The sequence below is a fragment of the Mobula birostris genome, chromosome 20 (assembly GCF_030028105.1).
Source record: "Mobula birostris isolate sMobBir1 chromosome 20, sMobBir1.hap1, whole genome shotgun sequence".
Classification (NCBI taxonomy): Eukaryota; Metazoa; Chordata; class Chondrichthyes; order Myliobatiformes; family Myliobatidae; genus Mobula; species Mobula birostris.
Genome location: NC_092389.1, coordinates 29,505,667 through 29,566,614, shown reverse-complemented (window position 1 = coordinate 29,566,614; position 60,948 = coordinate 29,505,667). Strand labels below are relative to the sequence as shown.

General features: G+C 43.2%; 1 protein-coding gene across 1 annotated transcript; it reads right to left on the bottom strand.

Moving 5' to 3' along the window:
• Positions 1–4,056: 4,056 nt before the first annotated feature.
• endou (endonuclease, polyU-specific) lies at positions 4,057–44,022 on the bottom strand. Its single transcript, XM_072238866.1, has 9 exons — positions 43,950–44,022; positions 30,627–30,746; positions 28,229–28,348; positions 25,062–25,227; positions 23,830–24,032; positions 22,445–22,558; positions 9,182–9,288; positions 5,699–5,841; positions 4,057–4,281 (listed from the first exon to the last, which is right to left on the bottom strand). The coding sequence occupies exons 1-9, from the start codon at positions 44,011–44,013 to the stop codon at positions 4,167–4,169; spliced, it is 1,152 nt and encodes a 383-aa protein (XP_072094967.1). The 5' UTR covers positions 44,014–44,022; the 3' UTR covers positions 4,057–4,166.
• Between the last annotated feature and the right edge of the window lie 16,926 nt (positions 44,023–60,948).

The following is a 60,948-nucleotide window of genomic DNA, read 5'->3' as shown; positions in this document are numbered from 1 at the left end:
ACACGAAGCTGGGTGGCAGTGTTAGCTGTGAGGAGGATGCTAAGAGGATGCAGAGTGACTTGGATAGGTTGGGTGAGTGGGCAAATTCATGGCAGATGCAATTTAATGTGGATAAATGTGAAGTTATCCACTTTGGTGGCAAAAATAGGAAAACAGATTATTATCTGAATGGTGGCCGATTAGGAAAAGGGGAGGTGCAACGAGACCTGGGTGTCATTATACACCAGTCATTGAAAGTGGGCATGCAGGTACAGCAGGCGGTGAAAAAGGCGAATGGTATGCTGGCATTTATAGCAAGAGGATTCGAGTACAGGAGCAGGGAGGTACTACTGCAGTTGTACAAGGCCTTGGTGAGACCACACCTGGAGTATTGTGTGCAGTTTTGGTCCCCTAATCTGAGGAAAGACATCCTTGCCATAGAGGGAGTACAAAGAAGGTTCACCAGATTGATTCTTGGGATGGCAGGACTTTCATATGAAGAAAGACTGGATGAACTGGGCTTGTACTCGTTGGAATTTAGAAGATTGGGGGGGGGAGGGGGGGATCTGATTGAAACGTATAAAATCCTAAAGGGATTGGACAGGCTAGATGCAGGAAGATTGTTCCCGATGTTGGGGAAGTCCAGAACGAGGGGTCACAGTTTGAGGATAAAGGGGAAGCCTTTTAGGACTGAGATTAGGAAAAACTTCTTCACACAGAGAGTGGTGAATCTGTGGAATTCTCTGCCACAGGAAACAGTTGAGGCCAGTTCATTGGCTATATTTAAGAGGGAGTTAGATATGGCCCTTGTGGCTACGGGGATCAGGGGGTATGGAGGGAAGGCTGGGGGCAGGGTTCTGAGTTGGATGATCAGCCATGATCATAATAAATGGCGGTGCAGGCTTGAAGGGCTGAATAGCCTACTCCTGCACCTATTTTCTATGTTTCTATGTTTCTAATTGTCAGAGAGACAGGTAGCAGGATCCCAGAGGCAGTGCAGGAGGAGCCTCAGCCCTTGAGCTTGTCCAAAGGTTCTGCGATTGTTGCTGCCTGTGACGATGAGAGTGGGGCCTGTAGGAAGGACGAGCAACTGAACCGTGGTACTGTGGTTCAGAGAGCCATTCCAGAGGGGGAGAGAAGAGAAATGTAGTTGTGATTGGAGTTAGTATAGTCAGGGGAATAGACACAATTCTCTGAGGTAAGGATCGAGAGTCCGGAAGGCTGAGTTGTCTGCCTGGTGCCCAGATTCAGGACATCTCACTTGACCTGCAGAGGAATTTGGAGTGGGAGGGGAAATGATCCAGTTGTTGTGGTCCAAGTGGGTACCAACAACATAGGAAGAACAAGGAAAGAGGTTCTTCTGAGGGAATTTGAGCAGATAGGGACTAACTCAAAATGCAGTAGCAAAAAGGTAATCATCTCTGGATTGTTACCTGAGCCATACGCAAATTGACAAAGGTTTAATAGGATCAGAGAGTTAATTGAGTCTTTCAAAGATTGGTGTGGGACAAGTGGATTTCAATTTGTGGAACATTGACACCAGTATTGGGGAAGGAGGGAGCTATTCCAATGGAATGGGCTCCACCTGAATCATGCTGGGACCTGAGTCCTAGTGAATTGTATAACTCGGGTTGTAGATAGGGCTTTAAACCAAAGAGTAAGGGGTGGGTCCAACAGTTTGGAAAAGTGGGGATAAAGTAAAAGGGAAGAAGAATGCAGGAAAGGCTACAAGAGTCTCCAGAATAAAGAAAAAGACAAAAAGCTTAGAAAGGGATAAGAATTTAATTTCTGGTGACATGGGGACAATATTGAAAAAGGTGATGAATACAGGACTGAAGGTGTCATATTTGGATGCACAAAATGTACGAAATAAGGTAGATGATCTTGTAACGCAATTAGAAATTGGTGGGCATAACATTGTTGGTGTCACTGAGTGTGGCTGAAAGAAGATCACAGTTGGGATCTTAACATCCAAGTATACACGTTGTATTGGAAGGAAAGGCAGGTGGGTAGCTCTGTTGGTAAAATATGAAATTAAATTCTTAGAAAGGGAAGATGTAGAATTCTTGTGGGTAGAGTTAAGAAACTGCAAGGATTAAAAAAAAAAACTGATGGGAATTGTGTACAGGCCTCCAAACAGTACAATTTACAACAGAAGATAGAAAAAGTATGTAAAAAATGCAATGTTATGATAGTCATGGGGGACTTCAGGTAGATTGAAAAAATAAAGTTGGTGCAGGATCCCAAGATAGGAATTTGTAAAATGCTTTGGAGATGTTTTTTTTAAAAGGACAACTTATGGTCGAGCCCACTACGGAAAAGGCAATTCTGGATTGGGTGTTATGTAATGAACCTGATTTGATTAGGGAGCTTAGGGTGAAGGAACCCTTAGGAGACAGTGATCGTAATATGATCAACTTGTTGTTTGAGAGGGAGGAGCTAAAATCAGATGAACCAGTATTGCAGTGGAGTAAAGGGAATTACAAAGGTAATATGAGAGGAGCTGGCCAAAGTTAATTGGAAGGGAACACTAGCAGGGATGATAGCAGAGCAGCAATAGCTGGTGTTTCCGGAAGCAATTCAGAAGGTGCAGGATAGATTCATCCCAAAAAAAGAAGAAATATCCTAAAAGGAGAATGAGGCCACCATATCAATAAATATTTTGTGTCAGTCTTCATTGTGGAAAACACCAGCAATATGCCATAAATTGGAGATTGTCGGGGGCATATGTGAGTGTAGTCACTATTAGTAAGGAGAAGGTGCCTGGGAAGCAGAAAATTCTGAAGGTAGATAAGTCACCTAGACCAGATGGACTACCCCCCACCAGCATTCTGAAAGATGTTGCTGAAGAAATTGTGGAGTAGTGATCTTTCAAGAATGCGAGATTCTGGAATAGTTGGGGAAGACTGGAACATTGCAAATGTCACTCCATTCTTGAAGAAGGGAGGGAGGCAAAAGGCAGGAAATTTTACAGAAGTTAGCCTGGCTTCAGTCATTGGGACAGTCATTGGGAGTCCATTATTAAGGATGGTTTTGGAGTACTTGGAGGCACATGATAAAATAGGCCAAAGTCAGTCAGCATGGTTTCCTTGAGGGAAATTCTTGTTTGACACATATATTGGAATTTTTGAGGAAATAATAGGCAGGATAGACAAAGGAGAGTCAATGGATATTGTTTGCATGGATTTTCAGAAAGCTTTTGACAGGATGCTGCACATAAGGCTGCTAAACGTGGTCAGAGCCTATGGTATTACAGGAAAGATATGAAGCATGGATAGAAGATTGGCTAACTGGCAAGAGGCAGAGTGGGAATAAAGAGGGTCTTTTCTGGTAGCTGCTGATGACTAATGGTGTTCTGTAGGGGTCAGTTTTGGGACTGCTTCTTTTCACATGTGTCAATGATCAGGATGACAGAATTGATGGCTTTGTGGCAAGTTTGCAGATGATACAAAGATAGGGTGCAGAGGCGGGTAGTGTTGCGGAAGCAAAGAGTCTGCAGAAGGACTCAGATTGGGAGAATGGGCAAAGAATTTGCGGATGGTATGCAGTGTAGGGAATTGTATGGTCATACACTTTGTTCGAAGGAATAAAGGTGTAAATTATTTTCTAAGTGGAGAGCAAATTCAGAAATCAGGTGCAAGGGGACTTGGAAGTTCTAGAGTAGGATTCCCTCGTGGTTATCTTGCAGGTTGAGTTGGTTGTAAGGAAGGCAATTGTAATGTTAGCATTCATTTTGAGAGGACTAGAATTTAAAAGCAAGGATTTAATACTGAGGCTTTATAAGGCATTGGACAGAATACACTTGGAATATGGTGAGCAGTTGTCGGCTATCTTGGCTAGATCCTCTGGTATCCTGTTGAAGTTAATCCTCCGATTCAGAAGTTCAACTCCACATTGCTCTTCACATTGTGCAAAATAGATATGAACAGCAGAATCTGGGCAGCAAAGAGATGGATAATAAATTATGCATTGCTAGAATAAAAGTGCCAGGGTTGGTTCTGTTGAGTTTAAGCAGTGGAATGCAAGCAGGAACAATGTCTCTTGAACTAATCAACTATAAGCAGATAATGCTAATTAATCTCCTTTATTTCATAACAGATCATCTTGGAAGCAGAATTCTGGATCCCTGAGTCTTCAAGAAGTCTTGTGGTCCTCACATGGAGTCATAGAGAAGACTGATGGTTTTCTCAAGGTGTCAGTGGGAAGGATGATGCTACATACTTCTTCCTATTTCCATATGTGGACTTAGTCCAGGTGTAGGTCTGAATATTCATGGTCTTCCCACCAAGACTCACCTTGCACCTGCAGAATCAACAGAATATATAACTGTTGCTGAATCATGCAACCCTGATGATCGCCCCTGGTCTTAGATTCTCTATACCACCGAGGACACTTCAACACATCCAAAGGTGGTTATAATTGGAGCACAGCGAACCAGAGATAATACATGTTTTGCTACAGTAATGAGGTATGTCTTGAAATTTTAATCTCTCTGATTATAACTTTCAACCCCAGCTTCGTGATTGCAAAGTTTTAAAGCCTGTTTTTGGCCAATGAGATAAAATTACATTGAAAGGAACCTAAATTGTTCTTTTACTCAGTGGTTCTTTCTACACTGGAGAAGCAAAATTCAGATTGTGTGATTCTGAAGCACCTGCGTTCAGCATGCAGCATGACCCTGAGCTTCCTGTTGCACATTTTATTCTCCATTCACCTGCCACATTACCTATCAGTCTCTGGCCTCCCACATCATCATAACAAGGCCCAATGCAAGCCTGAGCAACAGCACCTCATCTTCCATTTTGGCATGCTACAAATGAACTTAATATTGAATTCTACAACTTCAGGTAATTTGATTAATATCTATCAGTTGTCTATCTGACTCAGCACGTTTGTTGTTTCTTTCTCCCCTTTATCTTTCAGAGTGGAGAGTGCGCCCAGCCTAACCTGCTGGGCCTGTCTTTCTGCTCTGCATTTTGCAACTCCTACATCCTTTTGTCTATATTCTCACTTTGATTATTCCTATTCACTCATTGACTAGATGCCCATTTACAGTTTAACCTACTAGAAACATCACACCCTGCCCTCCATGCATCTTAATACATTTATTTTGTGTCTTTCCCGGTTCCGATGAAGGATTTTTGACCTGAAGCATTTATGCTGTTTCTCTTCCCACAGATATAGCCTGACCTGCTGAGTATTTACAACATTTTCTGTTTTATATAAATGAAACACTCTGCTTCAGGATATTTATATCCTTTTATGGCAAGCCTGATTATGACACAGGATACAAGTTTGTTTCTCTGGGGGTAAAATGAGCATCCTTCTCAGAACCATTGAAATGGACTCATGTGACAGCACTGGAGGCTATTCAGCCCATTGTTTCCATGTTGGTTCTTTGAAAAGCATATAAAATTAGTTTTAGCAGTATACTCATAATCATAGACATATTTTTCTTTCACATACTTTTCAATTTCCCTTTTTATCACTGAATACAAAAAGCATTCAGGGAAATCCCTTAGAATTTGTTGATTCAAAATGTTCTCTGCCTCTTACTTTAAACTTAATTCTGTCTCAGTTAACTACCTTACTTTCTGATAGTGAAATGAATTTTTCCTTGTTTATCCCATTCCCAATCTGCCTTTTCTGTTGTGGATTATTTGTAGAAACTAATATGCATTACTCAAAAATCTGCAGAGGAATTGACAATAGCACTTACGTTTTATTAGGCTTTGCAATGAAGCAAAGAGTATAAATGGCAAAGTCAAACTCGGGACTGGAACCAATGAACCCTGAGCCCACTTCTTTGTAATATCCATTCCATTCAAACTGCGTTGCCAGAACTTCGGGATAGTTGGTCCACTGTGGAGACAGGGTAAGCTGTCAACTATTGCACCCCAAGAAAATGAAAACAGAAAAAATTATGCACGAGATTCTTGTCCCAACACTTTGACTGGATCAACTCCTTTGGGTTAGTATTAATCTGATGCAAATACAACTGAACAACAATCTGCTGTGGTATTCTTCTGCCTGAAGCTGGCAGTGGTCAAGGCCCAGCTTGTAAAGAATCCACAGAGCCCCATAAACCAGCCCTTTTCTATGGGAATTACCAATAAGGATGCAGACATTAAAGTTCACTGACTACTTCTAGTGAAAAAAAGATTTGATAAGAACTGGAGATAAAGCATTCTCAATCCCAAATCTTACTGGTTTGATTCACACAAATGACCCAAGGGTGCAGGTATTTGCATTAAGGCTCAAAGAGGAGGATTTTAAAAACATATTTTCTTACAACCTTTTGAGCCCATCAGGCCCATGCCATATCTCTGTCAATCCCATTGTCTTGCTATAGTCCATCAATTTACTAATTAGCACATCTCTGGGATGTGGGAGGAAACCCACATAATAACAGTAGGTTTCTTCTGGGTCCTCCAGTCCCCACCCATGTTCCAAAGAACAGGCAGTTTGTTAGATTAATTGGCCACTGTAAATTGCCCCTAATGTGTAAATGAGCATAGAATCTGATAGGGAGTTGATGGGAATGTGAGGAGAATAAAATGGGATTAGGGAAGAGTAAGTGTAAATGGGTGTTTGATGACTGGCATAGACATGGTGTGTTGAAGGGTTTATTTCAATTTTAAGATTCCAAAGAGATTATCAACATCACTGTGAGAAAGACTAATATTTTAGGAAAGAGGGAATATTTTCACCAATGAAACAGAGAACATCAGGAGATAGGGGAGGAGGAATATTAGCACAAAGAGTCAATACAGTTATTCTGGAAAGGGGGTATATTTGTACTCATAGGAGAGAGGGGCATTAGCACTTGGGAAATGAATGGAGGAAAGGCAGAATCAGGAAAAGGGGAAAATGACCACCGGGAAAGAGGGAATACCAGCAGTTGAGATAAAGTAGTGAAATCAACTTTCAGAGAATAAAGCCAGCATCCAGGAAAACTGGAAAATCCAAATCCAAACAGGAAAACTGCAATATCAGTGCCTAGGAAGTGGGAAAAAATATCTGAGAATAGCTGGGAATGAGTGAATGGGGAAAGGGGACTGGCAGCACTTAGGGACAACATTAATACTTGGAGGGAAAAAGCTATATCATCATCCAAGCAAGTGGGAATGATCATCATAGGGGAAGAAGACATATAAGCTTGTGGGAAAGGAGTAGATAACACCAGAGATAATGGTGGGAGAGAAGCTCTCAAGAGAAGTAGGATGCACTACTAAATCACCATTTACTACCTTGAGATCCATTTTCTTGCAGTCATTACAGAAAAATAAATACCATAGAATTTATGAAAAAATATAAGTACAAAGATTGATAAACAATGTGTAAACAAAGGCAATCATGTAAATAATTTTTTTAAAAAGTAAATTAATATTGAGTTGCAGAGTTTTTGAAAGTGAATTGGTTCAGTCTTGAGGTGAGTGAAGTTATCCACACTGCTTCCAGAGCCTGATGATTGAAGGGTAATAACTATTCTGGAACCTGGTTTGTGGAACCTGAGGCTCCTGTACCCCGTGCCTGATGGTAGTATTGAGAAGAGAGCATGGCCTGGATGATGGGGGTCATTGAGACGGATGCTGTTTTCTTGTGGTAGCGCTCCTTGTAAATGTGCTCAATGATGTGGAGGGCTTTGCCTCTGATGGACTGGGCTGTATCCACCCACCACTTTCTGTAGACTTTTAAGTTCCTGTGCATTGATGTTTCCATACCAGGCCGCGATGCAACCAGTCAGTATACTCTCCACTGTTCATCAGTAGAAGTTTATCAAAGTTTTACATGGCACGCTGAATGTACGCAAACTTCTAAGAAAGTAGAGTTGCAGTTGTGCCTTCTTTCTGAAGGCCTCAGGACAGATCCTCTGAAATGGTAATGGCAAGGAATTTAAAGCTACTGGCCCTCCCCCCCTCCAATCGCCTAATTGGGACTGGCTGTTAGACCTCCAGCTACTTCCTCCTGTAGTCAATAATCAGCTCTTTGGTTTTGCTGATGTTGAGTGACAGGTTATTGTTGTGGCACCATTCAACCAGATTTTCAGTCTCCCTCCTGTATGCCAATTCATCACCACCTTTTATTTAGCTAACAACAGTTGTGTCATCAACAAACTTAAATACGACATTGGAACTGTACATAGCCACACATCACAGGAATGAAGCAAGTCAAGCAAGGGGCTAAGCACATAGCCTTATAGTGCACCTGTGCTGCTGATGAGGCAATTTGACAGGAGGAGATGGTGGAGCATGGAATAGAAGGAGGGAATTGGTGAGAGGAACCAGTATCAATAGGCAATACATTTGCCATATCAACATGTCTCTTCATTCTTGTGAGAGTACTGAACTGCAACACATACATTCTTCAGATATCATTGCTGACCTTTTTACCCAATGGAGTAACATGTAAACTGCTGGATGAATTTAGCAGGTCAAAAGACATACGTGGAACAAAGGGATAGTAAATGTTTCAGATGCAGGGTCTCAGTCCAAAACATCGACTATTCCTTTGACTCTACAGATGCTGCCTGATCCACAGTATTCCTCCATCAGGTTGTTATTTGCATCTGCAATCTCGTGTCATCTTTTTCTCTCCAATGGCTTGGGCTTTAAACCTTTCCTTTTCATGGGAGACCTTTACTTTCAGAACCATAGAGTTAATTCACCTAAATGTATTAAGGTACTTGCAAACCTGGGGGTTTAGTTTATTGAAGGGAGAATCACCAATGTCGAGGTGATGGTAGCAACAGAATGTATAGATACAATAACTGAAGGAGCTCAGATATCATAGAGGGCGTCAGGCTAAAGGAATTTGCACTGTGGGCAGAGTCATGGCTGTGGGGGAACTGGAACATAAAATGATAATTTTAAAACTCGGGCATTTAGTGACAAGGAGACATAGTTCCATAGAAATGTGGCTTTTTATCAGTCAGTTTACTGGAAATTGAGGAGGAGATGATGAGAGGCCAGGGAATCATTAGAATGTTCAGGACTGGAGATAATAAAGGAATGGGCCAAGATTTTACAAGTAAATGAGGTGGAGGCAGAGGAGGAAATGTTACTGAAGTGAAATTGTGCTGATGCATTTTATACACAGGTCAGGAACTCATTTCAGGCTTTCTCAAGAATACTCCAACATTCCACACCTTCGTTGTTGATCCTGCACCTTGGTACATCCCAGATTCCTATCAGGTACTCACCGGGCCGTCGTAGTTGTAACTATAATAATTCAGCTCCTTGTTTTTTTCTGCCAAGTAAAACCGCACCCAGCTGTGGAATCCGGACACTATACCTCGCTTCACTTCACCTGTTCCCAGAACAAATTTGGAGCAAGTGAGCTCATGCACAACCATTATTTAAAGCAACAGAACCAAAACCAAAACCAAGTGGTCATTTTTGGATTCAGACAAGGGCTAGTGTAAAACCTTGTTATTTCTTCCTCATCATTCTACATGTGACATCTAGCAATTATAATGGCCCTCTGAAATCAATGCCTCCCTCTGCAACTGGATTCTTGACTTCCTAACTACAGGCCACAATGAGTAAGGACAGGCAGCAACACCTCAGCAATGATTATTCTGAAAACTAGCACTTCATAAGGTTGCATCCTCAGCCCCTACTCTACTCCTTGTACACTCAGTACCGAGTGGCCCGATTCTGCTCAAACTCAATCTACAAATCTGCAGATGACACTACCATTGCAGGTTGTATCTCTAATAACAGTGAGTCAGAGTACAGTAAGGAGATAGATAGCTTAGTGACATGGTTTCATGACAATAACCTTTCCCTCCATGTCAACAAAACAAAATAGCTGTTCATTGACTTTGGGATGGGGGCAGTGCACCTGCTCCTGTCTACGTCAATGGTATTGATGTTGGGAGGATTGAGTGTCAAGTTCCTTGGAGTGAACATCACCAAACACCTGTCCTGGTTTAATCACATAGACACCATGGCCAAGAAAGCTTACCAACACATGTACTTCCTCAAGATGCTAGAGAAATCTGGCATGGCCCTGTTGACCCTGACCAATTTTTGTCAATGCACCATAGAAAGCAATCTATTTGGATGCATAACTATTTGGTATGACAACTACTTTGTATTTTACTGCAAGAAACTCATCACATAATGGAAACCAGCCTCCACTCTACGGACTCTGTCTACACTCTTGCTATCTCAGTAAAGTAGTCAGAGTAATCAAAGGCCCCACCCACCCCAGACATTCTCTCTTCTTCTCTCTTCCATTGGGCAGAAGATGCATAAGCCTGAAAGCACATACCACCAGGCTCAAGCAAAGCTTCTACATCAATGTTGTAAGTCTATTAAATAGTTCCTAGTACAAATAAGATGGACACTTGACGTCACAATATATCTCGCTATTATCTTGCACTTTAATGTTTACCTGCACATCACTTTAGCTTCAGTTGTTACACTTTATTCTAGACTTGCCTTGTCATTTTACCTTGTTCTCTCTCAATGCACTGTGTAATTAATTAATCTTTAGGAACAGTATGCGAGACAAGCTTTTCACTACATCTTGGTACATGTGACAATAATAAACCAATTCCAGTTCATTCAGAATAAAACAAATCTGAGCATCAACCCATCTCCCAGATTCAGATGAGGTAAAGTTCCTCGTAGCTTGATCGACCTTGCAATATGCTGCATTCCTCACCCCATCTTGCTTGGTGCTGACATAAACGGAGCTCTTTTGAATCATCTATCTCTTGCACATCTGCTCTCAGCCCCTCTCCTCCTGGGTGGACCTCGAACAGAATTCCACTGGTTCTCACCTTCTAACTCGCCCCCACATTCATTGGAACCATCCTTGACGATTTCTGCCAGCTTCTAGCTTCACCCACATGCACATTTGTTTTACTCCATGACTCTGTTCTGTTCTTCTGTCCCTGCCTAGCACTCCTTGATAAGGAAAAGGGAAAGTGACTGAGTACGATTGTGAAATATACTTAACATGCCAATGAGGTAGAGGCACACCTTAGTGGGGATATTCAACTCCACCCCCTGAACACTTTTCTGTGCAAGTCTAAGAAGATGTTCTGACATGGTTTGTCCAGAGACAAGTTATATCCACACCTCACCAGTAACAGGCAAAAACCCTTCTCAACAAAAAAATGTTTGAACATCCTTGTTATTCGGTGGCTTCATCACCCCCTCCGTATTGGTATCCTGAGGGTAACTATCCAACAGAAAATCATCTGGATCAGCTACATAACCCAGCTGCTACAAGAGGTCAGAAGCTGGGTATCCTGTCACTTCCTGACAATCTAAAACATTTTCACAACCTGCAAGCCACAGATCAAAAGGACGATGGGAAAAGCAAGCAATTTTCTGCAGGGGAGTTCACATCCTCTTCTCTCCAAGCAATGAATACCTGTTGATATCAATCTGCAGTGTGCTGCCATTCTTCTAACATGCCATGTTCTTCTTATGACGGTGAAGTTATAGCAGGCATTGTTTGCCCAGCATGTCACTATCCACCCTCACTGCACACAGGGAAGTAGTGCTTCACATTGCACCTGAAACTGCTGTGGGGGTGAAGTGGCTGAATTAGAGTTGAGTGGTCCATGTGGACTGGAACTGACAAAAGCAGGCTGTGCCAGTCACCTGGCTACTGCACCATCCATCAATGACCGATACTTCAAGCTACTGGAGCCGATGGGGCAGAGTTCACTTTGGGTGCGGTGAGAAGCCAGCCAGAATTGCAGTGTTGCAGTGTGGACTGCAGGCGGTAGCATGCTGACGTTCAAGTACCGAGAAATACAGCTCAGGTACAGATTGACGGCAGCAGAAATTAGCCGGGCTCTCTTCAGCAGCCGAGCGACAACAACCAGGAGTGTACTGCCCCTGTAGGTTTTCGCAAAATGACTGACGTGAGGCGTTTCATGTTTAAGAAAAAAAAGTAACAACATTATTGAACTCCAAACACTGAACACAAAGTGCGATAAAAGCACTTTACGTAATTACGTTATCACATCGATGGTTGTGAATTCTGCACGTTTCCACCAATTACATTACCCCATCAGGACACAGACCGCTGCTACATTATTAGCTTTTCAAAACGACAATCGGATGAACGGTATTACAGTTGAGTAAAGGTAACTACGGAGGGGTCAGTTGAGTAAAAGTAACTGCTGAGGCGTGAGAGAGAAGTTGGCCACATTTGATTGGAAAGGAATACAAGCAGGGATGATCGTAGAGCAACAAGGGCTGGAGTTTTGGGGAGTAATTCGGAAGACGCAGGATCTGTTCATCCCGAAGAAGAAGTGATCCAGAGAGGATGAGGCAACCACGGCTGACAAGGGAAGTCAAAGACAGCATAATAGCAAAAGAGAGGGCAAAAAAGAGAGCAAAAAATAGTGGTAAATTAGAGGATTGGGAAGTTTTAAAAAGTAAACAGAAGCCAAATTTTAAAAAAACTAATAAGGAGAGAAAAAGTGAAATATAAAGGTAAGCGGGCTAATAATATAAAAGAGGATACCAAAAGATTTTTTTTCAAAAATATATGAAAAGTGAAAAAGAGCTAAGAGTAGACTTCTGGTCACTGGAAAATAATAATGCCGACTTAGTAATGGGGGACAACGAAGTGGTGGATGAACTAATTAAGTATTTTACATCAGTCATCGTTGTGGGAGACACGAGTAGGATGCTAGAACTTCAAGAGCATCAGGAGGCAGAATTGAGTGTCGTCACTATTGCTATAGAGAATGCACTTGGGAAGCTGAAAGGTCTGAAGGTAGATAGGTCTAGACCAGATGGACTACGCTCCCAGGGTTCTGAAAGAGGTGGTCGGAGAGATTGTGGAGGCATTAGTAGTGATCTTTCAAGAATCACTAGATTCTGGAATGGTTCTGGAGGACTGGAAAATGGCAAATGTCACTTCACTTTTTAAGAAAAGATGGAGGTAAAAGAGAAGTAATTATAGGCCAGCTACCCTGACTTCAGTGGTTGGAAAGATGTTAGAATCCATTATTAAGAATGAGGTTTTGGGGTACTTGAAGGCACAGAATAAAGTAGGCTGAAGTCAGCAGGTTTCCTTAAGGGGAAATCTTGCTTGACAGATCTGTAGGAATTCTTTAAAGAAATAACAGGCAGGATTGACAAGGGCGAGTCGGTGGATGTTGTGTGCTTGGATTTTCAGAAGGCATTTGACAAGAATCTGCACATGAGGCTGCAAAACAAGATAAGAGCCCATGGTATTGCAGGAAAGAAACTAGCATGAATAGAGGATTGGATGATTGGCTGGAGGCAAAGAGTGGGAAAAAGGGGGCTTTTTCTGTTTAGCTGCTAGTGACTAGTGGTGTTCCACAGGAGTCTGTGTTGGGACTGCTTATTTTTACATTATATGGCAATGATCTGGATGATAGAACTGATGACTTTGTGGCCAGGTTTGTGGATGATACAAAGATAGGTGGAGGGGTAGGTTGTGATGATGAAGCTGGGAGTCTGCAGAAAGAGATTAGGAGAATAGGCAAATAAGTCGCCAATGGAATATAGTGTAGGGAAGTGAATGGTCATACACTGGTAGAAGAAATAAAGGCATAGACTATTTTCTAAATGGAGAGAAATTCAGAAATTTGAGGTGCAAAGGGATCTATGTGTCCTCTTGCAGATTAATTTGCAGGCTAAGTTGCTAGCAAGGAAGGCAAATGCTATGTTAGCATTCATTTCAAACAGAATAGAATATAAAAGAAAGGATGTAATGCTGTGGCTTTATAAGCCATTGATCAGACAACATTTAAATTATTGTGAGAAGTTTTAGGTGCCATATCTATGAAAGAATGTGCTGGCATTGGAGTCATGCCATTATGAGAATAATGAGAATGATGGGAGGGGTCCTCAATGATGTCCATGGTTTTTCTATATTTTATGGCTATCTGCAGAAGACACATCTCAGAGCTGTATTCTGCGTACATGCTTTGATAATAAAATTAAATGGTTAATGTATAAGGAGCATTTGATGGCACTGTGCCTGTACTCACCGGAGCTTAGAAGAATGAAGGGGGATCTTATTGAAACCTATTGAATATTGAAAGGCTTAAGTAGAGTGCACATGGAGAGGATGTTTCCAGTTGTGGGAGCATGTAGGACCAGAGGGCACAGCCTCAGAATAGAGGGATGTCCATTTAGAACAGAGAGGAGGAGAAATTTCTTTAGCCAGAGGGTAGTAAGTGTGTGGAATTCATTGTCACAGATGGTTGTGGAGGCCAAGCCATTGGATATATTTAAAGCAGAGGTTGATAGATTCTACAGTAAGTGCCGCAGGTTATAGGGAGAAAGTTGGAGAATGAGGTTGAGAGGGAAAATAAATCAGCCATGATTGAATGGTGGAATAGGCTCACTGGGCCAAAGGGCCTAATTCTTTTACTGTGTCCTATGGTGTGTTGGTGCTGGTCTGAAGGCAATGATTCTAGTTCGCATGGAATCCTCAGCCCATTAGATCCCAGACCCATTCTGGAGATCTTTTCCTCACTGTCACAATCTCTCTTCCCACTTCTGTTTTTTTCTAACGATGCCTTCACATAGGAACTATTTTTCATTCTTCTTCAGTCGAGTGCAGGCTCAGTCCACTGAACATCTCCTCATAAATCAAACTCACCTTGAATCAATCTGATGAACCTTAACTGTACACCTTATACTGTAGGTATACCCTTCCTTATGTAGGTGAGACCAGACATATAATCAACAGTCAAAGTGCAGTCTCACCAGGGTCCTATGTAATTCCAATAAGACGCCTTTATCCTTGCACTCAAATGCTCTTGCAGTAAAGGTCAACATACCATTTTGTTGCCTAATGCTGTATTGCATGTCATCTTTAAGCCTCTGAACATCAATCTTTTAATATTGGTAAAACTCACTTTTTTTTCTACATAAATATATATTCATTTCCATAGATACTGCCTGACCTGCTGATTCCTCCAGCATTTTGTGTGTATTCTCTTATTTTTCCTCATTATGTTCCATTCCTTGAGCCCATATTCCCTTATAACACACCCTTCTGACTTCCACTCTGCCATCCAGATTAGTATAATCAGCAAACCTCGATATATTACCCAAGTATCTTTGAAGTAGTGAATGAGAAACAAGATTGTTGCAGAGCGGAAGCCATTTAAAAAGAACGAGGCTTGTTGGGAGTGAGTTTTATCTGAGCCAATGAAAAGAAGCGAGGTATAGGCAGAGTAGCAATTGTTGGAGTGGGCCAGGGTTTGAGTGGGAGAATTTGGCTCAACAGGCTTTGGCAAGAACAGGTGGAGGCTTAGGGGGCTAAGTCATTTATTTGATTATAGAACTGCAGCTTAAGAAGTTAGAGCCAAAAGTATAATGAGCTCGCCAAGAGGAAACTGAGTAAGTGACCTAGGTGAGTACAGAACTTACAAGTTTCAGAAAGAAGACACTGGTAAGAACAGGTAAGCTTTTTTGTTGTCTGTAAATCCATAGTCCTTAAATTTAGTGTAGGCAGGATGGTAGTAAGGTCGATGGAATGCTTCTGTGAGATGTTGGATTCAAGGTATCTAACCGTCTCCCTGATGACTATATCTGCAGGAAGTGTACCCAACTTCAGCTCCTGACTGACACGGTCAAGGAACTGGAGCTGGATGTACTCAAGCCCATCCGGGAGGCTGGAAACCTCATAGATGAGACGTTTACTGAGGTGGTCACACCCAGAGTGTCGGCTTCAGATCATAGATGGGTGACCACCAGGAGAAATAAGGGCGGTAAGTAGTCAGTGCAGGGTTCTCCTGTGTCCATTCTCCTCAGTGACAAAAACACCCCTTTGGATTACTTCTGGGGTGATGACCTATCAGGGCACAGCAGCAACAGCCAAGCCAGTGGCACTGTGGCAGGCTCTGACGCTCAGCGGGGAAGGAGCGATAGTGATAGGAGACTCTATAGTTAGGGGAATGGACGGGAGATACTTTGGCTATGACAGAGTTTCTCCCAGGTGCTATGGTCCAGGATGTCTCAGAGCAGCTGCAGAATATTCTCAAGAGGGAGGTTGAGCAGCCGGAGGTCATAGTGCATATTGACACCAATGACAGGTAGAAAGGGGGAAGAGGTCTTGGCCAGTGAGTATAGGGAGGTAGGGAAGAGGCTGAAGAGCAGGACCTCCAAGGTAGTAATCTCTGGATTACTCCCCGTGCAACGTGCTAGTCGAGTAGGAATAGGATGATAGTACAGATGAATGAGTGGCTGAGGAAGTGGTGCAGGGGGTAGGGCTTCAGGTTCTTGGATCATTGGAACCTCTTCTGGAGCAGGGGTGACCTGTACAAGATGGACATGTTGTACCTCAACTGGAGGGGAACCAACATCCTGGCTGGGAGTTTTGATAGTGCTACTCGGGAAGGTTTAAACCAGTTTGGCAAGGGGATGGGAACTGGAGCACTAGGTCAGAAAGTGGAGGGATGGAGAGGAAGGTAGATGTTAGGGCCAGTAGAAACAGGTGGGGGGGGGATGGATGGTTTGAAATGCGTGTACTTTCTTGTAAGCAGTATTATGGGTAAAGGTGATCAATGTAGAGCATGGATCAGTACATGGAACTCCGATGTTGTGGCCTTCACAGAGACTTGGTTGAGAGGGAGAAAGGAATGCATGCTCAATGAACCAGGGTTTTGATGTTTTCGGAAAGATAGAGAAGAAGGTAAAAGAAGGGGGAGGGAGGTGCTGCACTTAGAAGGGATATAATGGAGGGCTCATATACTGAGTCTGTATGGGTAAAACTCACAAATCGGAAGGGTGAAATCACACTCATGGGATTGTACTACAGACCCCCCAATAGCCACCAGGACATTGAGGAATAGAAATGCAGTAAAATTAGGGAAAGGTGTAAAAACAATGGGGTTGTTGTCATGGGGGACTTCAATTTCCCTAATATAAATTAGGACCTACTTAGTGCAAGAGATTTAGATGGAGCAGAGTTTGTTAGGTGCATCCAGGAGGGTTTCCTAAATAAATACTGGACCTGGTGTTGGATAATGAGCCTGGTCAGGTGACTGACCTTTCAGTTAGGGAACAGTGACCACACCTCCTTAATTTTCAAGATAGCTGTAGATAAAGACAATTATAGAGCTTGCAGAAAAGTATTAAATTGGAGCAGGACAAACTATGAGCATATTCGGCAGGAACTAGGGAGAGATAATTGTGAACAGTTGTTTGTGGGCAAGTCCACATCAGACATGTGGAAGGTGTTTAAAGACCAACTACACAGAGCACAGGGCAGATTTTTTCTAGTATGAATGAAAGACAGGAATGCAAGGTAAGAGAACCTTGGATATTGGATAAATTATAAAAGGAAAAATATGAAAACCTTTGGCAGCTAAAATCAAACAGTGCCCTTGAGGATTATAATGATGCCAGAAAAGAAATCAAGAAGGGAATTATGAAAGCCAGAAAGGGCCATGAAAAGTCCTTGGCAAGTAGGATTAAAGAGAATCCCAAGGCATTCAAAACATACATCAAGAGCAAGAGGATAACCAGGGAGAGGGTATGGCCACTCAAGGATAAAGGGGAGATTATTTGCTTGGATGTGGAAGATGCAGGTGAAGTCCTTAATGAGTACTGTGCACCAGTATTTACCAAGGAGAAGGACATGGAGGATAGTGAAATCAGTGCTGAGCGTATTGATGTGCCGGGGCATTTGAAGTAAAGAAGGAGGTAGAGTTAGGTCTCTTAAAAAGCATTTAGGTGAATAAGTCCCCAGGGCCTGAAGGGGTATACCCCAGAGTACTGAGAGAGTCAAGAGAAGAAATTGTTGGCCCTTGATCAATATCCTTGTGTCCTCTATCGTCACAGGCGAGGTCTTGGAGGACTGGGGAGTAGCTAATGTTTCCTTGTTAAGGAAGGGAGCCAGAGATAATCCTGGAAACCACAGACCAGTGAATCTCATGTCAGTGGTAGAGAAGTTACTGGACAGGATTCTTAAATATAGGATTTATGAATATTTGGAGAACCACGGCCTAATTAGGGAGAGCCAACATGGCTTTGTGTGGAGTAAGGCATGTCTTACTAACTTGATTGATGAAGTTAATCGATAAAGGTAGAGCTCTGGATGTTGTCTATGTGGATTTTAATAAGGCATTTGACAAGATCCTTCATGGAAGACTCGTCCATAAGACTATAAGACATAGGAGCACAATTAGGCCATTCAGCCCATTGAGTCTGCTCCACCATTCCATCATGGCTGATATATTATCCCTCTCAACCCCATTCTCCCGCCTTCTCCCCATAACCTTTGACACCCTGACTAACCATATTCTACCTTCAGATCTTTCAGTATCCCAAGCACCTTCACCTTAGTTATAGAAACTACTCTCATTTTTGCATAATGGCACTCTGGAAGTTCTGGCATACTGCTAGTGTCTTCCACAGCGAAGACTGCCGCAAGATGGAGATGCATGGGATCCACGGTGAATTGGTCATTTCGTTTCAGAACTGGCTTGCCTATAGAAGGCAAAGATTATTGGTCAAATGGACTTATTCGAGCTGGAGGTCTGTAATAAGTGGTATTCCGCAAGGATTTGTACTGGGACCTCCGCTGTCTGTGATGTATGTAAATGACCTGGATAAAATTGTAGATGGGTGGACTAGTAAGTTTGCAGATGATACACATTGTTGGTCTTGTGGATAGTGCAGAAAACTGGCAGAGAATACTGCTGGATATGGATCAGTTGCAGATATGGGCGGAGAAATGGCAGATGGAGTTCAACAAGGCCAAATGTGAAATGTTGCACCTTGGTAGGTCAAATGTAAAGAGAGAGTACACTGTTAAAGGCAAGGCCCTTAACAGTATTGATGAGCAGAGGGATCTTGGGGTCCAAGTTCATAGCTCTCTGAAAGTGGCTACACAGGTTGATAGGGTGGTTAAGAAGGCATATGGCATGCTTGCAATTATTAGTCAAAGTATCGAGTTCAAAAGTCAGGAAGTTAGAGAGGTTAATATGCCATTTAATAGAGAGGTTTATCTCTCTTTAAATAAATAGACCAAATCTCAATTGTGTGTGTGGTCTCACCAACATCCTGTATAATTTCAGCAAAATGTCCCTACTTTTGTACTCCATCTTCTTTGCAGTAAATTCATTTCCCTTCCTGATCATTTGCATTCCTGATGCTATTATCCTGTTTGATGAGCACAGCCAGGTTTTTCTGTAGATCAACATTCTGTAGTCTCCCTTCACTTAATCAGCACCCTGCTTTTCCAGCCTTTATTCTGAAGTGGATAATCTCACATTTGTCAACATAATATTCTACCTAACAATCTTTCCTCCTATCTATACACTGGTATAGATGGGATGGGATCCAGGGAAATGGCTGTGTGGATACAGAATTAGCTTGCCCATAGTAGGCAGAGGGTGGTAGTGGATGGAGGGTATTCCGCCTGGAGGTCGGTGACCAATGATCTGCTCTGGGACCTCTGCTCTTTCTGACTTGGATGAGGAAGTGGAAGGGTAAGTTAGTAAGTTTGCAGATGACATGAAGGTTGGTGGAGTTATGGATAGTGTGGAGGGTTGTTGCAGGTTGCAATGGGATATTGACAGGATACAGGGCTGGGCTGAGAAGTGACAGATGGAGTTCAACCCCGAAAAGTGAGAAGTGATTCATTTTGGAAGGCCAAATTTGAAGACAGAGCATAGGGCTAATGGCAGGATTCTTGTAAGTATGGAGAAACAGAGAGATCTTGGGGTTGATGTCCATGGATGCCTCAAAGTTGCCCCGCAAGTTGACAGGGCTGTTAAGGTGTGTGGTGTGTTAGCCTTCCTTAGTCAGGGATTGAGTTTAAGATTCACAAGGTATTGTTGCAGCTCTATAAAACTCTGGTTAGATCACACTTGCAATACTGTGTCCAGTTCTGGTCACCTCATTATATGAAGGATGTGGAAGCTTTAGAGAGGAGATTTGTCAGGATGCTGTCTGGATTAGAGGGCATTTGCTATAACAAGAGTTTGGGCAAACTTGTGTTGTTTCCTCTGGAGAGGTGGAAGCTGAGGGAAGATCTGGTAGAGGTTTATATGGTTGAGATGTCTAATACCAGTGCGCATGCATTTGAGGTGACAAGGGGTCATTTAAAAGGACATGTGAGGGACAGATTTTTTTTACAGAGAGTGATGGGTGCCTGGAATGCGCTGTCTGGGGTGGTGGTAGAGGCAGATACGTTAGACACTTTGAAGAGATGTTTAGATGGACGCATGAATGTGAGAAAAAAGGAAGGCTATGGACAATGCGTAGGCAGAGTGGATTAGTTTAGTTGGTTATTTGATTACTAATTTCTGGGCCATAGGACCTGTTCCTGTGCTGTATAGTTCTATGTTCTATGTTTAAAATGCCATGTGTGGAACTTATCAAGTGCCTTTTGGAAGTCCAAATGCACCACACCCATTTCACTGACATTATTGTCAACCCACTAACTCCTACAGCAATCCAGACTACACCTCTTCCTACCATGTCCCCTGTAAGGATGCCATTCCTTTCTCCCAGTTTCTCTGTATCTGCTCTCAAGATGAGGCCTTCCATTCCAGGAGATAAGCTATAGAAGCAAAATTAAGCCGTTTAGCTCTTTGAGTTTGCTCCGCCATTTATTCATGGCTAATTTTTCCTTTCAATTCCATCCTCCTGATCTCTCCTCATAGCCTTTAGCCACTTTACTAATCAAGAACCTATCAAACTCTACCCGATTACTTGTTCTCTACAGCCCTCTATTGTAACAGATTCCACAGATTCAACACCTTCTAGCTGAAGAAGTTCTTCCTCATCTCAGTTTTAAAGGGATATTCCTTTATTCTGAGGCTGTGTCCTCGGATCATAGGTTCCCCTACCAATGGAAACATCCTTTCCACAACCACTCCATACAGGACATTCGGAATGCAGCAAAATTGTTTCCTTTCTACTGAGGTTGATGAAGTTCTCTCTCACATTTTCTCAAGACTTTTGCTCTCACCCCATCTCCCACAAACAGAAGAGAGATAGAGTTCCCTTAGTACTCAATGTTCACTCTACTGGCTTCTGCATCCAGCACACCTTTTATCATTGGGCAGTCACAATATTCCCACCACCAACACATCCTCCGCCACCCTTTTTTTTGCATTCTGCAGGGAGTCCTTCCCCCTGCGACGCATTGTTGGGCTCATCCCTCCCTGACCCCGGCACTTTGCTCGCAGTCGCACTGGTTCGTACTCCACCTCCCTCACCACCATCCAGGGACATAAACAGCCCTTCCAAATGAGGCAAAGATTCACGTGCACTCTGTCCAAACTTGCCTACTGCGTTTGGTGTTCCCAATGTGGCCTCTTCTCCATCGGCGAGACTAAGCACAGACTAGGTGACTGATTTAGAGCATTTGCACTCTGTCTGCAATGGTCGTTCCAAGCTCCCAGTTACATGCCATTTCAACTCCCCTTCCTGTTCCCATTTGACCTGTCCATCCTCGGGTGGATAACCAGAGGAACAACAGCTCATATTCCACCTAGGTACACTACAACCCATTGGGATGAACATTGAATTTTCTAAGTGGAGGTAACCCTTACCTTCTGTGTTTTTCTTCCCACCCCCTCCATCCAATCCACCCCTGGTTCACCCATTGCCTCCTCCTGTCCCCTTCACCAGTTTTCTTCCCCTTTCCCTTATTCTCTGGTTCCATCAGCCTATGACCCACACATCGTACTCACTGACACTCCTGACCTGCTTCTGCCCCAGCTGTCACCATCACCAATTTAGTTTCCATTAGCACTTTCCTTACTTATCAGAGTCCAGCACTGCTGTGATTTTTGTCCTTGCTTTTTGCCCTCCAGCCCATCTCCACCTTCAATCATCCCTCCCCCAACTTGGCTTCATTTGCCCTTTTTGACAACTTTCACCGATTATCCACCTGTCTATCACCTTCCACCTCCACTCTCCTCTTCTCAACCTGGCTCCTACCCCTCGTCCCTCTCCCTTTCTCAGTCCATTTATCACTTACCGATTCTTGTCTCATCCCTGCCCCTTTCCTCTATACTGTTGCATTTGAAGGTTCCCACCTTCTTAAAAAGGGCATCAATCATACCAGTGCCCAAGGAAAGTAGGGTGAGTTGCCTCAAAGACTATCACCTAGTTGCACTCGTATTTACTGTGATGAAGTGTTTTGAGAGGTTGGTGTGCCAAGAATCAGCTCCTGCCTAAGCAAGGAACTGGACCAACTGCAATTTGCCCACTGCTGCAACAACTCTACAGCGGATGCATATTCTCTGGTTCTGCACACAGTCTCCATCCACCTGGACAACTGTTGTTGTTTGTTGGCTGCTGTTTATTGATTACAGCTCTGCATCCAACACAATCCAAACCCTCATTACTAATCAACAAACTACAAAACCTGGGCCTCTGTACCTCCCTCTGCAACTGGATCCTTGACTTCCTCATCTGGAGAGCACATTCAGTGCAGATCGGAAATAACATCTCCAAGGGATTCTAGGGCCATTACGCACCTGCAAAAACATGCTCAAAACCACTGGAATCTAAGATGTTGTTGGATCTGGAGTAAAGACCAAACCACATACTCTTCAGGTCTTCTTTAAAGTCCGTAACGGAGTTGTACAAGTCTGTGAACAGGGAGAGAAACATCACATGAAAACCTAACCTTCAGGATATGGGCATGGGAACGTGTGTGTGTGTGTGTGTGTGTGTGTGTGTGTGTGAAACAGCTTGTGTGTATAGATGGAGCTCATGTGTACGTTTATGTGGGAAAGGGACAATAGTATTTACACACCATTCATTACTCATGACTAATCACTGCTGAGAAATTGGGGCTGAGCCATCTTCGAACCTGCTCTTTGTACACATCGAGTTCTCTCTGCGTATCCCATTTGCCTCATATGAGGTACCTCGTTACCTTAATGGTGGCTCTGTATGGAGTCGCAATATCTCACACTCCCTTCATATACTGTATATTTGCTACTTTGCACACCTACCTTTTGTATTTTTAATATTTTTCATGTCCTCTGTATCTAGCTTGTACCCTGATGATTATTGTACAGCTTCTACCTACATATCCTCAATGTCATATGATCCCTGTATATATTTTGTATATTGACCCTTTACACATTGGAGTCTACACGTAATGTATTGACCCAACAACCTGTGCACATCATATGCTCTGCAACGGATTCTGTGAACTCTGTGCATCACACACCTTTGAAGATAGCAAACCTCTGGAGCTGGATCACACAGATTCTGGCCTCGCTCCTAGTTGTATCTACACTAACCCACAATCAAATTAGATCTCTGCAACTGGGTGGCCGCTATGGTCCTTCCAATGTCACTGTAGTGGCCTTTCTCTAAGGCATAGCGGCCAGATGGTAGACAGTAGAAATGAAACCTTGTCCATGGACTGTGCAAGTAAGTTATGACTGCTGATTCTAAGTATCTATGATTATCAGAGGCATTTAGAAACCTTTGAATAAAACTAAATAATAACATCAAAATTATATTAAAAAAACATTTCAGAAATGATACATTTAAAACACATGAAAATACTATTAATTAATAGAAAGTAAAATTGAAATAAAGAAAAATAAACAAAAAATAACTAAATTTTCCTTTAGAATGAAGGTCAGTGATTTGAGTGGAGAGGACAGAGGCCTGTGTATCTGACCTCTAGTGTATTCCTGGCTCCTGTGCTGGACACCAGCATTGGATAGAATACTTATATATACTCTGGATGAGTATTTCTGCTGGAAATACTGCCTTACGCTAAATCATTTGGTGCAATACATCCATTTCTTATGATACATTCCTCAGGGCAGAATCACATCCGACGCACAAACCACAGTCACACACCCACAGGCAAAAGATTGAGATGTAGGGCACCTACTCTTTGAGTGGAGGACACTGTACAGCTTGTTCATGATGGGGGTCTTCATAATCTCATTAAGAAATGCCTCTTCTTCTCCCAGCTGCTCTGTAGTGAACTTCTCAGGGGTGCCTGTCATTCGGTTGTAGTTGTCTAAGAGTGCAATGAACTTAACAAACGTTGGCTTCGAGAACAGGACATCTTCATTCACATATGCATAGAGCCTACAACAAAAATACCAAAGAGCTGTGAGACACGAAGAGTTGAGGGCTTAAAGCATCTGTAACTTGTGACTTACTGCTGTGTAGATCATTCTGATGTTGCTGCATTGACTGCCCGGGACAGTTCATGGGCCACACTGTTTATTTCTGCTGTTCGATCTGGTGAACGACAGAATTCCTTATTTCTGCTTCTGGTTAATAGGGAGGCAGATTGGCTGGGAAAGTTGCAATGGAGTCACAGAACAGTTCGCAAACAAAATGCTGGAGGAACTCGATGGGCCAGGCAGCATCTAAGGAGGGAGCTGGGCAGTTGCCGTTTCAACTCAAGACTCTTCATCATCTTGTGTGTTGCATCCTCATTCCAGTTGAAGGCTCTCAACCCCAGTAATTGACTGTCCATCTCCATAGATGCCGTCTGACCCACTAACTTCCTCCAATGTTTTGTGTATCGTTCCATCTTCTAGCATCTGCAGTCTCTAGTGCCTCTAGCTATTAAACAGGCTCTATACGCTCCTGGCCTCTGCTGTATTAGGTCAGATTGTAGCATCATTGATGGTGTTGTGCCTGTGTAACACAGAGTCAAGTTACAATGCCATTTATTATGATCCCCAGACTTGTGTTGGTAATTCTGTTTAGTGGTGCATCATACAGACTCATAGCGATTCACTGTGGGGAAAAAAGGGGTGAGGCAGGTGATGGAGGTGAGAAGGATAACATTTTATTGAGCTTTGGGAGGTGAAGAGAGTCAAGAAGAAATCAAACCTCATTCCTGTAGTGTAAGTCCGTCAGCCACTGGGGGAAGTGCAACTTTAAGGTTGGAGAGTTTACTGCATCTACCTGGTTTTATCTCATTGTTTGTACCATCTTTGTAGATCAACTGACTGCACTGAGGGTTGTGTTTACTTCTCAGTTTCCATATCGAAGAAAATAAGCAAGTGGCAATGACATCCAACTGTAGAAGTCAGTTCGGAAGACATCCAATATGGTCACAGATAGCAGAGTTTCAATGACCCAGGGATTTGCAAACCCTACCTGAGCTGAGCACGATCGATCTCATCTCCAGTCTGGGAGTTCGAAATATGACTCTGAAGGTTCAGGTGAATGTCATTCTCGGTGGCCTTGTTGATGTCCAGTGAGTAGATCTCTTCAGAAATTTGCAGAATTTCCTGATTGGTGAAATCACCCCCAGGATTGCTAACTGCAAGACAGTGAAATTCACCATCACAAGCTGTAAGACTGCGAACCTCTCCCAGTGGTAGCAAGAGGGAGTATATCTGTGTCTGTGTGTCTGTGCAAGTGCACGTGTATGTGTATGTGAGAGATACAACTCACATATAGGCAGGAATATGCCAACTTGCCATCATTGTAAAAACAAGAAAGAGAACAACCCTTCATTGGTAAAAACTGGTTAGATGAAGAAGAAGAAGGGTGGGTTAGTAAGTTTGCTGATGACATGAAGGTTGGGGATCTTGTGTATAGTCTGGAGGGTTGTCAGAGGTTACAGCAGAACATTGATAAGATGCAGAACTGGGCTGAGAAGTGGCAGATAGAATACAACCCAGATAAGTGTGACATGGTTCATTTTGATAGGTCAAATTTGAAGACAGAATATAATATTAATGATAAGACTCTTGGCAGTGTGGAGGATCAGAGGGATCTTGGGATCCATGTCCACAGGACACTCAAAGCTGCAGCGCAGGTTGCTAAGAAGGCGTACGGTGTGTTTGCCTTCATCAACCGTGGGATTGAGTTCAAGAGCCGTGAGGTAATGTTGCAATTATATAAGACCTTGGTCAGACCCCACTAGAAGTACTGTGTTCAGTTCTTGCCACCTCACTACAGAAAGGATGTGGATAATACAGAGAAGGTACAGAGGAGATTTACAAGGACGTTGCTTGGATTGGAGGGCGTACCTTATGAGAATAGGTTTAGTGAACTTGGCCTTTTCTCCTTGGAGCGACGGAGGATGAGAGGTGACCTCATAGAGGTGTATAAAATGATGAGAGGCATTGATAGCCAGAAGCTTTTTTCCAGGGCTGAAATAGTTAACATGAGGGGGCATAGTTTTAAGGTGCTTGGAAATGGGTACCGAGGGGATGTCAGGGATAAGTTTTTCACACAGAGAGTGGTGGGTGCATGGAATGCACTGCTGGCGACGGTGGTGGAAGTGGATACAAAATTCTAGGTAGTTTGTAGAGTAGGTTACATGGTTGGCACAACACTGTGGGCCAAAGGGTCTGTAATGTGCTGTAGATTTCTATGTTCTATAAAATGTTATGATATCATTGTGATACAATGTTATGACAGTCGATTGTGATTTGCAGCCTTCTCCTTGAGGGAACAGTACAGTACTGCCCTCTCCTGGCTGAAGGAATAAATTACTGCTTTGCAGTTTCTACTCAACACAGAAAAAGTACGTGTGAAACTTTGCACTTCATTTGAGTTAACATCTTGAAAACTTTGACCAAATCATTAATTGACCTTTTAAGTTAGAAGGACCACAGCAATAGTTTGTGTAATTTCCTCTTGCACTGCAAGGCTTAAAGTCTAGGTAAATTCACATTAAATTCCTAGTCTGATACTGGTGTCTAATACTTAGACCATAAGACATAGGAGCAGAATTAGGCCATCTGGCTCATCGAATCTGCTCTGCCATTCAATCATGGCTGATCCTTTTTTTCCTCCTCCTCAACCCCAGATCCTGGCCTTCTCCCCGTAACCTTTGATGCCGTGCCCATTCAAGAACCTATTAATCTCTGTCTTAAATACACCCAATGATCTGGCCTCCACAGCTGCATGAATTTCACAAATTCACCACCCTTTGGCTGAAGAAATTTCTCTGCATCTCTGTTTTGAAAGGCCGCTCCTCTATCCTGAGACTGGACCCTTTTGTCCCAGACTCTCCCACCATGGGAAACATCCTTTCCACATCAACTCTGTCTAGGCCTTTCAACATTCGAAAGGTTTCATCCTAAATTCCAGTGAGTACAGACCCGGAGCCATCAAACATTCCTTGTATGATAACCCTTTCATTCCTGGAATCATCCTTGTGAACCTCCTCTGGACCCTCTCCAATGCCAGCACAGTTCAGACCATACTTTTTATATACCTGTCGCCGAATTTTATCCCCTTCTATTCTAATTTCATTGATGTAAAGACTATCGGGATGTCCAGATGCATGTCCACGGAGATCCACCTATCCACTTCTTAGCCACTTCCTTCAAAAGAATCAAATCTTGCTCTGTCTTTAATTATAGATTCCTGTAATGTACTGACAATAGATGTTCAGCTACCCCATCTGTTATTCTTTGGTTGTTATCCCTCCTTAAATAACAACATGGTACATGTGCGTGACCTCCAGGTTACAATTATTCGGGTTTGCAGGAATTCGTCCTCACAGAATTCAGAAATTCATGTAATTTTTATTCAGAAATACAGCTTGGAATAGGCCCTTCTGGCCTTCTGAGCCATGCCGCCAACAGCCTCTGATTTAACACCAGCTTAATTTACAATGACCGATTATCCTACTAACCAGTACGTCTTTACACTATGGGAGGAAATTGAAGCACCCGAAGAAACCCACACAACCCACGGTGAGGACATACAGAGTCTTTACAGGTGATGTCGGAATTGAACTCTGAACTCTGATGCCCTGAGCTGTAATACGGTCATGCGAACCATAATGCTACAGCGGTGTCCTTCCTTACGTTCTTGTTACATCCATCATCTACTTATAAACCCGCCGGCTCATCCTCAGCTCCATCATACTGGTTCCCATCCCCCTGCCATATTAGTTTAAACCACTCCCAACACTCCCAAGAATATTGGCCCCCCTCAGATTCAAGTGCAACCCATCCCTTTTGTACAGATTGTACCTGCCCCAGAACAGGTCCCAATGATCCAGAAATCAGAATCCCTGCCCCCTACTCCAATTCTTCAGCCACACATTTATCTGCCACCTCATTCTATTCCTATCCTCACTGTCACAAGGTGAGACTACAAGAGAGTGAGAATAAGAGACAGAAGACTGAAAGAAAGTGATGATGGAGAGAGAGAGGGGAGAGAAAGTGAGAGAGAGTCTTTAATCCAGTCATTGAAAAAGATGGGTAGAGACATGCAGATAGAGGGAGAAAGGAATGGAGAGAGATAGAGAAAGGGGGGAAAAAAGGCTGCAACTCCAGCCTGCATCTCGCACTTACCCTGGCACTGAGAATGGTAATCCTGACAGCAGTTGTTGTAGTGGTCACACTTGGAATTGCAGTGGCAGGGATCGGTGTGGTCATAAGCCTTGTTGCATCTTCCCTTGCAGGACTTCCTTGCTGCAATGATTGTGAACACCAAGTTTAATGCTCTCTTTGCTTGAAACTTGACCAGCATCTTGGTACAACCCTACCTATTCTGTTAGTTTCAAGAAATTCCAGCGCATTTGTGAAAAAATAATTGTCCTTTCCTAAACAACAGGAATTCTGCAGATGCTGTAAATTCAAGCAACACACATCAAAGTTGCTGGTGAACGCAGCAGGCCAGGCAGCATCTCTAGGAAGAGGTACAGTGGACGTTTCAGGCCGAGACCCTTCATCAGGACCCCTTCCTGACAAAGGGTCTCGGCCTGAAACGTCGACTGTACCTCTTCCTAGAGATGCTGCCTGGCCTGCTGCGTTCACCAGCAACTTTGATGTGTGTTGCTTGTCCTTTCCTAAGTTCACATTTACTCTGTCCGGTCCCACTTCCTTTGTTATGGATCCCAGCAGTTTCCCTCTGATTAATGCCAAGCTAATGTCAGAGACCTTTTTTCTCATTCCCTTTCCTCTTCAATAGTAGCATTACATGTATTATCTTCCATTTTCTGGGATCTGTTTGGGATTTGGGTTCTGGTGAAATTTGTAAGAAACGGCCATTGTATTCACTATCTCAGAGTTATACAGCACAGAAATAAGCCCTTTAGCCCAATTCATCCATGCCAATCAAGTTGTCTTCCTGAAGTAGTTCAATTTGCTAATACCCTCTAAACGTTTCTACCCACGCACCTATCCTAATGTCTTCTAACCATTGTAATTGTACCCACCTCTACAGCTTCCTCTGCAGCTGGTTCCACATATGAACCACCATCTGTGAAAACAACTTGCCTCTCAGGTGCCCTTTAAATCATTCCCCTCTCAACTCAAACCTAAGACCTCTATTTTTATGCACCCCTTCCCTGATAAAACAAAAAGTGACTGTTCATCTCATATATCGTACCTGTGACCTGACACAGCCAGCTTCTTCAAAGTAGGAACTTTCTTGAACTGGTTTGGACTATATGTCCAAGAGTATAATGGAGATAAACTGGCTATTTGGCCCATTATGTCCATGCTGACCATCAAATATCAGTTTACACTAAACCTATGCAACTTCCATTTTATTAGAGACATAGAGTCATACAGTTCTAAAGCACACAAACAGGCCCTTGGGCCCACCTACTCCAAGCCAACCTGTTTCTCTGCTTAATCCTATCTACCCATACCTGGATTACAACCCTCCATTCCCCTCTCACCCATGTTCCTATCCAAACTTCTCTTAAATTTTACAATTGAACCCACATCCTCCATTTCTGCTGGCAGCTCATTCCACGCTCCACCATTTTCTGAGTGAAGAAGTTCCCCCTCAGATTCGCCTTAGGGTTAGAACATTTCACCTTTCACTCTAAGCATATTATTCTAGTACACCCACCTTGAGGGGAAAATCCTGAATATATTTACCCTTCTTATACCCCTCATGATTTTATATACCTCTATTAGATCTCCCCTAATTCTTCTGCACTCCAGGGAACCCATTCAACTTCCCCCTATAAATCAGGTCATCAAGTCCCAGCAATATCCTTGTAAACTTTCTCTGTACTCTTTCAAGTTTATGGATATCTGTCCTGCTGGTAGGTGACTAGAAATGGAAATAGTACTCCAAATTCAGCCTCACCAACACCTTGTGCAACATCGCCATAACATGCCAACTCCTCTACCCGTTACTCTGATTAATGAAAGTCAATGTGCCAAAAAGTCTCCTTGTGACCCTATCTACCTGTGACACAACTTTCAAGGATTTGTGGATCTATGTTACCAGGATCCCTGTGTTCTAACACATTCTTTAGTGCCCTGTCAACATTTTCCCATCATTCCCTTCAGCTATTACTAGATTCTAGCCTACACTGACATCCTAGTGACAATTTAGAGTGGTAAATTAACTCAACAAACTGCAAATATTTGGAAGGTGGGGCTGTAACCCCACCACCCAATGGAAACCCAAGGAAACTCCACATAGGCAATATGAGAGGTCAGGAATGACCTGGGGTGGGGACAGCGCTGAGGATGCAGGGCTGACAGATGTGCACCATCCCAAACAGAACTTGGTGCAAATTAAGATCTGGAGACCAGACCTTGGGATTAGTTATGGAGGACGGAACATTAGAGGCAGCACAGGGGCATTATGGAGGTAGAGATGGCTTGTGTTCAAGGGAGGCTTCAGGAGCCAAAGCTCAGACAGGAGGTGAGGTCCTGCAGGTGGCCTGACTTCATAAACGCTCAGCTGCTGGACTGGCTGGGAGGAATCATGCTTGTTACTTACAGTTGCATGCGTTGTAGTCTTGACAGCAATCTCCGTGTCTCACACAGGCGTGATTGCATTGGCAGTCATAATTGTGGTTCAACCCTTCCCCACAACGGCTGGCACATGAATCTTTACTTCCTGCAATCAAGGGAAGAGATTAATGCAAGGACTAAACACCCCTTTTCCTTCTGCTCCACAGCTCCTGAGGGAACTAGAACCTCACGTGTGTCTGTCCATTGGCCAAAGTCTTATCTGCATTCTTCTGCGATTGGACTCCTGAGATTGGAAATTCAACCATGCTTAGAAAATGATACCAGGATTACTCAGGATATAAGGGACTTGATGTAGACTTTTGAGTCCCACCACATCTATACACATGAGTGCATCTCCATTTGACTCCCAACTTAACTCCCTGCTGAAACTGTCCAGTGAACAGCACAATTAAATGGTCACAGGACAGAGACTAAATACTGAGCTTGCCATCTCATGGACAAAAAAATCTAGTGCAGCAATTCACATATTGATAAATTAATAAACTACTCAATTTGTGGTATCTGAGATCAGCATTATTTATGGAAAACCTTGCAGTTTGCCTCAATTATGCTTGTCAACATTTTCACAATATTTTTGCTTTCATAATTTTATTTCTTATTCCCAACCATCACCATCTATACTCTCTGGACATTCTGAAGGATGTACTTGTTTACTTTACCCTGCCCTATGTGTTCTGCAGCATCTATGGAGATCTAGAGATGAAGTCAGAAGACAGGGGAAGCTGGGCCACAGATGAAGATAGACAATGAGAGAGACAGAGGCAAAAAGCAGATGGAGCAAGGTGCAAGGAATGGAGGGTAAAAGCTGGAGACAGCCATTGGAGGGAGATAAGCAAGAACACAAAGGGCTGCCAGTACTGGACTCCGATAAGACCATAAGACATAAGAGCAGAATTAGGACAACCAGCCCTCTCTCCTGCCTTCTCCCCATAACCTTTGATGTCTTACTAATTAAGAACCTGTCAACCCTGCTTTAAATACACCCAATGATTTGGCCTCCACAGCCGTCTGTGGCCGTGAATTCCATAAATTCACCATCCTCTAAAGAAATTCCTCCTTATTTCTGTTTAAAGGGATGCCCCTCTATTCTGAGGCCATGCCCTCTGGTCCCAGACTCCCTTATGATAGGAAACATCCTCTCCACATCCATTCTATCTAGGTATTTCAATATTTGATAGGTTTCATTGAGATCCCCCCCCCCCCATTCTTATAAACTCCAGTGAGTACAGGCCTAGAGCCATCACATTATTTTTTTTCTTTCCATTTTGTTTTAGTGGAATGAAGGGCATGTCTTTAGGGTTAGTACTTTGCTCTGGGTGTCAGATGTGGGAATCCTGGGAATCTTCCAGTCTCCCAGATGGCACATCTGCGCCAGGTGCACCGAGATGCAGCTCCTGAGAGACCGTGTTAGGGATCTGGAGCTGCGGCTTGGTGGTCTACAGCTTATTAGCGAAAGTGAACTGGAGATAGAGAGGAGCTACAGGGAGTTAGTCACCCCGAGACTGCAGGAGTTAGACAAGTGGGTGACTGTCAGGGAAGGGAAAGGAAGAGCTCAAATAGTAGAGGGCATCCCTGTGGCCATACCCCTCAGTATCGTTATCTCATTTTGGATGCTGTTGAGGGGGGTGACCTGACAGAGGACAACCGTGGCGATTGGCTCTTTGGCATTGAGCCTGGTTCTGTGGTGCAGAAGGGAGAGGAGAAGATGAGGAATACAGTAGTCATAGGGGATTCCATTGTGAGAGGAACAGACAGGAGATTCTGTCAGCCTGATAGAGATACCTGCATGGTATGTTGTCTCCCAGGTGCCAGGGTACGGGATGTCTCGGATCGGGTGTAGAGTATTCTGAAGGGAGAGGGTGAACAGTCAGAAATCTTGGTACACATTGGTACCAATGACACAGGTAGAAAAAGGGAGGAGGTCCTGAAGAGAGAATTCAGGGAGTTGGGTAGGAAGCTGAAAAGCAGGACCTCCAGGGTAGTAATCTCAGGATTCCTGCTTGTGCCACATGCTAATGAGCGCAAGTATAGCATGATCAGGCATATTAATGTGTGGCTGAGAGACTGGTGTAGGGGGCAGGGCTTCAGATTCCTGGATCATTGGGGCCTCTTCTGGGGGAGTTAACACCTGTACAAAAAGGATGGGTTACACCTGAACCCCAAGGGGTCCAATATCCTAGCAGGCAGGTTTTTATAGAGCTTTAGGGAAGGTTTAAACTAATTTTGTAGGGGGATGGGAACTGGAGTGATAGGGCTGAGGAAGGGGACAACAGAAATAAATCAAAGATAGCATGCAACAGAGATGATAGAAAGGACAAGCAGGAGATGAGGCATAATCACAGCCAGTGGGATGGGTTACAGGGCAATAAAGGTGTGGTGCAGTTAAAACAGAAGGCAACAAATACTGGACTGAAAATGGACACAACATAAGAAATAAAATGGACGATCTTGAAATTCAGCTACAGATTGGCAAGTATGATGTTGTGGCCGTCACTGAAACTTGGCTAAAGGATGGCTGCCATTGGGAGTTGAATGCCCAAGGATATGTGGTGTATTGGAAAGATAGGTTCATAGATAGAGGGGGTGGTGTGGCCCTGTGTATAAGAAATAATATTAAATCATTAGAAAGGGATGACATAGGATCAGAAGGTGTAGAGTCTCTATGGGTTGAGTTAAGAAATGACAAGGGTAAAAGGACCCTAATGGCAGTTGTATACAGGCCTCCAAACAGCAACCGGGATGTGGATTACAAATTACAGCAGGAGACAGAAAAGGTGTGTCAGAAGGGCAATGTCATGATAATTGTTGGGGATTTCAACATGAAAGTGGATTTGGGAAAACCAGGCCAGTACTGGACCTGAAGAGAGAGAATTTGTAGAATGTCTAAGGGATGGCTTTTTAGAACAGCTTGCTGTTGAACCCGCTAGGGGATCAGCTGTGCTGGATTGGGTGTTGTGCAATGATCCGGAGGTGATAAGAGAGCTTAAGGTTAAGGAACCCTTAGGGAACAGTGATCACAATATGATTGAATTCACTTTGAAATTTGAGAAGGAGAAACTAAATTCCAATGTGTCAATATTTCAGTGGAATAAAGGAAATTAGAATGGCATGAGAGGGGAACTGGCCACGGCTGACTGGAAAGAGACACTAGCAAGAAGGACAGCAGAGCAGCAATGGCTGGAGTTTCTGTGAAAAATGAGGGAAGTGCAAGACAGATATATTCCAAATAAGAAAAAAATTTTGACTGGAAGAAGGACATTACTGTGGCTGACAAGTGAAGTCAGAGCCAAAGTAAAAGCAAAAGAGAGGGCATACAAGGAAGCTAAAGCTAGTGGGAAGATAGAGGATTGGGAAGCTTTTAAAAACTTGCAGAAGGAAACTAAGAAGGTAATTAGGAAAGAAAAGATGGATTATAAAAGGAAGCTGGCGACTAATATCAAAGAAGATACTCAAAGCTTTTTTAAGTATATAAAGGGTAAAAGAGAGTCGAGGATAGATATAGGACCAATACAAAATGATGCTGGAAATGTTGTAATGAGAGATGCAGAGATGGCAGAGGAACTGAATGGATATTTTGCATCAGTCTTCACAGTGGAAGACACCTGCAGTATTCTGGACATTCAAGAGTTTCAGGGAAGTGAAGTTTGTGCAATGAAAATTATGACTGAGAAGGTGCTCAGGAAGCTTACTGGTCTGAGGGTGGATAAATCTCCTGGACCTGATGGAATGCACCCTTGGGTTCTGAAGGAAGTAACTGGAGAGATTGTGGAGGCATTAACAATGATCTTTCAAGAATTGATAGATTCTGGTATTGTACCAGATGACTGGAAATTTGCAAATGTTACTACGCTATTTAAGAAGGGTAGGAGGCAGCAGAAAGGAAACTATAGACCTGTTAGCCTGACATCAGTGGTTGGGAAGTTGTTGGAATCGATTGTTAGGGATGAGATTACGGAGTACCTGGAGGCACATGACAAGATAGGCTAAAGCCAGTGTGGTTTCCTGAAAGGAAAATCCTGCCTGACAAACCTACTGCAATTCTTTGAGGAAATTACAAGCAGGGTAGACAAAGGATATGCAGTAGATATGGTGTACTTGGATTTTCAGAAGGCCTTTGACAAGATGCCGCACATGAGGCTGCTTAGCAAGATAAGAGCCCATGGAATTACAGGGAAGTTACTAGCATGGATGGAGCATTGGCTGATTGGCAGAAAACAGAGAGTGGGAATAAAGGGATCCTATTCTGGCTGGATGCCGGTTACCAGTGGAGTTCCACAGGGGTTGGTGTTGGGACCGCTGCTTTTTACGATGCTGTCAATGATTCGGACTATGGTATTAATGGACTGGTGGCTAAATTTGCCAACGATACAAAGATAGGTGAAGGAGTGGATAGTGTTGAGGAAACAGAGAGCCTGCAGAGAGACTTAGATAGTTTAGGGGAATGAGCAAAGAAGTGGCAAATGAAATACAATGTTGGAAAGTGTATGGTCGTGCATTTTGGTGGAAGAAATAAATAGGCAGACTATTATTTAGATGGCGATTGAATTCAAAATTCAGAGATGCAGAGGGACTTGGGAGTCCTTGTGCAGGATACCCTAAAGGTTAACCTCCAGGTTGAGCTTGTGGTGAAGAAGGCGAATGCAATGTTGGCATTCATTTCTAGAGGTATAGAATATAACAGCAGGGATGTGATGTTGAGGCTCTATAAAGCACTTGTGAGACCACACTTGGAGTATTGTGTGTAGTTTTGTGCTCCTTATTTTAGAAAGGATATACTGACATTGGAGAGTGTTCAGAGAAAGTTCACGAGAATAATTCCAGGAATGAAAGGGTTACCATATGAGGAACGTCTGGCAGCTCTTGGGCTGTATTCCCTGGAGTTCAGGAAAATGAGAGGGGATCTCATAGGAAAATTCCGAATGTTAAAAGGCCTGAACAGATTAGATATGGCAAAGTTATTTCCCATGGTAGGGGAGTCCAGGACAAGAGGGCACAACTTCAGGTTTGAAGGATGTTCATTTAGAACAGAGATGCGGAGAAATTACTTTGGTCAGAGGGTGGTAAATCTGTGGAATTTGTTGCCATGAGTGGCTATGGAGGCCAAGTCATTCGGTGTATTTAAGGCAGAGATAGATAGGTTGTTGATTAGCCAGGGCATCAGAGGGTATGGGGTGAAGGCAGGGGAGCGGGGATGACTGGAAGAATTGGATCAGCCCATGATTGAATGGCAGAGCAGACTCGATGGGCCAAATGGCCTACTGCTGCTCCTATAACTTATGGTCCTAAATGTTCCTCATACAGCAACCCTATCATACTTGGAATCGTTCTTGTGAACCTCCTCTGGACTCTCTCCAATGCCAGCACAGCTTTTCTTGGAGAAGGAGTTCAAAACAGCTCACAATACTCCAAGTGCGGTCTGACCAATGCCACATAGAGCCTCAGTATCACATCCTTTGCTCCTTTATTCTGGTAGTCTCAAAATGAATGCTAACATTGCATTTGCCTTCCTCACTACCAACTCAACCTGTAAATTAAACTTTAGGGAATCCTGCACTTGGACTTCCAAGTCCCTTTGTACCTCTGAAGTCCCCTTACACCTCTGATTTCTGAATTTGATCCATTTAGAAAATAGTCTAAGTATTTGTTACTTCTACCAATGTGCATGACCATACACTTTCCCTACACTGTATTCCATCTGCCAGTGCTTTGTCCATTCTCTTAATCTGTCTAAGTCCTTATGCAGTCTGCTTGCTTCCTCAACACTACTTGCACTCCACCTATCTTTGTATCATCCACAAACTTGGCCACAAAGCCATCAATTACATCATCCAAATCATTGACGTATAACGTGAAAAGAAGCGGTCCCAATATTGACCCCTGTGGAACACCATTAGTCACTGGCAGCCAACCAGAAAATGCCCCCTTTCTTTCCGTTCTTTGTCTCCTGCCAGTCAGCCAATGAGCTATCCATGTTAGTATCTCCCCTGTAATACCATTGACTCTTATCTTGTTAAGCATCCTCATATGTGGCACCTTGTCAAAGGCCTTCTGAAAATCCAAGTGCACAACATCTACCGATTCTCCTTTGTCTATCCTGCCTGTTATATCCTCAAAGAATTTCAACAGACTTGTCAGGCAAGATTTCCCCTTAAGGAAACCTTTGGCCTATTTTATCATCTGCCTCCAAGTACCCCAAAACCTCATCCTTAATAATGAACTCCAAAGTCTTCCAAATCAAGTCAGGCTAATTACCCAAAAATTTCCTGTCATTTGCCTCCCTCCCTTCTTAAAGAGTTGATTAATATTTGCAATTTTCTGGTCCTCTGGTACCATTCCAGAATCTAGTGATTCCTGAAAGATCATCACTAATGCCTCCCCAGTCTCTTCAGCTACCTCTTTCAGAACCCTGCCGAGTAGTCCATCTGGTCCAGGTAATTTACCTATTTTCAGATCTTCCAGCTTCCAAAGCACATTCTTAGTAATAGCAACTGCACTCATTTCTGCTTGATGACACTCTTGAACTTCCGGCGTACTGCTTGTGTCTTCCACTGTGAAGACTGATGCAAATAATTATTGAGTTCGTATGTCATTTCCTTGTCCCCCATTACTGTCTCTTCAGAGTGCTTTTCCATTGGTCCAATATCCACCGTCACCTCTCTTTTACTCCTTATATATCTGAAAAACCTTTTGGTATCCTCTATTATTGGCTAGCTTAACTTCATATTTCATCTTTTCTCTTCTTATTGCTTTTTAAGTGGCTTTCTGTTGTTTTTTAAAAGCTTTCCCTAGCTTCCCACTACTTTTTGTGATATTATATGCCCCCTCTTGTGCTTTTACACTGTCTTTGACTTCCCTTGTCAGCTACGGTTGCCTTGTCTAGAATACTTCTTCTTTGGAATATTTTTATCCAGTGCTTTCCGAATTGATCCCAGAAACTCCTCCCATTGCTGTTCTGTTGTCATCCCTGATAGTACCCCTTCCAATCAACTTTGGCCAGCTTCTCTCTCATGCCTCTGTAGTTCCCTTCACTCTACTGAAATGCTGATACATCTGGTTTTAGCTTCTCCCTCTCAAAGTGCATTCCTCTAGTCATATAAGTCTCTTCAAAGATCAACTTGCTAAACTCCTAATTCTCCTCAAAATCCACATCTTTAGACCCCCAACTTTGTATCCATTTAGATAGTTCATTCATGTAACTTCATCTTCTAGACCAGCCTACCACGTGGGACCTTGTCAAGAGCCTTGCTGAAGATATGTAGAGCTACCACCTTGCTCCTGTCCATCTTTTAGGCTACCTCTTCAAAAATCTTGATCGAATTCTATTTTTAGTGATGCTGATTGTTAGATAAATATCACCAAATTCACTGTGGAGAGTTTCCTCCTCTGTCTCCATTTAGTGCCCTGGGATTACTTACATCTACCTGAGTGGGCAGACAGGCACTTGGTTTCACTCTAAAGCTGATACCATGGCTCCTGCATCATTGCAGTGGAGTGTCAGTCTAGATTATTCAGTTTACACTGTGGGACTTGAACAGTCGAGGGCTGCCGTTAAGCCACAGTTACAACATTCAAACCAGGATAAATATGATATTTATGCTTCAGGCAGTCAATTGTAATTCTACACACTGGTCATCTTCAATACTTTCAAAGAACATTTACATTTTAACAGTGCATTTTGATTGCTAAAACTGTAGCAATGTCCACATGCATCAGTTATCTCCTTTTATCAACATCACCCGTTCAGACACTCCTACAACTCTCACCAATGTCCATCCCTTTGGCCTTTGACCTTTCAGAAAAAACTATCTATTCATTTCTATTAAGTATGCCAAAGCTCATAGCTCGTTTCCTCACTCTAATCAATATTATCCATTGACTTTTAGCTTTCATGCATTCACATAATCCTCATCATCACCCACCTTTCCCCAATAAGACATAGTGCTACAAAGGGAGGGTAGTATAGACTTTGGAAGGTCAAGTTCAAGTTCATTATTATTCCACCACATAAATGTATACCACCAAATGAAACAATGTTCTTCTGGGCCAAGGTGGAATGGGTGTACTGGTGGAATGGGTGGATGTGTAGCCAATTAAATTTCAGTAAGAAGGACAATAGTGGCATTTTAGACCAGGGGGCCCTGTTCTAAAAGGAGTACAGAAGCAAGCAAGCCTGGAGGTATGCCTACATCAGTCATGTTGACCAAGAGGTTAAACAAATGTGAATCATAAATGTGACAAAGTTTGAAGATGCTGGAAATTCAAAGCAACGCACACACACAAAATGCTGGAGGAGCTCAGCAGCTCAGGCAACATCTATGGAAATGAATAGATAGTCGACGTTTCAGGCCAAGACCCTTCTTCAGGACTGAGGAGGAAGGGGGAAGATGCCAGAATAAAAAGGTGTGGGAGGACGGGACGGAGGCGAGCTGGAAGATGATAGGTGAAGCCAGATGCGTGGGAAAGGTAAAGGGCTGGAGAAGATGAAATCTAATGAGGGAGGAGAGTGGACCATAGGAGAAAGGGAAGGAAAATGCAACCCGGGAGGAAGTAATAAGCGGATGAGAAGAGGTAAAGGTCCACAGTGGGGAATAGAGGAAGGGTGGGTGGGGGGATTTGTTTATTGGAAAGAGAAATAGTTTTATAAATAGAGCCATGGAAGAAGGAAATCAAGAGATACTTTCTAAAACATTGGTGCAGTTACAAATTGAGTATTCGCCACACTTTTGAGGAAAGGTGTAAAGGCCTTGGAGAAGGAATAGAAGTGGTTTACTAGAATAATTCCAGGGATGAGAAGCTTTTGTTCGCCTTGTGACGAGAATACACACAAATTAAGATGTTAGCTGGCCTGGGCTGGCACCAGTGGGATCAGCAGTTGGTCTGCCACCTGTCTTCAGGAGAAAGAGAGATAAAGAAAACAATGGAGCAGCATTTGGAGATGTTAATGAAGGGATGGGAGAGAGTAATGGAAGGAGAGCTGTCAAGATCGGCTCCCCCCTTTGAACCCTGAACTGTTTGAAGTGATGGACAGGCGATACCCCAGCAGGGGGATAAAAAGGGACAGGTTCGCTAAGGCAGACACACACGACACCCCGAGGTAACGAGAGCCTGGAAGCGGTGCGTCTCTCACAAGTCGGTGGGAAGTACCGGGCCATAGACGCACAGGGTGGAAAGGCACGATCAGCGGGAACCTGGTGTGTGTCCACCCTTGCCTGGGTGCCAGGTTCACCGCAGAGAAACGATCGTATCTGGAAACGGAGGAGGTCACGGTCGGTGACCTCAAATGACATCACAAAGGGCTCGCCTGTGTGGAAGCCGTTTGAATATTCATTCGTTTTGCTCTCTCTCTCCTTCCCTCCACTGTCCATCTCCCACGGCAGCGATTACTGCGAACTGAACTGAACTAAATTGAACTGAACTTTGCGTCACTTTGAAACTGGTCATTTACCCCTAGACAACGATAGAGCTTGATTGATCCTGTTATCTTAATTGTGTGTACATGTGTGTTTATCATTGCTGAACTGTTGCATTTATTATCCTTTTGATTAGAGTGCTGTGTTGCTTGTTTCTTTAATAAAACTTTCTTAGTTCTAGTAATCCAGACTCCAACTGAGTGATCCATTTCTGCTGGTTTGGCAACCCAGTTACGGGGTACGTAACAGCCTTCAGACAGAAGAAGTCATGGAAGGTTTAGACAGTAGACTAATCGAATGGTTAAGACCAGATGGTGTAGAATGCAAGCTACAACCAAAAGAGCCAACATTTATGACAAGAAAAACTTCTCTATACTTCATATGGTTGGGACCAGAATGCAATATCAGGAACTGAATTAGAGGGAAGAGGGAACTGAATTAGAACATGAAAGGGGGAAAATAGAATGATATAGAGAGGGGAGTCAGTTGGATTCCTCATGCATAAAACCGGCATGGATTTGATGGGCTATATAGCCTTCTTCCTTGCTGTACCTTTTGAACTTCTGTGAGCTACCATTGTAGACCTCATGGATGGTTTCCTAATTTTCCTCAAAGGCCACTTTTCTGGTCTCCAAACTAACATGAAACCCAACCATGCAAATCCCAAACTCTCAAACTCAATTCCTCCAGTTCTTTCACTCCACCCTTTCCCTTAACTACCTTTATTGCAGCCAGAGCAATGCTAAGTATCCCATCATGCATGGGGAGGACACTCTGTTACTAAGGAAGAAATGCTGAAAACAAAGTGGAGTAGTGAAGGAAAGTCATGTAATCGACTCCTGGTCAGTCTCATTTGAGAACACAGATGAGACAGCTTTACAGCCCTGTGGGCAATCCACAGTGAGCTATCTGGAACACTGGACAAGTAGGTGGGAGTATTTGGAGCCTGACATCTTGTGGAAAAGGGCATTTTGATTACAGGTCTCAAATAAACACTCAGGTAATTGACAAAATAGTTAAAATAATTGTAGGATGGCACTAGCAGGACTGTGAAGAAGTTAAGGAAACACATACTCATATGGATAACGATTGGAATCAAGGATGTTTAAAGGCAATAAGGAGCTAAACAATATTTGGCAGGTATGTATAGAAAGTTGCTTTATGAGCTGACTGCCAACAGTGACTCCAAGAGACCAACCGTTAGTCTTGCGAGTCCATGGATCTGCGCCTGGAAAGTCTTCACTCTCCGGGGCACAGGCCTGGGCAAGGTTGTATGGAAGACCAGCAGTTGCCCATGCTGCAAGTCTCCCCTCTCCACGACCTGATGTTATCCAAGAGAAGGGCATTAGGACCCATACAGCTTGGCACCAGTGTCATCGCAGAGCACTGTGTGATTAAGTGCCTTGCTGAAGGACACAACACATTCCCTTGGCTGGGGCTCGAACTCATGACCTTCAGATTGCTAGTCAAACGCCTTAACCACTTGGTCACGTGCCCACAACCACTGAAGAGAAAAACAGAGTCAAGGACTCAGAGAGCTGAATCCTGGCCAGGTTCACCAACAGTGGGTAATATTTGAATACTGGTAGAAGTCGTGAATGTAACTATAAGAGTTGTGAAACAAAAAAAACAATCATTTGAAACTATTCAGTGGATCGTTTGAGTTGTTTGAACTAATAGCGAACATAGGAGTTGGGAGGTTATGTTGTGAATGTGGAAGACACAAGTGAGGCCATGCTTTGAGTAGTATGTTCAGTTTTGGTCTCCCTATTATAGGAAGAATGTCAATAAACTGGAAGGAGTGGAAAGCAGAGGCAGCACGGTAGCGTAGTGGTTTGCACCCTACTTTACAGTACCAGCGACCTGGGTTCAATTCCTGTAAGGACTTTGTATGTTCTCCCCGTGACCACGTGGGATTTCCCTGGGTGCTCCGGTTTCCCACAGTCCAAGACGTACCTGTTGCTAGGTTAACTAGTCATTGTAAATTGTCCCGTGATCAGGCTAGGATTAAACTGGGGAATGCTGGGTGGCTCGGCTTGAAGGGCTGGAGGGGCCTATTCCATGCTGTATCTCAATAATATTGACAAGGATGTTTGCCGGGACTTGAAGGACTGAGTTTAGATAAGCTGGGCCTTTACTCCTTGGAGCAGAGGAGACTGAGGGTGATCATGTAAAATCATAAGGGATATAGATAGGGTAAGCAGTCTCTTTTGCAGGGTTGGAGGATGAAAAACCAGAGGACATAGTTTTAAGGTTAGAGTTGAAAAGTTCATTAAGAACCTGAGGGGGCAATGTTTTTACACAGCAGCTGCCACAGGAAGTGGTTGAGGTAGAGTTTAGGTGGGATTAGTTTGAATATATATCTTGTTCTGTATTGGCACACATAAGCTGAAGGGCCTTTCTCTGCACTGTGACTCCATGACTCTGTGACTAATAAAGAAGTATAGATGTTAGGCAAAGTCATTGTCTGGTGTATTTTATTGTGTGCTATATTGAATAGTTAACGCATTTATAATCCATTCCTATAATTCTCATCCAAGGCCATCCCTCTGGCTCTCCTGGTTAACTGTAAGACCATCTCTCTGGTCTCTCATGAAAGCTCCAAATGCTTTTTAAATTTTGTAACCATGTCTGCCTCTGCTACCTCCTCTGGAAGTTAATTCCAGCTTCCTCACTATTCCTATTTTACATTATTTGTTTTTTAAAAAAATTATTATAATTTATAATATTTTTTATGTCTTGCACCGTCCTGCTGCCACAAAACAACAAATTTCATGATGTGCACTCAGTGGCCACTTTACTAGGTGCCTGCTGTAACTAATACAGTGGCCACTGGGTGTATGTCTGTGGTCTTTCGCCCCTGTAGCCCACCTGCTTTGATATGTTATGTGTTCAGAGGTGGTTTTCTGCGCACTACTGTTTAACATGTGGCTCTTTGAGTTCCTGTCACCTTCCTGTCAGCTTAACCAGTCTGGCCATTTTCCTTTGACCTCTCTCATTAACAAAGCATTTTCACCCACAGAACTACCATTCACTGGATATTTTTTGTTTTTTGCACCATCCTCTGTAAACTCTAGAAACTGTTGTGCATGAAAATCCCAGGAGATCAGCAGTTTCTGAGATACTCAAACCACCCCATCTGGCACCAACAATCATTCCACAGTCACAGTCAGTTAGGTCACAATTCTCCCCCATTCTGATGTGTGGTTTGAACAACAACCGAACTTCTTGATCATATCTGCATGCTATGATACATTGATTTGCTGCCAGATGATTGGCTCATTAGATATTTGCATTAATGAGCAGAGTACAAGTGTACCTAATAAATTGGCCACTGAGTGTATTTGGGTATTTGAGTATTTGACCCTCTATAATATTCCGCGTGGGAAATTAAACTGGGGGTGGCAGCGTTTTTTTTTTTACGAGGTCGAGTTGCGAGCTCGACATCAACCTAGCACGGATGGAGAGCACGCTCGGGAGCGGTCTGTCACTGGATCGAACTCGGGAACCTCCGTCCTCGAGCCCGGCGCTGATCTCACTGCGCCACCAGCCGACCCATGTATATCAGTGATAATAAACCTGACTCTGATTCTGAAATCGGTCTCCCCAGACCTCCATCCTGTTCACGTCCCAACTGTTCTTTTCCCTTTCCTTTCTGGTGCTCATTCTCAAAGTCTCGTCTAAATATTACGGAGTGTATCACACACAGTGTGATCGTGTCTGCTTTTAACCATCTGCTTGCTCTGCCAGCTACCTCTCCTCCTGACAGTAGGTATCAGTGAAGCCCGAAAGGAGAGAACTCATCTCCCACACAAAGTCAAAAGGAGCAAGGATCAATGCCAACTATCATAAATTTGAGCAAAAGAGCAGGCACTTACTACGATTGATGTTCCTTGCAGTAGCTGAAACCAGGAGCAGAGATAGGACCACAAGACGCATCATTCTGACAAGCCTGGGATATCCTGAGAATGGGCTCCAGTGCTTTAGCATGATGTATAAATACACAGCCCTAGCCAATCACATTTAGCCTTGAAAAGCCAGCCTTGTATATATCCTGGGATTTCACACTAACCCCAGTGTTATGTTCTGGGAAAGTAATAAGTATAGTTGGCAGTGTCTACATTTGCATTTCTGTAATTTTATTAAAGTTGGTTAAAGCTCCTGAGGGGTAGAAAGTGACTGAAACAAACATTAATATTTATAGTAACGATAAAGGATTAACCAAGAATGAGAAAGAGTCCTGCATTTACACCTGTGCTGACAGGAGGGCTTTAGCCTGAAGGCCTTGCAGTGCTGGCTTGGGTCTACAATATAAATTGGATGCAGTAGCAGCTGCAGCAGCCCCAAGTCACTGTTGTTATGACCTTCTACCTGTTCTTCAGCTTCAGGGATGTTGTGCTACCTCTGCATGCCTGACAGCTCCTGTCTTTACCTGGTGTTCTGTAAAGGACTGGGCACCTGGACGGGTGTACATCCAGGAGTGCGACATGAGGTTGGAATCAGTACCAGAGTTAGGGGGTGGCGCGGTGGCGGATCTCAGGGAGAAGAGATAGAAGGGTTGGAAAGGAGGTTTCGGGGATAGTGGGATGGAGGATTGAAATTGAGAAGGGGTCAAGGGGTGAATGTGGCTGAGAGCGTGTGAGTATGATTGTGTGTGAGGGAGAGTTTGAGTGTGACAAAGTGAATGCAAATGTGAGTGAGAGAACGAGTAAGAGTGAGTGAGTGACTGCCTGAGAGAGCGAGTGAGGGCATAGGCCTACTCACTGATTAGTAAATGTGCAGCAGAGCCGAGTGTGCAGTTGTCCTGACACTTATCACTGCAATAAGACCTGGTTTTGCCAGACCGCATAGTGGCTGGTGTCCGATGCCATCTCAGAGGCTGAAGAAAACCACGCAGGGCTGACTCCTACACTCCTGAATTCCATGGTGTGATCCAGCACCGAGCATGAGCCTTGACACAGGTGGTGCATCCGACCCACTGCTGCGTTCCGCTTCCTGGATGCTTGAAAACCCGGTGCGTCTCAGGGTGAATTCTTCACATTTGCAGCAAATGGTGGTTTTATTGTCCCAGTTAGTGGCAGCCCAGGCCGGAGCTCACCCAGTCAGGAGAGAGGTGACGAAGGCAATCTTGGCTTGGTCTGTAGAATACAGAGATGGCCGGAGCTCGAAGTGCAAGGTGAACTGGGACAGGAAGCTGTGGCATTGGGTTGGGGATCCGTTGAAATGTCCTGGCACCAGAATTCAGGGCTTCAAGAGGGGAGGTTGACTGGTGTGGGGCTGCTGTATTGAGACAGAGAGCTGGTTGAGAGTGGCGAGCAGATAGTCATTGGCTTCCTGCTTCCGGACCATGTACTCGTGTAGACAGACATTGTTCTTTAGATGAGTGTACTGTGCTGTGTCAATTGTTGGTTCACCCATCTTGTCAGGAAATGTACAGCAGATTTGACCCACACCAGAGCAGCAGAAACAACTTAGCGGTGTGCGATAATTTTAATAATAACTGGCAAAGCATAAGCCACGAGGGGCCACAAGATAAGAGAGAACGGATACATAATATGACAAGGCAACAAAGTTGTGTGATTCGATGAGCGAACAAGGATTGTGGATGAGCGCTGGGTTTAAATAGGCTGCAGGTGATGAGTTGGAAACGAATGGCAGGTGACTCCTGTTAGCTGGAAGGAGACAGGGAGGTACCTGCCTGTGCAGACCGGATGAGAGGTTGACAGACAGGAGACAGAGGGATGATCTAGCAGAGGAAAGTGATAGCAGTCATGTCTCTGGCTCTGTAACCCAGAAGGGAAGCGAGGAGAAGAGGTGAGCAGAGGTGATAGTGGATTCAATGGTTATGCGAACAGATGGGAACGGACAGGAGGTTCTATGGAAAAGAACAAGATTCCCAGGTGGTACGTTGCATGCCAGGTGCTAGGGTCAGAGACATCTCGGATTGAGTCCATAGCATTCTTAAGTGCTTGGTTCACATTAATCATGAGGGATTCTGGAACATCCTCCTCAATATTGGCTGCCTGCAGAAATTTGTGCTTATTTTACCTTTGCTATATGACACAATGAAAGCCTCGGTCATAACTAGGGTGAAGGCAGGACCAATTAGGGATAAAAGAGGAAACGTGCCTGGAGCCGGAGGAGGCTACTAACCCTTTGATCTGTAAAAAGTGGGAGGAATCAAAGGAGCACAGGAAAATTTCTATCATGTGGATCAGAGTGTTTGTGTAGGGGAATTCACTGGGTCTTTGTTAAAAAAGAAATAGAGGGCCCTAAGACTTTTCTGATGAGGTTGAAGCTGTGTAGGAACTACAAGTCTGCTGGTTGAGACCAAGGTATTCGGAGTTATTGAAATGGTGGAGGGCGTGCAAAGTGTTCCAGATGTAAGAGGGAAGGGATGGGACAATGGGAGGCAGGATAGAATCCAGGCACAAAGAAATGAATTCAGTGCAGCAAGAGCAGGCAGAACCAATAGGTCTAGCAGGACAGTCCTGATCACGGATCTTCAGTAAGAGATAGGAGCAGGAAGTGCAGTGTTGGAGCACTATGAGGTTGGAAGCTGTGGAGGGGAGATCTCCTGATATGATGAGATCTGTAATAGGCTGAGAGATAGTGGCTTGATGTCCTTGCATGGAATTAAAGTCTTGAGTTATTGTATGAGAAGGTATGAGAAAACTGGTGTCTGGCCCTTGCAAGGTTATCATCTGTGTGCCAGACCACAATGGCAGTGCAGTTATCTGTGGCTTGATGACCAGGCTGAGATTGGTTGAAAATGTCTTGTTAATGAAAAAGGTCAGAAGAGAATGGCCAGACTGGTTCAAGCTGACAGGAAGGTGACAGTAACTGAAATAACCACATTTTACAACAGTGGTGTGGAGAAGAGCATCTCTGAATGCACAATACATTGAACCCTGAAGTGGATGGGCTACAGCAGCAGAAGACCATGAACATACACTTAGTGGCCAGTTTATTATGTACAGAGTGTACCTAATAAAATGGTCATTGAGTCTAGGAAATAAAATGATTAGTTACGCAAATATTTAACTTGATTGACAATGTAGTTACTTTCATACTCAATCTATAGGATGAAACTTTTTTTGGTAGATAACAACTGTGCAAATTTTTAAGGACATTTGATGCTCACGGGAGTTCGACTGGGATCCTTTGTCACCTCAAGAATGACAAGAAATCGTCAGCGGGTCAGACAGCATCTGTAGAGGGTGAAACACAATTAATGTATCAGGTAATTGCCCTTCAATTAGAAAAGTTGTGATGTAAGATTTTCAATCAGAAACATTATCCGTTTTTCACTCCACAGATGCTGTCTGACTTGCAGAATATACTCAGTATTTTTTTGCTTTTATTTCAGATTTTCAGCATCTAACCTCTTGTTGGAAATCAAAACAGCTTGTACACTGGTTAATCAGTTAATCTGGCTTGTTATTTAGTTTGGTTTACTAGTTAGGACCTTATTGATCTGCCTGACAGTTCCACAGCTGGTGCTGACATTGAAAATAAACCATTGATAGCGGAACAGCATTGAAGGTCTGTAATCTATGGGAAACATTCATTAAACCACATGATATTCAAACAAATTAATCGCACAGCCGAAGATCATGTGCTTCTTGGAAATAAAATATCTAAACAGTTATTTAGAAAGTATAAATAACTGCATGTGAATTTCGTGTCTGTGCGCATGTGACATTACAGAGATCTCACAGAAAGTATCCCAGACACACTTGTTCATGCAAATTACCTTTAATATATCCGAGAATCACCTAAACACATAAGAACCTACAAATTCCCAGACGCACTTTTATGTGCAGAGAAACAAATTCCTACCTTAGGAAGCCTCATCCAAATGGAGACCACACAATCTGATCCACACACTGTAATCCTCACAAAGTAGTGCCATCACTCGAGTTGAGTAAGATGTTCTCCTAAGGGTTGTCAATTGGTGGGCCTTCAGGTGGCTGTGGAAGACAATCCAGGATCCTCATGTTCTGAGGGGCTTCCAACCTTCAGAATCCTGCCCACTTGATGATTGCCACAGGACTTAATGCAGGATGTAGGGTTTATTCCCTTAATGGAGGACGCATGTGATTGACTGTGTTTAACATGGGGAGGCTGATGCATGGGCAGCCACCACACAGTCCTTGACAGATCGGGGTCAGAGTTCAGTGGCACGGTGTGCAAGATGACTGAGGACCGTTCACTTCCGCAGCCTTCCTCTGTCGTCACTGTCGTTATCAGACCATAAGACATAGGAACAGAATTAGGCCATTTGGCCCATCGAGTCTGCTCCGCCATTTCATCATTGCTGATCCAGTTCCCTCTCAATCCCACTCTCCTGCCTTCTCCCTATACCCTTCCATGTCCTGACTAATCAATAATCTGTCAACCTCGGCCCTAAATACACCCAATGACCTGGCCTCCACAGCCATCTGTGGCAACGAATTCCACAGATTCACAACCCTCCGGCTAAGGAAATTCCTCCTCAACAGACACAAAATGCTGGAGGAACTCAGCAGGCCAGGCAGCACCTATGGAAAGAGCACAGTTGACGTTTCGGGCCGAGACCCTTCAGCAGGAGTCTTGAAGGTCCCGATGAAGGATCTCGGCCCGAAACGTCAAACGTACTCTTTTCCATAGACGCTGCCTGGCCTGCTGAGTTCCTCCAGCATTTTGTGTGTGTGGCTTGGATTTCCATTCAGTCCATCAAGTCTGCTCCACCATTCCAGCATGACTGACATATTAACCCTCTCAACCCCATTCTCCTGCGTTCTCCCCGTAACATTTGACACCCTGATTAATCAAGAACCTGTCAATCTCAGTTTCAAATATACCCATTGACCTGGCCTCCACAGCCATCTGTGGCAATGAATTCCACAGGTTCACCACCCTCTGGCTAAATAAATTCCTCCTCATCTCTGTTCTAAATGGACATCCCTCTATTCTGATGCTGTCCTAGACTCCCACACTAGATGAAACATCCTCTTCATATCCACCCTATCCAGGCCTTGCAACATTCAATAGGTTTCAGTGAGATCTTCCCTCATTCTTCTAAACTCCAGCGAGTACAGACCCAAAATCATCAAACACTCCTCATATGTTAGCTCTTTCATTCCCGGAATCATTCTCATGAACCTCCTCTGGACCCTCTCCAATGCCAGCATATCCTTTCTTAGGTAAGGGGCCCTAAATTGCTCACAATACTTCACGTGAGGCCTCACCAGTGCATTATAAAGCCTCAGCTTTACATTCTAGTCCTCTCGAAATGAAAGCTAACATTATATTAGCCTCCAACCTGATGGCATGAACATCGACTTCTCTAACTTCTGCTAATGCCCCACCTCCCCCTCGTACCCCATCCGTTATTTATTTATATACACACATTCTTTCTCTCTCTCTCCTTTTTCTCCCTCTGTCCCTCTGACTATACCCCTTGCCCATCCTCTGGGTTTTTTCCCCCTCTCCCCCTCTCCCCCTTTTCCTTCTCCCTGGGCCTCCAGTCCCATGATCCTCTCATACCCCTTTTGCCAATCACCTGTCCAGCTCTTGGCTCCAACCCTCCCCCTTCTGTCTTCTCCTATCATTTTGGATCTCTCCCTCCCCCTCCCACTTTCAAATCTCTTACTCACTCTTCCTTCAGTTAGTCCTGACGAAGGACCTCGGCCCGAAACGTCGACTGTACCTCTTCCTAGAGATGCTGCCTGGCCTGCTGCGTTCACCAGCAACTTTGATGCGTGTTGCTTGAATTTCCAGCATCTGCAGAATTCCTCGTGATTGCATTTGCCTTCCTTACCACCAGCTCAACTTGTAAGTTAACCTTTAGGGAATCCTCCATGCATACTCCCAAGTCCCTTTACATCTTTGATTTTTGAACCTTGCTCCCATTTAGAAAATAGTCTACACTTTTATTCCTTCTACCAAAGTGCATAACCACACACTTCTCTACACTATATTGCATCTGTCACTTCTTTGCCCATTCTCCCAATATGCCTAAGTCTTTCTGCAGACTTCCTTCCTCCTCAACACTACCTGCCCCTCCACCTATCTTTGTAGCATCTGCAAACTTGGCCACAAAGCGATCAATTCTATCATCCAAATCATTTGACATATAACGTGACAAGAGTCGGTCGCAACACAGACCCCTGTGGAACACGACTAACCACCAGCAGCCAATCAGAAAAGGCCCCCATTTATTCCCACCCTTTGCCTCCTGCCAATCAGCCAATGCTCTATCCATGCTAATATCTTTACTGTAATACCATGGGCTCTTATCTTATTAAGGAGCCTCACGTGTGGCACCTTGTCAAAAGCCTTTTGAAAATCGAAGCACAACCATCCACTGACTTGCCTTTGTTTATCCTGCTTGTTATTTTCTCAAAGAATTCCAACAGATTTGTCAGGCAAGATTTCTCCTTGAGAAAACTATGCTGACTTGGTCAATTTTATCACGTGTCTCCAAGTACCCTGAAATCACATCCTTAACAATCGACCCCAACATCTTCCCAAACACTGAAGTCAGGCTAACTGCCTATAATTCTCTTTCTTCCGCCTCCTTCCCTTTTTAGTGGAATGACATTTGCAATCTCCAGTCCACTAGAAACGTTCCAAAATTTAGTGATTCTTGAAAGAATCCCCCACAATGTCACAACCACGGACTCTGCTGCGGGGTCTACACACCCGCGCAGGCAGGCTGCGGGACAGGTTCAGCAATCACATGCGTGAGTGTGCACGTTACTGCTAATTACTGTTTCATTATGGTGGTAATTAACTCCTTTCTTTTCATTCTAGTCTTGTGAAGACTTGGTTAAAAGTTCAGCTATGTTTATGCTCCCTGCTTACCCTTGTCCTTGTCTGGGAAAGTGGACTACCGTTTTGACAGACACTTAACGGAGTGGTCGTCATTTCGTATTTAGTTATTGCTTCCAACTGCAGTGTTGGCATTTAACTTTCAGTTTTACAGTTTTAATTAACGGCCCTGTTGGCATAGCATTTATTGTTCTTCTTTTCCTTTAAATTCTGCAGAAGTTCTCATTAAAGTCAGTGAACTGTCGACTCGATTCAGTATCTCTCTCCGCACTTGGGACTTCTCCAGATGTTTTGGCACACAATCTCTTCAGAACCCTGGGGCGTAGTCTATCTGGTCCAGGTGAATTATCTACCTTCATGTCTTTCAGCTTCCCAAGCACCTTCTCCTTAGTAATAACAATTACACTCACTTCTGCCTCCTGACATTCTTGAATTTCCGGCATACTGCTACTGTCTTCCACAGTGAAGACTGACACAAAATACTTATTAAGTCCTCCGCCATTTCTTTGTCCCCCTTCATTATCTCTCCAGTGTCTTTTTCCAGTACTTATTAAGCTCTTCGCCATTTCTTTGTCCCCCTTCATTATCTCTCCAGCGTCTCACCTTTCTTTTACACCTTATCATTTTTTCAATAACTCTTCATACCCTCTTTTATATTATTTGCTAGTTTACCTTTGTATTTCATCTTTTCTCTCCTTATGTTTTTTTTTGTTGTCTACTGTCGGTTTTTAAAAGCTTCCCAACCCCCACTTCCCACTAATTTTTGCTATATTATATACCTCCTCTTTTGCTTTCATGATTTCTTTGACTTCCCTCGTCAGCCACAGTTGCCTCATCCTCCATTTAGAATAATTCATCATCTCTGGGGTGTATCTATAATGTGCCTTCCAAATTGCTCCTAGAAACCCTAGCCTTTGCTATTCACCATCACTTCTGTTAGTATCCCCTTCCAATTAACTTTGGCTAACTCCTTTCTCATGCCTCTGTAATTCCCTTTACTCTGCTGTAATACTAATACACTTGGCTTTAGCTTTTCCCTCTCAAACTGCAGGGTGAATTTTATCATATTATGATACTGTCTCCCTAGAGTTCCTTTACCTTAAGCTTCCTAATCAAATCTGGTTCATTACACAACCTCCAATCTAGAATTGCCTTTCACCTAGTGGGCTCAAGCACAAGCCGTTCTTAAAAAGCCATTTTGTAGGAACATAAACATTTATGTTTATATGTTTACATATTCATATGTGCATCTAACAATAAAGTTAAAGCAAATGAGGTGTGAAGATATCAGAATCAGACTCAGAAACAGAATAATTTATTATCACCTACTTAAACGGCATGAAATGTGTTGTTTTGTGGCAGCAGTACAGTGCGAAGACATGAAAATTACTATAAGTACGGCAATAAAAAGGAACAACAAAGTGGTGTTCATGGGTTCATGGACAGTTCAGAATTCTGATGGTGGGGGGTGGGGTGGAGGGGAAGAAGTTGTACCTGAATTGTTGAGTGAAGGTTTTCAGAGGTTTGATAGATGAATAGGTGAATCATTGTGCTTGCCTCCACAGAGCACTGACTCAGACAGTGATACTACACGGATTAATCACAGGGTTAAACACTAGTTACTAAATAATTTGACATAGGAGAGGTATCTACACTCAGTGGTCACTTTATTAGGTATACCTGCAAACCTACTCATTCATGCAAAAATCTAAACAGCCGATCACGTGGCAGCAACTCCATGCATAAAAGCATGCAGATATGGTCAAGAGGTTCAGCTGTTGTTCAGACCAGCCATCAGAATGGGGAAGAAATGTGATCTAAGTGACTTTGACCATGGAATGATTGCTGGTGCCAGATGGAATGGTTTGAGTATCTCAGAAACTGCTGATCTCCTGGGATTTTCACACTCAACAGTCTCTAGAGTTTACAGAGAATAGTGCAAAAAACAAAAAAAAACATCCAGTGAGCGGCAGTTCTGTGATCGAAAATGCCTTGTCAATGAGAGAGTTCAGATGAGAATGGCCAGACTGGTTCAAACTGACAGGAAGGTGACAATAACTCAAATAACCACACGTTACAACAGAGGTGTGCAGAAGAACATCTCTGAACAGACAACATATTGAACCTTGAAGTGGATGGGCTACAGCAGCAGAAGACCACACTGGCTTCCACTCCTGTACATAATAAAATGGCCACTGAGAATATGTAAATAAGTGTGGAAATGACATAATGATATCATATGGTATTAATATTAATTGTTGCTGGTTTGGACTAAAGAGTCCACCTATATTTTGAGGTTTCTGGGATGTCCTAGAGATTTATTACTCATAGTACTCACCAGCTCTTCAAGATGAGTCAGAGATGACCCCCAGAGATACTGCAACAACTGATGTGTATTAGTTCCAAAAATCAAATGACAGTTTGAAAATTTCTGTTAATTAGCCACTGGCCATAGCTGAGCGACAGTACTGACCACAGGGAACTCAGTCAGGGAGCAGAAGTTGTCAGGGTGACAGAGTGAACTTCAATGAGCTACAGTGATCTAAAATGTCAGAGAAGATGGTCTGCAACAGGGAGTTAAATGGTAACAGCAGGAGGGGTACCCACACCAGAGGTGTAATTGCAGCACAGAGGAGCCTCGAAAGTAGCAGAGCAATCACAGATAGGTTCCATAGGCAATCGAAGAATGCGCAAGTCTGTCAAAGCCTATCATAAGAGAATGGAATTAATTTTTAAAGCAAACAATAGTCTTGACAATGATGTGCTCAGGGGCTAAACACTGTGGTAAGACAGGTTTCCAATGATGGAGACTGGCTCTAAGACCAATCACTTGCTTACAGATCTGGTGTCCCACTTTACAAATCCAAACTCAGAACAGCTAACCACAACAGCATAACCCCTTCACTGAAAGAAAATGCCCAACACACAATACAAAGAGGGATTCAGCATAATACTGTGGTCAATTCAAACAGAGTAGAACTACTGGTGAAGATTGTAATGCCAAAGTAAATTTATTATCAAAGTACGTATACGTATGTCACCATATACAATAGTGAGGCGACCAGAACTGAGCACAGTACTCCAAGTGGGGTCTGACCAGGGTCCAATATAGCTGCAACATTACCTCTCGGCTCCTAAACTCAATCCCACGATTGATAAAGGCTAGTGCATTGTATGCCTTCTTAACCACAGAGTCAACCTGCATAGCAGCTTTGAGTGCCCTATGGACTCAGACCCCAAGTTCCCTCTGATCTTCCACACTGCCAAGAGTCTTACCATTAATGCTATATTCTGCCACCATATTTGACGTACCAAAATGAAACACCTCACACTTACCTGGGTTGAACTCCATCTGCCACTTCTCAGCCCAGTCATGCATCCTATCAATGTCCCGCTGTAACCTCTGACAGCCCTCCATACCATCCACAACACCCCCAACCTTTGTGTCATCAGCAAATTTACTAACCCATCCCTCCACTTCCTCATCGACGTCATTTATAAAAATCATGAAGAGCAGGGGTCCCAGAACAGATCCCTGAGAAATACCACTGGTCATCGACCTCCATGCAGAATATTACCCATCTACAACCACTCTTTGCTTTCTGTGGGCAAGCCAGTTCTGGATCCACAAAGCAATATCCCCTTGGATCCCATGCCTCCTTACTTTCTCAATAAGCCTTGCATGGGGTACCATATCAGATGCCTTGCTGAAATCCATATACGCTACATCTACGGCTCTACCTTCATCAAGTGTTTAGTCACATCCTCAAAAAATTCAATCAGGCTCATAAGGCGCACGATCTGCCTTTGACAAAGCCATGCTGACTATTCCTAATCATATTATGTCTCTCCAAGTGTTCATAAATCCTGCTCTCCAAGTGTTCATAAATCCTGCCTCTCAGGATCTTTACCATCAACTTAACAACCACTGAAGTAAGACTCACTGCTCTATAATTTCCTGGGCTATCTCTACTCCTTTTCTTCAATAAGGGAACAACATCCACAGCCCTCCAATCCTCCAGAACCTCTCCCATCCTCATTGATGATGCAAAGATCATCGTCAGAGGTCCCAACACCAACCCCTGTGGAACTCTTATCAGTGGATCCACTGATACCCGGCAGCCAGCCAGAATAGGATCCCTTTATTCCCACTCTCTGCTTTCTGTCGATCAACCAATGCTCCACGCATGCTAGTAACTTCCCTATTATTCCATGGGATCTTTTCTTGCTAAGCAGCCTCATGTGCGGCACTTTGTCAAGGGCCTTATGAAAATCCAAGTACACCACATCCACTGCATCTCCTTTGTCTACCCTGCTTGTCATTTCCTCAAAACTTGCAGTAGGTTAGTCAGGCAGGATTTTCCTTTGAGGAAACCATGCTGGCTTTGGCCTATCTTGTCATGTGCCTCCAGGTACTCCATAATCTCATCCCTAACAATCGATTCCAACAACTTCCCAACCACTGATGTCAGGCTAACAGGTCTATAGTTTCCTTTCTGCTGCCTACCACCCTCCTTAAATAGCGGAGTAACATTTGCAAATTTCTAGTCATCTGGTACAATGCCAGAATTTACCGATTCTTGAAAGATCATTAATGCCTCTGCAATCTCTCCAGCTGCTTCCTTTAGAACCTGAGGATGAAGTCCATCAGGTCCAGGAGATTTATCCACCCTCAGACCATTAAGCTTCCTGAGCACCTTCCCAGTCGTAATTTTCACTGCACAAACTTCACTTCCCTGAAACTCTTGAATGTCCGCTATACTACAGATGACTTCCACTGTGAAGACTGATGCTAAATACACGTTCAGTTCCTCTGCCATCTTTGCATCTCTCATTACAATATCTTCAGTGCCATTTTCTATTGGTCCTATATCTACCCTCAACTATCTTTTACCTTTTATATACTTAAAAAAGCTTTAAGTATCTTCTTTGATATTAGTCGCCAGCTTCCTTTTATAATCCATCTTTTCCTTCCTAATGACCTTCTTAGTTTCCTTCTGCAAGTTTTTAAAAGCTTCCCAATCCTCTATCTTCCCACTAGCTTTAGCTTCCTTGTATGCTTTCTCTTTTGCTTTTACTTTGGCTCTGACTTGGCTTTTCAGCCACCGTAGTGTCCTTCTTCCATTTAAAAATTTCTTCTTATTTGGGATATATCTGTCTGACCGTTCCCTCATTTTTCACAGGAACTCCAGCCATTTCTGCTCTGCTGTCCTTCCTGCTAGTGTTCCTTTCCAGTCAACCTTGGCCAGTTCCCCTCTTATGCCATTTTAATTTCCTTTATTCCACCGAAATACAGACACATTGGAATTTAGTTTCTCCTTCTCAAATTTCAAAGTGAATATGACCATATTGTGATCACTGTTTCCTAAGGGTTCCTTAACCTTAAGAGGAGGAGAAGATGGCAGCGCAACGCAGCGCGTGCGGCCACGCCGGTGAATGATGCCTGTTATGTGTCAAGTAGGGTACCGTGCATAATTCTGATTTGATGGAGACAGACGTGAGAGTACGGAGGAACATCTGGAGAAACTCCTGAAATGCCCGCTTCGCTGCCACTGCTACTGTGTGTTCTGGAAGGAGAAGGCCCCAAATCCTCGGCTTTGCTTGTTTCGGCGGCGGAGCAAGATCGAAGGCACTCGGCAGAGAATGGCGCTCGGGAGGCTGTATCGGAGGGGCTGATCGGAGGCTCGAAGTTTTCGGATGGATGGATTCAGAGTCGGCTGTGGTCAGGTGCTTCCAATGCATCGGCAGTTGTTGGTGCCTGGAGGTTTATGGCAGGGAGTTTCTCCCTTCTGCCGCCTGCTATCGGGGGCTATCGGGAGTCGATCGGGACTTTGAGACTTTTTTTTTACCGTGCCCATGGTCTGCTCTTTATCAAATTATGATATTGCTTTGCACTGCTGTAACTATATGTTATAATTATGTGGTTCTGTCAGCGTTAGTCTTTGGTTTGGCCTGTTTTTCTGTGATATCACTCTGGAGGAACATTGTATCATTTCTTAATGCATGCATTTCTAAATAACAATAAACGAGGTCTGAGTGTCCTCATAATCTAATCTAATCTTATCACCTTCAGATCATTGCACAACACCCAATCCAGCACTGCCGATCCCCTAGTGAGTTGCTCTTGCATCAATAAAGTCTGGAAAAATGCAAGAAGTACAATTAAAATTCCAGAGGATTTCTGTGTGCAAAATCAAACGGGTAGGACTCCACAGAAATGGAACAATGCCTTTTGACAAAAAACACATATCTGCTTCAATACTGAAACTTTTGATGTAATATATGTGCACAATTGTGCAAGTGGTCATGAGGGTTAAACTGAACCAACTGTATTTCATAGCCTAAAATAAACATGCAGTGATGACATTCTGGTTGATCAGATACTCTAGCTTGTTACACATTCTGGTTTATGAGTTAGGTCCTTATCGATCTGCCTGACAGTTCCCCAGCTGGTGCTGACATTGAAAATAAACCAGAGATAGTGGAACAGCAATAATGGTCTGTAATCTACGGGAAACATTCATTAATCACTATTAATATCTGAACAAGTTGAACTCAAGGTCAGGATAACTAGAAAGTAAAAAGAACTCAACAGATGTTTAGAAAGTGTAAATAACTGCATGTGAATTTCGTACCTGTGCACATGTAACATCACACAAATCTCCTAGAAAGCACACCCAGATCCATCTGTTCATGCAAATTACCTTAAATATGTCCAAGGATCCTCTAGTCACACAGGAACTTTCACATGTCCCAGATCCATCATTATGTGCAAAGATTAAATATCTGAACATGAGCTCAAGAACTAGAAGCAGGAGTTGATCATTTACCACCGCTTCTGTCTTATACTCCATTCAGGTTGATCATGGTTGATTTGTTGTCTCTGCATCCCTTAATCTCCATAAATATAACAGGAGATTAAATTCAATAAATTACTGATTGTCTTAAACACAAGAAAATCTGCAGATGTTGGAAATCCAAAGCAGCACACACAAAATGCTGGATGAACTCAGTTCAGGCAGCATCTGTGGAAGTGAATAAATAGTCCACCAGAAAATGCAGGATCTGCCACCCATTTCAATTCTACTTTGTGTATTCACTCCATGCATGTCAGTCCATGGCCCCCTCTAATGTCGCAATGAGGCCATACTCAGGTTGGAGGAGCAACACCTTATATTCTGTCTGGGTAGCCTCCAACCTGATGGCATGAACATTGATTTCTCGAACTTCCAATAATTGGCCCCCACTTCACCATTCCCCATTCCCATTTCCCTCTCTCACCTTGTCTCCTTACCTGCCCATCACCTCCCTCTGGTGCATTTCTCCCTTCCCTTTTTTTCATGGCTTTCTGTCCTCTCCTAGCAGATTCCCCTTTCTCCAGCCCCTTATCCCTTTCACCAATCATCTTCCCATCTCTTTACTTCACCCCCTTCCTCTCTCCTCGTTTTACCTATCACTTGCCACCTTGTTCTTCTTTCTCCCCTCCCCTTACCTTCTTACTCTGACCTCATCTTTCTTCCCAGTCCTGATGAAGGGTCTCAGCTTGAAACGTTGACTGTACTCTTTCCATAGATATTGCCTGGCTTGCCTAGTTCCTCCACCACTTTGTGTGTGTGTTGCTTTGAGTTCCTTGTGTTTTTGAATAAATAGTCAATGTTTTGGGCCAAGATCCTTCTTCAAGTGATTATTTTAAATATTCTCTGTGACCACTTAGACATGTTCAAATATTTTAAACACACTTTTATATGTTGAAATCCAAATATAAATGCCAGGATACTTTATCCAAACACACAAATTACAATATGACCCACGCCTACTAGACCCTCCAGTTCCCCTACAATGTGTCCCAGCAATACGTGATGAAAGGCAGAGGGCTAACAACTTTAGGGATATCTGTTCACACACGCCTTCTGTACAATGTGTTCTAGTCTCAGCTATTCAAGTGTATATTTGGGACAGAGCATTTCAGGATGATTTATCCCTGGAGAATACCTAGATTAACCACAAATCTTTCCAAATATTTGTGTTATTTTTGATTTGTACATCTCCTGTTATTGCCGCCAAGCTAAGATTTATTGCCCACTCCTAAGTTCCCGAAAGACAGAGGTAGTAAATGCAATTGTTTGGAACGATGAGGTCTTTCCAGTCAAGTATTTCTACAGTAAAGGGCAAGCTCTGGAGGAACTTAGCGGGGCGGGTGGCAACTGTGGAGGGAAGTGGACAGTTGATGTTTCGGGTCGACACCCTTCCTTTGGTATTCCTGCAGTTATGTAGGAGTTCCAGGATTTAGATCCAGCTAAAATAAAGTACCAGGGCTATATTTTCAAGTCAGGATGCTGCAAGACTCAGATAGGAACCTGTAAGAAGTGGCATTCCCTTCTGCCTGTTGCTCCTTTTGATGGTACAAACCTTAAGATTAGACCAATAGACCATAAGACATAGGAGCAGAACTAGGCCGTTCTGCCCATTGAGTCTGCTCCACCATTCCATCATGGCTGATCTATTTTCCCTTTCATCTCCATTCTCCTGTCTTCTCCCTGTAACCTTTGATACTTTTACTAATCAAGAACCTATCAACTTCTACTTTACCCAATGGCTTGGCCTTCACAGTCATCTGTGGCAATAAGTTCCACGGATTCACCACCCTCTAGCTAAAGAAATCTCCTCATCTCTGTTTTAAAGGGATGTCCTTCTACTCTACGGTTCTAGACTTTCCCACTATTGGAAACATTCTCACAAAGTTCACTCTATCTAGGTCTTATAATATTCAGTATGTTTCAATGCAATCCCTCTTCATTCTTCTAAATTCTAGCCAGTAGAGGCCCAGAGTCAACAATGCATCTCATAAGTTATATTACAAAAAGATATCCTCTCACTAAAGATTAAACAAGATTTGGAGAGAGAACTTAATAAGACCTTTGTTAATGAAGATTGCTTGCGAGTTCTGAAAATGATCAATTCTTCTTCAATATGTGCCAATCACTGTTTAATTTAATTTAAAATTGTTCACCTTCATTACTTAACAAAGGAGAGACTATCCAAAATATTTCCTGGCATAGACAACTATTGTGATAGGTGTAAAACTGAAGTAGCTACTTTGTCACACATGTTCTGGTCATGTTCTTCATTAAAATCTTTTTGGAAATCTTTATTTTCTACAATTTCTAAAGCTCTGAAAATTAATTTACAACCTAATACACTGACTGTTCTATTTGGAATAGTTCCGCATCATATTCAGGGTATTTCATTTTCAGACCAACATGTAATTGCATTTGTCACATTGTTGGCAAGAAGGGCTATTTTATTGAAATGGAAAGATATCTCTGTCCCCACAATAACTCAATGGTTTTCCCAAGTAATGTTATGTCTTAGTTTGGAAAAAAATAGTAGAACTTTTGAGCAACACACATCAAAGTTGCTGGTGAACGCAGCAGGCCAGGCAGCATCTCTACGAAGAGGTACGATCGACGTTTCAGGCCGAGACCCTTCGTCAGGACTAACTGAAGGAAGAGCTAGTAAGAGATTTACTAGCTCTTCCTTACTCTTAGTAGCTCTTCCTTCAGTTAGTCCTGACGAAGGGTCTCGGCCTGAAACGTTGCCTGAACCTTTTCCTAGAGATGCTGCCTGGCCTGCTGCGTTCACCAGCAACTTTGATGTGTGTTGCTTGAATTTCCAGCATCTGCAGAATTCCTCGTGTTTAAGTAGAACTTTTGATCCTTGATTCGATTTTGAGTGAAGATGGGGCTCTTTTGCGAAATACTATCATTTAATTTGAATTAATTTATTTGGTTTCCTTCCAATCTTATTTTATATAAATGTGAATTGATGGTTGATGATTTTTCTTTTTTATATATATAGATGATTGTAAGACGTATTGCTCCGGGAGTTGGTTCCTAATGTTTTTTTTCTTTTTTTTCTTTCTCTTGTAGTTAGTGGTTTTTTTTTCTTTTAGTTCATTGGGGTTCTCTTTTTCCCTTCTTTTCTTCATAAAAAATAATTTTTTTTTTCATTATCAAATATTCTTTTTTGATAAGTTTTTTCCTCAGCTTTATTAACTGT

Bases quoted from the DNA above. Each gene is read 5' to 3' on its own strand.
- endou (XM_072238866.1), bottom strand. From the start codon at position 44,013: ATGATGCGTCTTGTGGTCCTATCTCTGCTCCTGGTTTCAGCTACTGCA. The intron at 25,228-28,228 runs GTAAGTGCGAGA...ACTGTCTTGCAG, and splicing joins TTACCATTCTCAGTGCCAGG to TTAGCAATCCTGGGGGTGAT. The intron at 24,033-25,061 runs GTAGGGTTTGCA...TTTTTGTTGTAG, and splicing joins ATCGATCGTGCTCAGCTCAG to GCTCTATGCATATGTGAATG.